Below are 72,089 nucleotides of genomic sequence, written 5' to 3'. Positions count from 1 at the left end.
CCGCCGAGGCAGCCACATGCACTGGATACAAACTATTCCTATCTGGCTGAAATGCGGAATGTGGATTAGCATCCACTAGTAGAAAGGTTGGATGCTCCCTCCACTTATAGAACTTGTATACCCATTTCTTAGGTAAAGTGGTGAGCGACAATGGAGAGTGTGATTCGAAGCCCTGGTCACCAAAAACAAACAGAAATAACTCCAATGTGGGATCTTGTGCTGACGCAGCAAAGTGTAACGGTGTACTTCCAGAGTTGTCCGCTTGTCTGGCAAGGCTATTATTCCAGTGAAGCAGCCGTTTTGCTATCCCTGCAGTTATTGGCTTACTGACGTTATGATATTATCCAGATATTAGACAAAGGTAGAAGTAAAAGCCAATACGTTCTTTGGAAACATCTATCCATAGAAAGTTCTAAACTTGGAAATCATAACAAAAGTTAAATAAATTACCCCTCATGGCATAGAAAAACATTCTCTAAAGAGTAGGGTAAGTTATTATGTGTTAACGTATAAGTACGATTTTATTGGCAGAAAATTCACAAATGTTATTGCCTTTTTCAACTCATGTAGAAAAAGCAATAAAATAGTAAGTTCGTCTACAGTTTTATAAAAAATTGACAAATTTATATTGATTTGTATGATACAACTCAACAACAACATATTTGACATCAAAATCAAGATATCTCATTCAAGAAATCATAATTTATGGGTGGATATATTTATTCTAATGTCGATCAAATGCTATTATACTAGCTATCAGCTTTCCTTTGGGAATACAACTTTCTTTAGAAAACTAAAATTCTATAAAAATATGATATCCATTTATATTTGGACCTTCTTCGTGCGCACATGGTTAGATATACTTGCATCTCATATACCACTCCAGTTCTTCAATTATTACCATTTTATCGCCATGGATACACTCTAATTCTTAGTAGAAGATACACTAATGGGAAAGAAACAAACATAAATTAGGAGCCCGATATTTAATCTTATGTATATGTTTTCCTTAACACACACACACATGGGTATATACACAATGATTAGGGGACCCCGATGCATGTTTTATGCAAGTTCACATTAATTGAGACATCTTATACATTAATAATATAGCCAAAACAATGTGATAAAAAGAGCTTGGTATACATGGTAGGTAATTTACCATATGTGATAAAGGGGTATCCAGATAACTTAGTAAGTAAATTTTAATATATGATAAAGGGATATCTAAAGAATTTTCCTAACAATTTATCGACTTCAAATAAACTCAAACTACCTAAAGGGATATCTAGGTAACTTAGTAAGTAAATTTTACATAGTCATGGATTTATTCAAATTGGATATCCAGTGCATAAGATATATAAATCATTTACTATCTATCTACATATTTAATGTATAATTGTTATATAAAAAAGAGATTTTTAGTAATGACGTTGTAACAATGCTCAAATGGGGTTAAGTTCACCAATCTTATAAATGGTTATTGGGTATAAATGGATTATCTGATTTGAGATATTAATTAATAAATTAGCAATAAAATGTAAGGAACAATATAACAAATCTTGATGTTCACATCAATATCCATAGCTAATTATTATAGCCATCAACGCCTGCACCCACATGAGACTGGCTTATTTATTCTCTAAATATCATGTAAAATATTAAATCATTTACATATTTTTAATGGTAATTTCATATTTATCATATCTTCTTTGATATTAAATTAAACATATTAACATGAAAGAGATTTAATATATTCACAAAATAGTACTTTTTATACAAATCATGCTGAAATCTGCGACACACATGAAGCACATTCAATATTGTCTCATTTAACCTTTTATTTATTATGTGGAACAGGCAAGCAAAATCTTAACAGATGGTATGGTGGCTCTCTAATATGTCATTTCCAATTAATAATTGTCTTTGTACCAAATATATAATAAATATAGATTATATAATGAATATAGATTACATTAATTGATTCACCCATGATAACCTCCGGTAAGTTTCATGTAACTTTTGAACACAAATATTGTTTTGAAGGAAGATCATTTTCTATTATTTTTCATAAGAAAATATTTATGAAACGAAACATATATAGAAATTCACCAAACATATGAAAATTGCATGATGATATTCATTAGATTCTAATTGATTTGAAAGTGCAATGATACTAGTAGAGTCATCAGGTGATACTCCTAAGGTACCTATATGACACTATTAAGTTAATCATACATTTCTCAGGTGTAATGGATATTGACGATGTTATTAATTATAGTACTACTACAATACCACAATGATACTTCTATGACACTTGTATTACTGCTATGATAGTATAGTGGAACTTAGATGTATTATATGACACATATGTGGAATTGTCATTTAAAATATTATGGTTACAGAAGAAAAAGGAAATTTTACAAATATATACAACTCTGGTGCAACTTAGTTTACATAGGACCCATATATTTCGAGGTTCAAGTTGGCAATCAGTTTGACCAATGAAATATGGGTTATGTGCTCCAAAAGTTACATCAATGAATCCATATTCAAAACGTATATCTAACTGTATTTTTCTGTATCACACAAATTATCTATTATTTTTGTCAACTTAGTGTTCAAAGTTATATCATGAATGAAAAGGGTGCAATGTGAATAGAGACACAGGTAATAAATATTGGTCTTGGGTTTTATTACAATAAAGACAATCGTCAAAATAGATCATAAATTCAATATTTAGTTCAATAGAGGTGCAAACTCTAAATTTTGCTAATCAAAATCAACTCTATTACCGTGGAAGGGATGGTGCCATGGAGTGACAATACAAGAGAAAATAACTTGGATAAGAACATGTGATGTCTATACTCGTTGCAAAAAAATATCCGTTTTCGTATATGTATCTAGTTTAATATTTCTTTAGTACTTCCTCCATTCCAAAATATAGTGCGTATAAATTGTTTTGAAAAGTCAAGCTTGACAAACTTATAGAAGAAAATATGTACATCTGCAATGCCAAATAAATATCATTAGACACATGGTGAAACATATTTATATATTGTATTTATCAGGTATTGTTAATGTTAATATTTTATCTATAAAGTTGGTCAAACATTATGAAGTTTGACTATGAAAAAAACAATCAGAAATACTATATTTTGGAATAGGGGAAGTATTGCATTAGTCCCAAAAATAAAGTACGAATCCTAGAAAAAAGTGGGTGGGTGTCATCCCAGCCCTACATATATATAGAGGAGCCATCACAAAATCCATTTCAGAAGTATAATATATGATTTCTATCATCCATATTTTAACTCATCTAGCTAGGTATCATGTTGTTCATGTTGGAGTAGAAAATTATATGTAAATTAGTAGTGCATACATACATACACACCTGTGCTGTGCCGAAACCCGTCGAGAGCAGCAGCGTGCAAGGCATTTTGCCCCTCAGGGCCAGAGTAAGACAATTTCTTATGACCCCATTCGTACAACCAACTAGCAAGCCAATGTTGGCCCAGCGAGATGGCTAAGAACAGAGGCGAAGTACCATCAAATGCTTCTACACATGCTAGTTGATTATCCACCGCCAGCAAAACTTCGACCATCTTTTTCTGCGTGAAGACAGGCAAGTCACAACCTTGGAAAATCTGGAGGAGCTTCCATATAGCCGAGTGGCATCTAACATTGATTTCAACATTGAGGTTCATGCAAAGTTTTGGGGCATAATCTGTGAAACCATTTCAACAAGATGGAGAGAAGAATGCAACAATTTTGTCAACTTTTCTCGGCTTTTTCAGGAAAGAGAGTGAGAGAGTGCATAATGGACTATTCAATGAATTTGACTTGTATTTTATTTCACTGTGACATTTTGGATGATCTGTGTATTTGAAGCAAAACTCCATTTTTTATATGTATTTTAATTCCAAGCAACAAGACCTTCAAAACAAGATCAATACTGGATATATTGAACTAGTTAGTATTTAATTGTCTTGTCATATTTCAAATCAATTTCATAAACATTAAATTTTTTAAACGAAATGTTATCAAAACAATTTGATGTGAAGTATTTGTATTTAATTATTTATTTCACTTACACTATTTGGTACTCCATCCGTCCCAAAATAAGTGTCGCTAATTTAGTACAAATTTCATACAAAGTTGTACTAAGTCAAATACACTTAATTTGGGATGGGTGGAATATAATTTATCGTAACAAATAAGGTTTATAAAAAGTACTTCATACAAAATCCACATGATGTTCAGCTGTTGCTCTCATATAACAAACGACCTCATAAAACCACGTAGACTTCACACCAATTTCATATATTTCAGCAACATTTTAATGTTTCGAGAAAGTTATCAAATATAATTCATTAATATGTTAGTTGAATTCTTTGCTAGTTGCTGGAAGTTTGAGTCAAATTGATTTAATTGTTATTGATATTTGCAAAAAAATGTATGTTGAAACATATTTGAGTGGATTGAAAGAGTGGAACTGGAAATGTTTTGTTTAGATGTTTCAATCAGAATCCACTAAACTAAAGTATTTGGCAATTTTTTTAAATTGAGTTTAACAATTGAAAGAATGTTTAAATGATTTACAAAATCGAGTGAAATATAATGCAGTAATTTAATTGTAGAAAATATTTCGCATACATTTTAATTATTTCACTCACTTTTAGAAAACATTTAATTGTATGCTAGTTATTCACTCAATTTCAAAATTCATTTAACACATAACTATTTTTAAAGTATTTATAATGGTTGGTTGTTAAGTCAAATTTTCATGAACTAAACTATTTATCAACTATTTTTTAAAATTGGGTGAAATTATAAACAATCATGTCTTAAATAATTTTCTAGTAATTATAGAAATATAAGTGAAATAATTAAATTTCAATTATGTCACTCAATCATGGAAAGCACTGAGTGCGTATTGCAATCAATACCAGGAAAAAATAACACATATTTCATTCGATTAGAATATGACTGATATAGTAAAATTTAAAAAAGTTTGAAAGGTATTCAAAATGTTTCGCATCGTTATAGTGTTGGTATGAGGGATTCAAATATATAGAAGTTTTTAAGTTTGAATCTCAGTTTAGCAAATATAGGTGATATAAATGAAGAGGAAAAAAATACTACAAGGCATGGTGTAGGTAGCGGGATACTTGCGTCGGACCATGCGAAGCTGGCGTTGACTAATCAGCCTGAGTTAGCCCGGCGTAACAGCGGATCTGTCAGAAATGCCTTTATGGGCAAGGCACAAGAAGATGGTTGTTTCGGGGGTTTCGTTTTCTTAAAAATCCATATTTTTTTACTAATAAAGGGGCTATTGCGTCTGCCCATCCGTCGTCATTCCTTCTACAAAAGGAACTGTGTTTGATGTTAATTTACCCGCAGTCCAACTTAAGTTAGAGAAAACGAAATGTTTTCCGCATTTACAAAACAACCCTGCCTTTTATGGTAATTAACTCACGGTCCACTTTTAAGTCACAAAAATCTTTTGTTTTTTGCAATTTTACAGAAGACCCCTTAGTCTCTATGGTAATTAACCCACAATGGACAATGACAGAAATGAAAGAGAACCCCCCCCCCCCCCCCGATATTTTGCTAAATCACCCAAAGTCCATCTAAAACAAATATTTAAAAAATATACATATCTTTTAAACCCTAACTACGATATTAACATGTTACATATGAAATTTTCTTAGAAAAATGTGTAGAAACTAGATATAATGTTATTTTTACCCGTTAAACATTTTTAAGTGCTATTTGGGGTGCAATCTTAATCAATAACACACGATTCTCTTTCTTTTGTACTGAGGTTGGCCTGCATTGCAATGAACACCTTAGCAAAACCATATAGGAGATGAAAGAAACCAATAATAACATGCATTCGCGCCTCATCAAAATCTGGCAAGAAAAAAACAAATTTCTCACAGTAGAGAGAGAGAGAGAGAGGGGGAGAGAGGGAGAGAGAGAAAGAGAGAGACCTTTGGATTGAGCACATTCAAACACATTTTGGTTGTATGAGCACTGGAACCACTATCGGCAAGGGTGAAAAGGAGGATAAGGGGGAACACATATGGTATGCCATGTTAAAATAAGGACCCTGACAAGTGACACACGTGTGTGAAGAAACAAATTTGCCATGACGATTTTTGATGGCAAGCTTAGTTACAAGAGGATGGCAACTTTAGTAGTGAAGTATGGCAACTATTTGTTTGGATGGCAAGTTTCAGTTTTTTGGGGGTTTATTTATTTTTTCGGATGGTAACTTTAGTGGAAAGAACGTTAGGACGGTGTTACTTCCTGCTACACATGTGACACTTATCATTTGGGTAAAATAAAGGACGTGGACCTACTGAGTTCTTTAGTCATAATTATTGGGTTGGGGAGGTGTGCTATTTTCTTTCTCTTGTTGAAATGCACGGGCGCTTTTGATAATAACTAGCACTGTGTCCCACGCATTTGCGCGGCTAGATTTAGCACCTTTTTTGTAGTTATTGGTATTTATCTATAGAATGTTTAGTCAACTATCACTCAATATATGACTAACATATATGCGATGTGGAAACATTATTGCACTTTGGCAATCATATGTCTATACTAATTCCATTGTGTTGTTATTATAAAATTGTCAACAAAAGACCAATAGCATTGGAGCCTTTGGCTCACGGTCTAACTCATGGACTTTTGAAGAATATAGGGATTTTTATGTCTATATTTCCCGTAATAAATTCTAGAGGAATCTAAAGTATGGATCAATCCAAAAAGTGAAATATCGTACTTGAGATTGATGCCTTCATCCATCTACGTTCTCATTGACTATATATTGATGGTGTTTTCGGTCGTTCCAGGAAAGCTTATCTTACTTCAATTGCATTTGCGAAAATATAATTGCTCTCTCCCCCTTCCCAACATCTTTATGTATAGTATTTTTCCTATGTCACTTACCGATGCATGGAAGGTGCTTGTGATAACCCCCGGTTGTGCCTTCGTTAATGATTTATCTAGTTTATGAACTACGCCAGAACAGTGCCAATCCATGGATCAAATAATTTCGTGGAGTAGGTTTCACTTGAATTTCTATGGTTCCCTTCCATATTAAGTATTAGCACATATGTGATCTTAGCTTATTTAGCTAGAGGAGTGGATGCAAAATGTAACTATCTGATTGTATATAAAATATATATTGAATTGTAGCTATGTATGTACTATTTCTGAAGTACATGGAAATCAAATTGCTAAATTTTATTTATTTTATTTCATTTCATTTGAAAATATTATTAATACTTTTTTACTACCTAATGAAAGTGCTATCATGTCAATCATGAAGCTCCAGTACTCCAGTAATTAGAAAGATGCATACTTTTGACATAAATAATGACGTCTCTAACCTATCTTGTCAGTTTTTTCTTGTCAAAAGTCCATGCATGACTTTACTACCCCTCTTCTACTCATATATTTCCTTTCATACGGAGGAGATTTTTTTTCGATACATAGGACCCAAGTTACATGACATTGGTCTTACTTGACTAAATATTGCTTGCTACTTAACAAAATTAAAATCATTAATCTTATGTCAATTTTTTCATGGTTTCGTTTTATAGTGAATTTCCTATACACATTCAAATCAGAATTTTCGGAAAGGATTTACTCCAAATATAGATTATTAGTTGATACAACATGAAGTGCACTTTTATTTTTCATGCTCAATCCGATATAATAAAGATTTTTTAACATTATTGTATCTATTGTAGAATTCTTTAATAGTTTTTTAGGTGATAGAATTTGTTAATAGTTGTAATTTTCAATTTGGCCAATATGTTTACACATGTCTTTCCATTTATATATTAGGTGGATTGATAGGCTTGCTGGGTTTGGAGACACGTAAAGACCTGCTAAGGCTTCCCTTGAAAAAAAGACCTGCTAAGGCTGGCCTGATCCGTTTAGTATAGAAGAAAAGGAGACTTCATGTGCCAGGTTTGGTGGAGACCACCCCCTCAGCGCCTTCGGTGCCGCAGAAGCCAACTGGCGCCCACAGAAACGCCAAGTGGCCGGCCCATACACAGCGTAGTAAACAGTTTGATGAAAAAATCCAGCTACAACACGTGTAACAGGGCTCAAACTCACGCAACAACGTTGCAGTGATTGTTCAGCAAACCACTACACCTTCAGAATGCTACTGCTTGATAACAATGCGAACACTTTAAGAACCATCGCAGTCGTACTATTTGTTACACAGTACCCCTTAGATTTCTGAATTTATTTTGGAAAATTTCATTTTTATGAAAAAAAAAATTGATCATATTTAGAAAAAAGTTCAAAATTTTGAAAAAAGAAGTTCATCAATTTTGAAAAAAGTTCATCGATTTCAAAAAAAAGTTTATCGATTTTGAAAAAAGTTCATCAGTTTTGAAATATAGTTCATCACTTTTTTAAAAAAGTTCATCGATTGTGAAAAAAGTTCATCGATCTTGAAAAAAGTTAACTGATTTTAAAAAGAGTTCACTGATTTTAGAAAAGGTTCATAAAGTGAGAAAAAATTTCATTCATTTTGAAAAAAGTTCATCTAATTTGAGGAAAAGTTCATCGATTTGAACAAAGTTCGCGATTTTGAAAAAATAGTACACGTGTTTTGAAAAAAGTTCACAAATTTGAATAATAGATCGCGGATTTAAGAAAAGTTCACGATTTTTTAAAAAGGTTAACGAATTTTAAAAAAGAAAATAAAAAAATAAAGAGAAAGAGAAAAAGGGAAGAAAACCGCCAAAAACAAAAACCGAAAAATAAAAATAGTGAAAGCACTGTGATGTTTAACTAACAACAAAGCCGTAGCTACCTATATTTGTCACAAGTGGTAAAGTGGCAATTTTGGTTAGTGACGTATGTTGGTTTCCTGGAGATCTCCAGTTCGACGCATTTTTTTTTAACATTGCTACAAGGGTACTGATAGGTGCCGGCGCGCCGGCCCAAATTTGGGCAAGTCGCACCGCGGCCCTTCGACCCCGCGCATGTAAACCGTTCGATCTATTCGTTGCCCACCGTTTCTCTCGGCCTTCACATCCCCCGCTAAGAAAAACATGGCGGCCGCCCCTGTCTTCTCCCACGTCCAGCATCACGTGTTGCCGCCCTCGTCGGTTTGCCTCGCCTCCGATGCGCGCCGTCGAAGCTCGCCGCCGCAATCACAAAAAAGCCCCGTAGCAGCTTTTCATCCCCGTCCCTGCATCCATGGTAGTGCCACCATGGCGTCAGCCGCAAACTGTTCCTCGCCGGTTCTGCCAACCCCCAGTTGCAGCAATGGCGACATGGCGTCGCTCGCAGCAAATAATGGCGACATGGTAATGCCAAAGCCGGTGGTAGCAAAAAATTAGGCCGTTTCCAGCAAAACAAAAAGATGGTGGTAGAAAAATACGTTGGTTCCGCACAAGCCCCACACGGTTGTAGCAAAAATAGGTACTAGTTCCAGCAAAACAGAAAGCCGATTGTAGCAAAAAAAGTGGCTGGTTCCAGCAAAAATCCAAAGATGGGTGATAGAATGAAAAGACCAGTTTGTAGCAAACAAAGTGGCTGGTTCCAGCAAAATCAAAGACCATGGTAGCAAAAGTGAATGCTAGTTCCAGCAAGAAAAAATCATGGCGGCTACGGCACCACCATCGTCTCAATTCATAGCAAAATTGAAAGAAGGTTCCAGCGAAAATAGAAGTGGCTCCAGCAAAAGAAACGATGCAAAATAAATAAATAATGGCGGTCACCGCCGTCGCCGCCCATCACCATCCTCTTCGGTTGAAACAAATCTCCCGGCCGGTCTGCAGCACCTCACCTTGTCAGCGCCGCAGGCCATGACCTCCCTCTTGCCTCGCGCGGTAGCGGGTACCTCCCGAAGTAGCAGGTTGGGCCGAAATCGACGGCGATCGCTGGCGAGTGGCTTATTTTTTGGAGGTCACTAGCAAGAAGACGAGCATGGATTGAATGAAATGAATGGCTAGGGATGCGTCCAGACGAAAGGATAAGGAAAGGCTTTAAGCAGTGAGTGCGTTGGCCTGCTGCCACCTTGGATATGGCCGGCGGAGTTTCAGCCAGTCGACCGGTTTCAAGCGTTTCCCTTCTAGAATAGAAAGGAAGAATGAAAGTGGGCCGGCCCAAGGCGGAGACGGGAGTGTGCGCCAGTTGGCCAGTTTGCCGGTATCCGGCTTCAGCGCCGAATAAGATCTGGCGGTTTGGTGGAGCTAAAAAAATGTGCGCGGTTTTTATGCTACCCGACTCCAACTCAAACTCAGAGGAATTACTCCTGACTTGTGCTAGGTTCCATGACACGAGTTGGACCAAAGACGTTTTAGACTATTTGGACGCGACACATGACATGTCAAATTATTTGTACGTGATAATATTTGTATGTAATGCTACATTTTTTAATCTCAAACCTTAATTTCTAATATGGACGATCAAGATAATTTAATCTTTTTGGACAAACATGATGGCTTGTTTATTTTCTGTTTTAATTATAATTATATAATAGACAAATTTTGTGTTCTTTTATATGATATTTGAAATACATGCACGACTAATGTGGAATGTTACATGTAAGTACAAAGTCGTCTGCAATGATCATGATAAATATTTATGAGAATTTTCAAAAACAAATTGAGTTGAAATTATTTATTAACATGTCCAGTATAGATAGTTAAAAATAGTTTGCTCAAAAAAATATAGTTAAAAATAGAGAGTATAGGATGGGAATCAACATGACCGGAGAAAGTTTTTTATTTTCTTTAGGGGCCTGACCGGAGAAAGTTAGAAGATGCTTTATATGATGGATCTCTTTGCTACATACGCACGTATTCTATATTTATAATCTCAGTATAGGTAGATTGTCATCCTGTTTCAAACCAACCTAAGCCTCAGGATGAATCCTTTTGCTATATAGTATTTCATAATAACGTGCTGAATCCAGATATATTGACTTGCTGACATCACAGATTGATCTATTTTTTTATCTGCACAGATTTATCTGTTGGACTCTTCTTTAGTTGGCTGCCATAGAAAATCTTTACAAATACCAAGCGTAAGCCTATGGGTAACTTTTTTTTCCTTTTTGCTAATTGCTTTTCTCGGACATGTATTCAATAGAAAGACATGTGGGCTGATTGTACGTGACAATACATATTTCGATGTAACGTAAACATCTTCGAATCTCGACCGTCAATATCCCGAATTAATGGTTGAAAAAATTTAATATATGTGGAGGAATATAATGCCTTGTTTGCCTCTTGTGTTTTGTAATTATTAGCAAAAGAGCCCATGCGTTGCAACGGGAGAAAAAACATAACGCACACTCTTAACCCAACAACCATCACTCAAAACCACAATAGGTCCATCTCCTTTATTTTAGCGAGGCATCCTATTTGTGTTGCCGCTTATCCTCCTTCTCACCCTCGCCGGCGATGGCCTCAGTGTTCACACAAAACAAAACATGTTTGAATATGCTTAACCCTAAGGCGTCTCCCTCTCTCTCTCTCTCTCTCTCTCTCTCTCTCTCTCTCTCTCTCTCTCCCTCTCCCTCCCTCTCTCCTCCCTCTCCCTCTCTCTCTCTCACTTTCTCTCACTCTCGCGATGAGAAATCTGTTGTTTTCCCCTGGGATGTTTTTCAGAGGTATGCATGTGTTGTTAGCGATGTGTTTTTCCTATATGGTTATAGTGGGATGTTTATTTGCAATCCGGATCGCCGCCGGTACGAAAAAAAATGGATCGTGCGCTGTAAATTCTAAGTTTGCTTCCAAAAAAATATTTAACAGGTGAAATTAACATCATATTCTGATTCCACACATTTTTCTAATCAAATTTCATATATAATATGTTAAAATCGGAGTTACGGTCTAAAAGATACGGATAATTTAGAAAATTATTTGTTTGACTTAAATATATTCCAAAATAATATTTAAAAATACTTAACAGGTAAAATTAATCTCATATTCATATTTTACATATTTTTCTAATCAAATTTCATATATAACATGTTCAAATCGGAGTTACGGTTTAAAAGATATGGATGATTTAGAAAACATTTGTTTGACTTAAATATGATGCGCGGATGAATTACCTAAAAGGTCAGGGGGTTTTCAAAAAATGTACAATAACGGTTCGGGTGTACCTTAAATCCGGGCAGCGGGTTGATTTCAAGAAAACACAGGGGCTTTTGTGTAAAATACAAAAAAACGATTTGTTCTTACTTAAAACAGGGCCGCGGGTTGAATTCTTTAGAACAGAGAGACTTTTCTGCAAAATGCCATGACGGATGACCAGAAACCCAACCTTCTTTATTATTAGGTAGAGATAAAAGGTAAAGATAAGATTATATTATAATTAGATAGAATATTTGCTAAAAGTAGTAGTAATAATATCATACCACGTCCTTTTCACAGCCAGAGCGGATGGCCTCGTGCAACGCCGTCTCCCCACGGTTGTTCCGCACCCTCGCCATGGTCTTGGCCATCTCACCATCGTCCTGGCCGTCCCCTTGTGCGAGGCCAATGAGGTGTTTAACCATGCCAGTGTGCCCGGCCCTGGCAGCGCAGTGCAGCGGCGTATCGCCGTCCCCGTTGGACGCGAGCAACCGGCTACTGTCGCCGTTGCAGGCCAAGTCCACGCACCTGCGGTAGCAGACGCCGTCCCCGCCAGCGGCCGCCCGATGGAGCTGGGTGTCCCCCTCGCTCGCGGCGGCAAGGTCGATGACGACGTCGCGATGCCATCCAGCCATCATGGCGGCGGTCACCGCCGCGTCCTCTGGAGTCTCATAGTCGCCAGACCGTGCGGCCATGAGCTGCAGAAGAGTCCTGAATTTCCTGACCAGATCTTGCGCCGACTCCATGGAAGATCGGTCACACCGGTCGCTCTGTAGCTCCATATATTCTACTAGCTAGCTAGTCTATTGATTGATTGGTCCTCTCCTCTCTGTATATGCAGATGGGAGGTCATGCATGCGTATATATACTAGTATGGATGTAGTAGGTACAGTATTCGTTGCCCACGGCGCACTGTACGCATCTATCTCTTTAGTGCCCACTGATCTTTGGTTGCCGGCTGTAAAGTGTTCTTTGCCGATGTCAGGCGCGCCGCTGGCAATAATAATGACGCTCACTGCAAGAATTATTCTCCCCATGATCACATGCAACCTGCATGCAGGTCTTTCTTTAGCAGGATCGGACCTGTCCTAAGTTCCTAACGTATAGGAGATAAAGCAAACATCATCATGCATGTTGTTGTTTTTTTCTTTTGTTGGAAGCAAAGTTTGGTTCCTGATGTATCATGGACGAATGCTAAAGTTGAATGTTCAAGCTCAAGCTTCACGTGGAACCGAATTCTCTAAGGCCCTTTCTCTCCAATCCCGCCAAGGGCTCATCGTCACCTATTAGTACTACTAGCAAACATGCCCATGTTTTGCAACGGAAGAAAAAAAAATCACCCCTCATACACACACTCAACGGCATCAACAAATCCATTGTAATCTTTCACGATGGCACACAACAAACAACATGATAGGTCCAAAGATGTTTGGTTTTGGCATGGCACTGACAAGGGATATAAGCCAAAGATGTTCTACTCCCATACTTTTGCAGCAGAGTCCTTCAACCCTTTGACCACTTGGATCTGGAAGTCCTCCTGTACAATGAAAATCAAGGTTTTTGCTTGGATGCTCATTATGGACAGATTAAACACAAAGGACATGGTGGAAAGGAGGCATTGGCATCTGGAGGATGGAGTCAATTGTGTTCTATGTCCTTTGCAGTCTAGGGAAACAAGAGATCATCTGTTCTTCAATTGTAACTTCAGTGTCAGAGTCTGGAACTATTTGCATGTTGATTGGTCATCTGGTGACTCCATGACTGATTTGGTTATCAATGCTAGAAGGAGCTTTGGGAAACCCTTCTTCACTGAAGTGGTATTTATTGCATGTTGGAGTATATGGGATCATCAGAAATGCTAAAGTGTTCAGGCATGACAGAGCTAGCTTTAATAAATGGCGAAGTGCATTCATTCATGATATTACTTTGATGCAATACAGAGTGAAAGCAGCCTACAAGGATGACCTCCTCAGATGGGTCTCATTTCTGCCTCCTTGAGGCCCTGTTTTGTAATCTTCTCTTTCTTTGGTCTCTCTCTCTTTAGATTAGTTTGATTACCCCTTGTAATCCCCCCTTTGTATTTGTACTCTATTTTTTAATAAAGTTTTGATATGCTGTGGGGGTTTTCCCCTACAGTTCCCAGTCAAAAAAACAAACAACATGATAAGTGTTGTTGCGCCAAAAATAAAGGTGGGGTGATTTTTTTGTGTACTAGTGGTGTTTCCAGAAATCTTTATGGGCACAATTTCAAACAATATGGAAATCAACATTAAGCCACTTGTTTACATAAATGAGGTAGGAAACATAGGCTTTTCCAAAATACCACATATAAAGAAGCTATTAATTAATGTTGCACCCTAAATGTAATCTTAGAAATGATTAACATGCAAGATAATAGCATATTTGAAATCTACATATTTTTCTGATGGATTTTCATATATAACATGTCAGAGTTAGAGTTGAGGTTTGAAATATATGAATATTTTAAAGAGCATTTGAATCTGCCCAAAAAAAGAGAAAAGTTAAAAAGAGAGTTACCGGGCCCAATGCAGCCCATCAGCTATGGATTCCTAGAGAAAAGGGAGTAAAGGAAAAAGGGGTGGTAGCTGAACCAGCTCTCTTTCCTCCTCCACAACAAAAGCTCTTCTCCTCCCATCGGCGCTGTCGCCGGTCCGCGCCATCTCTGATGGCCTCTTGGCCATGTAGGTACGAAGGATCTCGGCCCCCGCCGGCGGTACGGACCCGTTCTCGTTCTTGTTAGATTCAACGTCTTGGTTGGGGCTATGTGGCGGCGGCGATGTCCCTTAGTAGGAATAATGTCTCCCGCGTTCTATCCCTATCCTGATGGTGTGTCTAGCATCGTCGGAGGGCGTGTGGAGGTTTGCCTCCGTCGGTTCTTGCAGGATTCGATCCGTGCTGGTCTTCGGTTGTTCTGTTTGGATCCGGTCTTTGTTCGTTTTCTTTTGAGTGTTTACAGGTTTGATCCTTCTGATCTACGACTTTCTTCATCACCAATGGATGCTACTCTGGTGCGCTGGTCCTATGGGGCCTTAGCACAACAACTTCTCAACTGTCTACTACAATAAGGTTTGCCCGACTCCCGTGAGGGAGGGGCGATGATGGCGGCGCGCCTTCGGCTCACTCCGGTGCTTGTACTCTTCGCTAGGTGGTCCACGGACATGGTTTTAATCTACCTCTGTTCTTTGTATAGTCATAATTAAAGATTAATAGATTGAAAGTTTCTCGAAAAAAAAAAGACAAATAGTAAGCTGAGGAGACAGGCCACTTGCCTTGAGATGAGTTGAACATGATTGTGCATGCATGCAATGCCGTTTGTTGTAAGCTCGATCGGATCCTATTATGAATAAATGACATCCATGACATTACGTGCAAAAAACAAAATCGGAACTCCCATATATTAAAAAAAAACAAAATGCTTCGTGAAGTTAATGGTTGTACTCGATGTTGCGAGGATTATACACATAATGCATGCTTGCATGCATCCGTACTTTTCGTTTGAGATAAGATCGAAGATGTCGTAAAGGTACCGCTAATTAGCCGCTACATGTTCATGCAGGCCGGCGGTGCAGCGGCTAGAGGTAGCTGCAGCGCGTCCACCCGGCGGAGGAGGGTGTCCCTGAGCCGCCAGAGCGCCGTCTCGAACTCGGGCAGCTCCGCCGCCCCGAGCGCCTCGACGTCGGCCTGCCACCACAGCGCCGTTGACCTTGCCGCCATGGCCCGCTCCACGTTCGCCTCCACGGCCTTCATGCGCTTCTTCTCCGCCTCCACACGTGTCCTGGTGTCGTCCAGCTCCCGCCGCAACGCCGCCAGAGCGCCAGCATCGTCATCGCCATGGACGGCAAGAGCGGTAGCGTCGTCATCCTCGTCGTGGCCGCCATCTTGGTGGTAGCGTCGGAGGACGGCGTCGACGGAGGGGCTGCCGAACGCGTAGGCGTTACCGCGCGCGGAGCGGGAGAATACGACGACGGCGACGTGGACGCCGCAGAGCGCGGAGAGGTCGCCGGCCATGCCGAAGAGCGTGGGGCGGCGCTTGGAGAAGGCCACCTGCCGCTTGGCCGGGTCCTCGATGAGCTTCATCTCGTCTCTCTTCTTCCTCCCCGTCCCTCCCTTCTTCGTCTTCATCTTCATCGCCATGGATGGTCGGCAGGAAGATGCAGATGCTTAGCTTGGATCGATGGGTTTGGTAGTAGGTACGATTGGTACTATCTATATATGGAGATGCAATTAATACGTATGGATCAATTCTATCCTTATGGGATTAGCTTCCATATATGATTATCCCAAACGAAGGTTCCAAGAACCTTCCTTCAAATCACATTAAGGTGTAAACTCTTTTTCTTTTGCAGAGAATTATGAGAGCTTTATTCAATAAAAGAGGTCGCCGAGCAGTAAGCTAGGAGGCTGCTGATCAGAAAACCAGGAGGTCCATCAAACCAGCTTTCAGTCACATCCAGCATATAGGCATGTTGAGCACACAAATGTGCAGGACCGTTAGCTAACCTCGCTACATGTCGAATTAAAAAGAAATCTAAATTATTACGAAGCTCTCCAATTTGCAATAAAATGGGTGCCACAACTGAACGAGAATCGTGACGAGTATTCCAGAGGTTCACCATCTCCAGGCAGTCCGTTTCAAAGACTATCTTCTTGAAGCCACGAAGATGTGCAACAATAACTCCCTCTCTAACCGCCATAGCCTCTGCTATCAGAGGATCCGTGACTCCACGAAGAGGCTTGCTCCAAGCCCCCAAGACAGAAGATGGAGATCTGATTACACCACCAGCTCCCCCTCTACCTTCATCACATTGTGTTGTTGCATCTGTGTTGATAGTAATAAACCCAGGGTCCGGGGGACGCCACCCGTAACTTGGCAACACCTTGGCCTGGTGGAGAGGATTATCTAAAACGAAGGTTCCAAGAACCTTCCCCTTCAAATCCTATTGATGTGTAAATTTTGGACTCCTAGTTGTACATGATCCAACCTTCTGTCGAGTGTTTTTTCTCAGGCACTTTGCATACGTAGCTTTTGCCTAGTGCATCCCAAAACACACTCAGCAAAAATCTGACACTAGGTAAACTCGAGGTTTGTCTAGTGTAACAATCGCAAAAGAAAAACACTCAACAGAGATTTGTTTCCGTATCCCTTTTCTTTTCTTTTCTTTCTTTTCATATTCTTTGGGCACTCAACAAACATAGCTTTTGTCGAGTGATTCTGAAAACACAGTCGGCAAAATCTTACACTAAGTAAACTCGAGGTTTGTCTAGTAAAGATTCATATGCTTGGGACTTAAAAAAAAAGAGCTTTGGGAGACTTGTTTTTACCTGATGATGTATTTTGTGCTTCTCCTATATATGTTGAAGATGATGCTTATGATATTCCCGTGGAACCTGAAGTTATTAAAAACTTTGAAACTTTAAACTTGCAGAGATTGGATAGTGAAAGTGTTTTTAATCATGCTCACAAAGTTGAAGATCTTGCTAGACTTTTTATGAAAGGGCACTAGTCTCCATCCCTTTATGCTTACGATATTTCCTTCCTCACTATGCTAAAATATCGTTCAATAATTTGCCATCTAGGAGCATAAGAAGTTTCAAATATATGATCAATGCTTTTATGGGAGAATATATACCACATCATAAACAGCATGCTCGAAGGGCTTATCGTTTTACATTTTGTGTTGTCTCATTCATCCTTCCTCAAGCACCAATTATTGAGAGCATGATTATCATTTTTAGTATAATGTTGATTTTGATAGGTAGCATTAAGTAATGCATGAATATGGTGCTCCCAACTCTGATTTATAATACTATTACCTTCAATCCATAATAAGTGTTGTAATTTTAAACTAACCCCAGTCTCTGCAAGTTTAAAGGAAGGTGTGCGCCCGTAAAGGTAAGAGCCCGTGCGTGAATGTGAATATACGTGGTTGTACTATATTTATAAATAAAAATGTTAGTGCCGTTAGTGAAATTAATCGTAGCTTACTACATGTTCAACCAATCGCTATGGGCTCCTTCCTGTTTACTTTCGAGGGTGGCTTTTCTAGCATTTTGGTGTCGTTGTTGAGGCATGTTGGCTTCGACAACTACGCCACGAGCTCCGGTGCCCTCCGGACACGGCGACGATCGTCTATTGGGACAACTTGAGCGTGATGTACCTCTCCACTACCCCCGTGCAACATCAACGGACGAAGCACATCGACATCAATCCACTTCGGCTGTGAGTGTGTCTCCTTTGGTGACGTTCGTGCCCTACATGATCCCTCTACGCCACAGTTCGCTGACATCTTCACGAAGGGGCTACCATCGTCCATCTTCCTCGACTTCCGGTCAAGCCTCAACGTCCTTGATGATCTCATTGTGACTGCGGGGTCTGTTGGACGATGCCCTTTGCGTATTCAACAGAGGGACCGAGTCTCACACCATGTACATGACTTGTAACCGCACGCCATGCTCCACTAGCTTGTGCACGCATAGCCATATTCTGTTATGTCGTACTTTGTATAAAGCCCCTTCTTGGGCTTAATGAGTAGATAAGCTCAGAGTCCCACTCTTCTACTTATATTAGCTTCTTAAGCTATTTCCACAAGAAAACGGATGTCAACAAGACCATGATAACTAACCAAGACCATGATAACCAGCCAACAAGACCATGATAACCAGCGAACCAATTAAGGAGAAATGGATGAAAACGGATGTCTCCAGCTAACTACTCTTTCGAGACTTGATATATGTTCTTGGCAGATCTTTCTTGAATAACTAGTAAAGATGTTTGTATGCATCGATTGATGCAGAGGTCGGGGGTTTTAACCTCCTTTTCAATAAAAAGAAAACTACTCTTTCGAGGATGTCAACAAGAGCATGATAACCAACCAACGCATGCTGATTTTTACACCAAGGTAAACTGCTCGTAGCCCACATGCTGCTTTTTACAGGGTTATGTTGTAAGAAACACGACCAACATGAATCACCGTGTCATCTAGACATGTCGAAGCTTTCGCCAAACCGGTGTTGGAACAACTGGTCGATTCCTGCAGAAATCAAATCAGTATCAGATTCACTAAGTAGGTTTCTGTGGAATTTTATGTACAATAAAACATGGTATTTGTCGAGCATACTTGGATTCGACATAACGTTCTCCCGATAGGTCATCTGTCCCAAACCGCCTGATGATCTCGAGCCATTGCTGTCATTGGAGCCATACATCGTATCACGGGTCTGCCCATGCTCCATGTCTAAGTGATGACACGTCATCTCTTCAGGATTGTGAGCTCTCACAGCCGTTCTCTACTCATGTGGCGCATCTGGTTTAGGCTTCTTGTCAGTTGGGGACTCCTCATCTGCCTCTTCACCTTCAGTTCGGCATTATTCTGTAGAGGAGCAGCCTGCTTGCGCTTCTAATTAACGTGTTCGTCTGTTTTGGAACCAATTGTAGACATTGGTCTCTGAGGTCTGGCCATGCTGCGAGAGCTCCGCTGTAATATTTTTTATCTTCTGCTTGCTTGGTCTTCCATTTCCTTGGTCAAAAATGCTCTCGAGGATTTGCAGCTGCATCTGGGTTGGTGTCCATCGTTGCCTCGTGGTGATCTTTTGACCTCCATGAACCATTAGCGGACCACAATACAAATTTCCTGAAGAAATGAAATTTCAGCTGACAACAAAAGGAAGTACCTATTTTTTTTTTGTGAGAAGCAATTGTTCTATCAAAAACATATACAGTAGAAATATTAAGAATGGGCAGAAACGCAAACTATGTTTCAGGAGCCTATCTGTAATAGCTCATAGGCCTATGTTTAGGGAGTGTACAACACAATCTAGTCCTAGGTGATTATTAGGATGAATTAACGTAATTATTTATCAGTAACTTCACATCAATCATGCTTACGTTTTCACGTGGAAATCTAGTTAATTGATAAAAATATTTTAACTGAAGTTCGAATACCAATCTGACAGGTATGCTAACTGTATGCGGGTGATAAAATTATTAGGATTGGAGAACAAGAAATATTGTTCGGCTCAGTTGAACGATAACCAGAGAGTAACCTGCTATGAGATTCCTGCATATCTGTCAAGCTTACATTCTACAGAAAAGCATAAGACTGCGAACAAGAACAACCACAGGGGAGCAAATGGGAACATGGCACAAAAAGACAGTTGATCCCACATGGCAAACACGTGTCGTCAGATATGCATAACCGGCTCTATTTGATTTATTTTGCGGCACTTCAACTCCTCTCCGAATCGTAACATAATGCTCTCACTATTGAAACTTAACGCATACTCCCTCCGTTCCTAAATATAAATCTCTTTAGAGATTCTGAAACAAACAACCAACGGATTTATATAGATATATTTTAGAATTTAGATTCATTCATTTTGCTCCTTATGTAGGCCCCGTTTGAAATCTTTCCACTCCGCGGAGTTGGTGGAGCTCGGTTTTGACAACTCCATTAAAGTGAGCTGAAGTCTGGTCCACTCCGGGAGCGGAGTTAAAAGGAGCGGAGAGAAACCAAACACTCCCGTAGTCTGCATCGGAATTACTAAAAATATTTATATTTAGAAACGGAGGAAATAGTAGTCTGCCCACACCCGCAGTGACTGGTAGTACAATTGTTTGTACAGTGTAACACAAACAACAAGCATGTGTAGTTGCTACCTGCCACAAGTGTACATACGTGCAATGGAGTCCTGGTTTTTTTTAGCATCAGTACAGACACAAGCGCTCATGTAAACGCGCATACACTCATCCCTATGAACGCACACACGCACACCCTACCCCTATGAGCACAGGATTTGAACCCTGATGGGTTGGGGATACCACTGTCCACCTAACCAACTCAACCACAGGTTGATTCGCTGGAGTCCTGGTTGTTGACGTATAATGTGCTGCCAAGTCTCTTTCATCAGATCGGTCTTTCAGTTGCATTGGCTAGAGCATGCACTTCTACATGATATCGGAGCCAAGAGGTCTTGAGTTCAAGACCCGGCTGGCGCAATTAAATTGCAGCCCCCTTTCGGTCCACGTTTAGGCCTGGGAGCCACACGTGAGAGGGAGTGTTGACGTATAATGTGCTGCCTAGTCTCTTTCATCAGATCGGTTTTTTGGTTGCATTGGCTAGAGCATGCACTTCTACACTGGTGCTGGGTGAAGACGCAGTGCATCTCGACGAGCTGCTCGCAGATGGTGGCATAGATGGAGATCTGTTTCTGGAGCGCCTCCATTTGGTCGTTCGTCATGACCTTGACATACCCCAGCACCTCCCCTGCATCGCTGCTCTCCTCCGGCAGCTCACAGGGGTTGGCCATGGCTCCCCGCTGTTGCAAAAGGCACACAAATTTCACAAAAAAGAGCAAGAAAGAACTGAATTAGGAAGAAAGCTGGGTTCCTAGGACTAACAACAGGATGAAATCCGCCCGGCAAACACTACAGTGATATGCTGAAAGCCAGAATATGATATAGTCTCTACTCCTAATGGACGAGTTGGTTGAATAATCCCACCATTTTCGTCTGGTTTTTTTTCGTCTTACCTCCCACCACCTCTTCCCACTATTTTTTTATTCCCATCTACCGAAATCCGAACAGATCAGAACTTTCCATATGGACACAAATTATTTAGTAATGTCTTTATGAGAGAGAATCAATCACGGTTAATCTCTAAATAATTTGGTTAGAGATCCCTAATCCCATTTTCCCTATTCCCCAGCCGCCGCACGTCTCCCTCCACACCCCACCCGCCCCTCCTCTTCCATCTTCGATCCAATCTCGCTGCGCGCGCGCCGCCACGAGCTTTCGTCCTACGTTGTTGGCCCTCCCCCCGCGCCCCCCTGGTGGTCAAAGGTGGTTCGCCCAACGCCCGGGGAAGATGACGAGGAGGACGAGGAGGGAAAAGGCGGCCAGCATCGATCGTCGAGATTGTGCGACACGTCGACGTCATTCCTGAAGCAGGTGTTGTGTGATGGGATGGAGTCCTGGATGGGGTCGGCGGCGTAGCCAATCTCTAGGAGATGCCCGCGTGCTTTGCATCGGCGGGGACACATACAGCGGCACACTCGCCTGTTGCCACTGCCATCATGCTCGACCTCACCGGATGATTGGTCTCGCTGGCTTGAACGTAGATGCTGCCCTCCTGGACGCCACAGACTCAGTGCCATCTGCCCATCTCCGTCCAAGGTTTTGCTTTTGTCTCCTTTACCAATGTAGGTGTTCTAACGGCCGGGTTGCGGCCGGGAGTTCTTCGTTTTCCTTAGCATGATTGTGTCAGTTCTTTCCTTATCTTGCCTAATGTCTAACCTATTTGCTGTTGCCTTCATTGTCGTTGATGGCCCGTGGTGTTGTGGCAGATTTGGTCAACTTACGGCGTGCACCTTCAGTTTGGTTTCTCCACTGAAGAAAGCATCACCATATTTCAATACACTTGGATGCTCAACCTGTGTTTCTACATGCTACCTGAACGAGAGTAGCCACTACTTTCCCTTCAATTTATTGATTCAGAGTGGGACAAGAGTGAAAAGGAAAGCTCATTTTTTTGGGGAGTTCCTAAGTCTTAAACCTAGCATTTAATTACAAATTTCATTTTTGAGCATGTTATTTCAGCTTCCCTATAGTCTTCATATTTGTGCCCCAGCCTTTTTATCTTCGGTCCTACGAACAGAAGGAAAAATTTAGCACATAAATTATGAGTAGGTATTTTTGGTCTTTCCCAATGTAACTAGAAATTTTCTTCTCATAATATGATAGGGTCATTGTCGGGGATTTTTTTGGGCGTGAATGTAGGCAATTTAAAATTTGGAAGGATGCTTTTGGAAGAAAAAAGACACCAGAGTAGCTATTGAGAATTTTTCAAATGCATGATTATCTCCTTTATTTGCTTTCGATTACATCAATTACTCCTCAGTTTGTTGGTTTAATATAATAGAAGCGTGTTGATTTTCTTCTATAAAAGATATGCATACTTCTCAAACCTGGTGAAGATGGTTTCATGGGTACAAAAGGATTGTCGTTTAAATTGCTGCTAGGGATTCTCGGTTCATGATGCAGATAGGCATATTTTTATTACTGGTGTGTGGATTATGAATTCAAACTTAAATACTAATGAAGTAACAAAAAATTAGCCTTTCCTTTTGTATATCATAGGTGATATACTGCTGCTTTTTTCGTGGGTTGTACATGCTCATGGGGTTTTTCTTCTCTTTTCCCCTTTGTTGAAGATAGGTCATAGCATCCGTTCTTCCCCTTTTTTTTATATGCTATCAGTGTTATATCTACACGTGGCGTCGGAGAATACTAAGTATACTGAATCGAGCGACCCTTCCCTAATATATGTAGTGTTCTATAAAAAAGAAGGCAAGATCATGTGTGGCATGGGTATATCTTATATCTCCTAAGTATCCCTTCTAGATATTGGCGTTACAAGGTGTGTACATCTGTATTGCCAATGCATCTGCACTTTTATTAATTAGGCAATATTTTGATATTTTGATTGCAATGGCGTGGTGTTAGCAAGCGTGTTTTTCTATGGACATTAGACCACTGCATCTACACTTCGTATCTAAGTGTGTTGTTCAGAGCTAATATTTTTATTAACTGTTCCGTTCTTTCAACTTCTCGCATAAACAGACCAGCACCAGTATTATGAGCCTCGTACCATTAGGGTAATCAGCCAATATTTCTTTTATAGATGCACTAACATACTGCTAATTTCAGCCTTATTCTTCATTACTGCAGGGGCATATCTGTATTGTAAGGAAAAGTTAGTGCACCTGGTAATTCTTTTTTGACATGGCTATTCTATCAAGGTTCAATTCCATGGTACAAAACTAATAGTTTATTGGTATGCATAATGATCTTGCCAAAGGTTTTACCTGTGTATATCACTTGATAGTTGAAAGTGTTTGCTGCAATCATTATGAGCTTCATGTTGCCTTTTTGTGGAAAATAGTGTAGAACTCCACTTGCTACTCTCATCAACTTTCAGCGAGTCAGTGATAGACAAGATTATCTTTCATGTATTTGAACAATGGATTCAGGGTCTATTCATAGATGCGATAATTTATTTTTGTATCACTCCTTTCTGCCGTCAATGTTTTTACATCCAAATGAACTACACTATTCTTATACAGTAAATTAGCAACATTTTGACTTTTTTATGATCTCTTAAAGAAATAAATATCCAGACTTGTAATCGGACCGTTCTTGCACAGCTATTCTTATACGGTATTATAATGATTAAAAAAAAGGAACCCTTTCCTTAGATTGTTGTAAATGTACCATTATTGCATATTAAGAAGCCGGAAGCAAGATGCCACATCCGATCTCTTTGCTAATCTGTTGTATATTCTTATATTTGATAGATAACCACAGCATTTTTTCCAAGAAATTGTTTTCTATTTCATTTTTGTTAGTTCAGAACTAAGAACAATGATGCCTAAAAGGAGCACTTATAATAGAAGCTGAAAATTGATTTATGGTTCAAATGTTTTGATTACTACTGATGGTATATTTTGTTTCTTTTATTTTTCCACCAGAAAAGAATATATTTCTTGTATTAGTTGTAGGCTGATCGTATGCTTATGTGACAATATGGATTCTCGCGGCTTTCTTCATTCATGCCATAGTCTGAATTCTGAACCATACAACCTCTTCTTGAGTTGTAGAAATGCGAGTTATTGGCCTTCCTTACGAATGGGGTGCCTCCTTTTGCCCTTCGCCTATAGGTGGCTTGGCCGGCAAGCTATGGAAGTGACTAGCTTCTACCAAAAGAAAAACTATGTAGAGAAGGTTCCAACGGGGCGGAAGATAGATATGGGCTTTGGTTTTGTTCGTCGAGGAGAAGAGGAACGATGGAGAAGCCTAGACAAGGAAATTTCCTTAAGACAAGATATGTACCTTAAGAGCAGGACCCGCTCCACCTCCATGAAAGAAGTCCACAACATTATACAAGTCAAAAGTGAACGGTAGTACGAGGGGCGGCGTATAGATAGGTGCGGGGAGTAGCTCGTGGAGGGTGGCTCTCATATCTAGCTCGATGAGCTTAGGTTTTTCTAAGTTTTGAAACATACCTTAACACCACATGTGGTTTAGTGACAAGTGTGATGTGCAGGCCGAGCTCATCGTCTTTGGATTAACCACACTTAGACTGTGTACTTTACTTGTTTTTTTCATATGAGCTAAATAACGACAACATAACGATTGTACTTGCACATTAGGATTTTTGCCAGATTACATTATAATTTGTACTATGTTTGTTCCATCCTCATAATGGTGTGTGTTGCATTTAGGTAGATAATAAGTAGACACGATGACATATTTTTGTGTGCCGGTTAAGTTTTCTTAAGACCCAAATCCAAATCAAACATCTCCGCACACCCTACTATTACTGATTTAGGCCACATGATGATCCAAGTGACAAGGGGCCTCAGAGGAAGGAATGAAGGAAGGAAAGGAGCCGAGGATGGATATGTGTATCTAACGGGCTCCTCGTGTCCATAGACATCAAAGACCTTGCTGGAGAGAGTTGCTTGCAGGGGCACGCACCATGAGGTTTAAGTGGTCGTTGCTTTATCAATGATAAGTTGTGTGTGAGGTGCCTAGGAGAGATGGCGGCTGCGATGCCATAGAGGGAAGATGAGATGCGGCTACACCCGGTGGTTGGCCTGCTGTGTTGGGAGAGTAGGAGAAGGTTGTACCATGAGTGAATGAGTGAGTTGGCCGAATGAGAGGAGTTGATGCTTTTTTTCCTTCAAGAAAAGGAGAAAGGAGCAGCTCTTATCCAGTGACATAAATGTCACATAGCCTAACAAGTCATTTTTAGAGAAAATACCAACCAAATGATCAATAGGTAGCCTACAATTTATAGCTCACTAAAATCACATTATACCATGCAAACGAATTTAAAGACAACATTCCTCAGATTGTATGAAAATGTCTTAAACACAAGTAGATCTTTTGTGAAAAATAATTAGATGGCTCATTGATCTGTATGTACACATCATTCTATTAGATTTTTATCAACTCACATCATAAGTGATTGGATTTCTGTTACTTTTTCATTGTTGCGAGCATTATTTCTATATGTCCAAAATTTGACATGCATTATCTTTATATTACAACCGGCAAAATAATATACATGGCCCGTGGCAACGCACGGGCATTATACTAGTAATAAGTAATGACACAATCATCCTACCATATGCGTTTCATTACACCAACGCAGTCAGCTTTCTTCCATATGCCTTTCATTTACACCAACGCAACCAAGTAGCTGACAAAATCAAACAGACTAGCATAAAGCCTACCCAATAACAAACAATTTAATATCAATCAATCATGAAATTCTTATATGATATCATGGCATGATGTGTGAACATCCTGTCAGCGACTACTTGGTGCTAAACCAGATTAACAACTGCCGGAAGATGAATAGATTGAAAAAAAACTGCCGGCATCTATCCATCCCACGGCCTAAAAAATCTACCTCCAACACAAAAGAAAAGAACTAATATAATATACAAATAATAACGCGCGCACACACTTTGTAAGAAATAGTGAGAAAAAAACAAATGTCACATACGAGTAATTCTAACGAATCACAACAGACCGAAGAGGCTGAATGGACTAATCGCCACAGAAGGTAGGAGAGGATCTAGCTAGCTGGATGGTGAAATTTTGAAGGCCACATCCCTACCCTACCCTACCCTAGTGTGATTGAATGATTTAAGAGACAACAAAAATAAATGCTGCTGCCTGGGCTGGATGAAAAGAAACAACGCAACTGTGTTAGAATTAGTTGTTGTATAGGGATAGAATTATCTTTGAATTGTAACCTATTCTATCTCTTCTTCTGTTTCAACATCTCCCGATTCTCTCTCTTTATCCGATCGATCAAGTATCGATCTAATCTTGTAAGCCACGGCATGTCTCCAATATAATGCAATGCGGCCCGAGCAAAGGGTTCTACGCTTCCCACAATATCTGACATGATAACAGAGCCTCTTCCTCAACAAGAACGCATCTAGCTACCTTCGTCCATCGAGAGCATGTCTACCACCTCCGCCGCCATGTCGCTTAGCACCATGGCTGCACTTTCCACCACCTCCTCCTCCACCTTTGCCTCATCATCCACCACCACCACCACATCCCTCGGACCACCACCACAGGAGAAGCTGACGAGGGGGAACTTTCTTCTCTGGAAGGCGGTCGTGCTGCCGCAGATCAAAGGTGCACAGATGGAGCAACACCTCGACGAGAAGAGCCCGGCACCGCCGCCCACCCTCACCATCACCATGGACGGCAAAGAAAAGCAAGTGGCCAACTTTGCAAGGACCCTCTGGTATGCACAACAGCAGCAACTTCAAGGATATTTGATGGGCTCTCTTTCCCGCGATGTTCTCCATGTTCCACAAGCCGATAAAAACCTTGCATCTATGTCTCGTTTAGCCACCGATAACAATGTCTTCTTTGAGAGTCACCCTCGTTACTTTTTTATAAAGGATCGGGCAACGAGCCAACTTCTTCATCACGGTTGATGCATTGGAGGGCTCTACCCCATCTCATCCGGAGTTTTCAACCGCAAGCGTCGCCATGTTTATTCTGCCATCAAGCCCTCTTTGGCACGGTGGCATCAAAGATTAGGACACCCATCACCAATCATATTCAAACAAGTAGTTAATAAAGGCAATTTTTCATTATCACATAGTCAATCCAGTGAGTGTGTTTGTGAAGCTTGTCAGTGTGCCAAGAGTCATCAACTCCCTTATCCTAGGTCAAACTGTGTGTCTCATGCTCCTTTAGAGCTTATTTTCAGTGATGTATGGGGTCGTGCTAGAGATTCTTTTGGAAGGAAAAAATATTATGTCGGTTTCATTGATGATTATAGCAAGTTTACTTGGATTTACTTGTTAAAACACAAATCTGAAGTTTTTTCTGTGTTTCAAGAATTCCAAAAGCTTGTTGAAAGACACTTTGACAGGAAAATTTTGGCAGTCCAAAGTGACTGGGGAGGGGAGTATGAGAAGCTCAACTCTTTCTTTCGTAGCATAGGCATTGAAGATCATGTCTCTTGCCCTCATGCTCACCAGCAAAATGGCTCTGCCGAGAGAAAACATCACCACATTGTTTAAGTTGGTCTTTCCTTACTTGCACATGCCTCCATGCCTCTCAAATATTGGGATGAAGCATTCATTCCAGCCACCTATCTTATCAATTGCCTTCCTAGTAAGGTCATTGGAAACTCTACTCCATTAGAGCGATTATATCATCAAACACCTGACTACAATTCCCTCAAAAAAATTGGGTGTGCTTGCTACCCAAATTTACGTCCATATAATCGCCACAAGATCGAGTTTCGATCCACCGAATGTGTTTTTCTTTGCTATAGTAATCTCCACAAATGGTACAAATGCTTAGAGATTGCAACTGGTCGTATCTATATCTCTAGAGACGTTGTCTTTGATGAATCTCTTTTTCCGTTTGCCAAACTTCACCCAAATGCGGGAGCTCTCTTACGTGCTGAAATAGCACTTCTTCCAAATCACGGGGGTGAATTATCTAAAGCTGATCCTGTGAAGAATTCCATAGAAAATTCGGATTCTAGTGATATTTGTGCAAATTCAGGTCATAATTTTATGTGTGCAGAAACAGACAAAAGAGGCGCCGGATCCCATGCAGATTCGGGTGGCAGCGGCGTTCGATCCGAGGCAGATCCCCACGCCAGCCCTGCTGTCTCCATCGACGCGTGATCCGAGGACGATCACGGTCACCCGCATGGAGCCAATCGCGCTCGGGTGGCCGACCGGTCCGACCACGTGGAGCCCACTGGTCCAGACACGCTGGTGGCCGACAGCCCTCATGCAGCGGGGCCCGCCGCTGAGCCCATCTCTCTAGGCGCAGACGGGGGCGAATCACCGCGCGCCACCAGCCCATGGGCCGACCCAGGAGCCGACAGCGGGACGCCTGGCGCGTCTGGGTCGCGATCCTCCTCGAATCGAGAGCGGATCGGGAACCTGCGGCTGCCTCGGCTGCAGTTGATCCTGCTGGATCTTCTGTGGCGCAACCAACAGCAACTGTTACGTCGGGATCTTCTGTGCAAACCTCACCAGCAGCTCCTCGTCGCCATACTCGATCCCAGTAAGGTATTATCAAGGCAAAAGAATATATTGATGGCACTGTAAGGTATGACAGGGTCAAATGAGCTTTTCTTAGTAGTTTTGGTGAACCAACTCATTTGCATGATGCCCTTAATCATAAAGAATGGAAGGAGGCTATGGATAGTGAATACAATGCACTCATGAAAAACAAAACTTGGCACTTAGTACCACCAAGGAAGGGAAATAATGTTATAGATTGTAAATGGGTGTACAAGATCAAGAGAAAATCTGATGGAAGTATAGACATATACAAGGCTAGATTAGTTGCTAACGGGTTTAAACAAAGATTTGGTATTGATTATGAAGATACCTTTAGCCCTGTTGTTAAGGCAGCTACTATTCGGCTTGTGTTGTCTATTGCCATTTCCAGAGGTTGGAGTCTACGACAGCTAGACGTTCAGAACGCGTTTCTTCATGGTGTTCTTGAGGAAGAAGTGTTCATGCGGCAACCACCGGGATATGAGAACCAAAGCACGCCACATTATGTCTGTAAGTTGGATAAAAATTTATATGGTTTGAAACAAGCCTCCAGAGCTTGGTACTCAAGATTGAGCATGAAGTTACAACAACTTGGGTTTACACCATCTAAAGCAGATACCTCTTTGTTCTTTTACAATAAAGGCAATATCACCATATTTGTGCTTGTTTATGTTGATGATATAATTGTTGCTAGTTCAAGCTCAGATGCCACCACTTGTTTGCTTAAGGATCTGAAACTGGAGTTTGCTCTTAAGGATCTAGGTGATCTTCACTACTTTCTTGGTATAGAGGTTAAACAGGTAAAGGATGGCATACTTCTCACACAGGACAAATATACTACGGATATACTCAGGAGAGTGGGATTGGAACATTGTAAACCTGTGAGTACACCAATTTCAACCTCAGCAAAACTTACAGTTGAAAGTGGAGAAGTGCTTGGACCAGAGGATGCAACAAATTACAGGAGTGTTGTAGGTGCTTTACAATATTTGACTCTTACACGTCCTGATATTTCTTATTCTGTGAACAAAGTATGTCAATATTTACATGCACCTAGAACTACTCATTGGACTGCAGTCAAGAGAATTTTGAGGTATCTTAGTTTTCAGAGGGACTTGGGCTTCATATTACTAGGTCTTCATCCATGCTTGTTACTGCATATCCTGATGCAGACTGGGCAGGTTGTGCTGATACCAGAAGGTCCACAGGTGGTTTTCCTGTGTTTCTGGGAACAAACCTTGTATCATGGGGTGCAAGAAAACAGGCTACAGTTTCAAGGTCAAGCACTGAGGCTGAGTATAAAGCTTTGGCAAATGCAACAACTGAAATAATGTGGATACAAACTCTACTTTATGAGCTTGGGATTAAGGCTCCACAAGCTGCTAGATTATGGTGCTATAACATTGGTGCCACCTATCTCTCAGCTAACCCTGTTTTCCATGCACGTACCAAACACATTGAAGTTGATTTTCACTTTGTCAGAGAAAGGGTAGCTCGAAAGCTACTTGACATTCGGTTCATACCTACAGGAGACCAACTCTGATGGCTTCACAAAACCACTCACCATGAGAAGGTTAGATGAGTTCAAGTACAATCTCGACCTTGGCAAAGCTTCATGAGGTTCAGATTGAGGGGTAGTGTTAGAATTAGTTGTTGTATAGGGATAGAATTCTCTTTGAATTGTAACCTATTCTATCTCTTCTTCTGTTTCAACCTCTCCCGATTCTCTCTCTGCATCCGATCAATCTAGTATCGATCTAATCTTGTAAGCCATGACATGTCTCCAATATAATGCAATGCGGCCCGAGCAAAGGGTCCTACGCTTCCCACAATATCTGACAAGCTGCTCATGCATCCATACCTCAAAGGAAGTAAAGGAGGAGGCAAGGAGCTCCAATGGTTGACCAGTGTGGAGAAAGCAGCAGGAGGAGGAAGAAGGGGGAACGGCCATGGCCGATGGCTGCGAGAGAGAGAGAGAGAGAGAGAGAGAGAGAGAGAGAGAGAGAGAGAGAGAGAGAGAGAGAGAGAGAGAGGGAGGGAGGGAGAGAGGGAGGGAGGGAGGGAGGGAGGGAGGAGGAGGAGGGATTGACGGCGGCAGTGCTAGATAGATCCGCCGCGTTGGCAGCTCCTTTTCCGCGCTGTACGCGCTACGAACCAGGGAGCGCGCACCCCCACGCTCCCCTCTTGGGCCGGCCCTTCTGCGGGTCAGGAAGCACCTTGTGTTTTTCTTTTTGCTTTTCTCTGTTTTAACTTGCTTGCTTTTTAAAAATAAACCGGGATTTCATAAAAAGTTGCAAATTTTGAATTGCTTGTGAATTAAAAAAATCATGATTAAAAAACAATTTCGCGAAATAATAAATGCTCATGGATTAAACAATGTTCACCAAGTCCGAAGAAAGTTCACGATTTCAAAAGAATGAACATTTTTTTTATTTTGATGAGAATTTTCTAACAATGACAAACATTATTTTGTATTTGATGAAACAAAATTTAAATTTGATGAGCACTTCTTGAAGTTGATGAACAAAAATTGTACTCAAGAAAAACAATAGAAAAAATGGATAAAAAAATTTGAATTCAATGAACAAAGTTTGAATTTGATGAACATTTTCTGAAAATCGATGAGCAAATTTGAAATTTAGAGAACATTTTTGCGATTCAATGAACAAAATTTTGAATTTTGATGAACATTTTTTGAAATCCGGTGAACAAAAATTGAGTTGATGAACACTTTTTCAATTGTTGAACATATACTTCCATTGATGATTTCTTTTTAATTCGATGAACAAAAAAGTTTTCATGAATTTAAGAAGAAAATTCCCAAAAAGGTAAAAAGTGAAAAAGTACGTAAGTTAAAAAAGTGTTCATGTATTTGAAAAATGTTCATGATTTAAAAAAACTGTTCATGAATTCAAAAAATGTTCACCATTTTCCAAAAATATGTTTGCAAAATAAAAATAAATTTAAATTACAACCAAAAAGAAAAAATGAAGAATTTAAAAATATTACCGCAAATTGAGAAAATAAGAATAAAAATGAAAAAAGAAAAAGAAAAGAAAAAGCGAAACTAGAACAGGAACAAAATAGAAAAAAGAAAAGGAAAGAAAAACCAAAAGAAAAAAAGGGTTCAGGAAAGGATCTAGAACCTTCCCAAAACCGGTTGGGGGTGACTCCTGAAAATGGGCTGGCCCATAGAAACTCTAGCGGTGGAAAGAGGGGGGTACGCATTAAGCGATTGCTGAAGGTCGTAGTAGTTGGGCCGGCAGATTTTCGGGCAGCGATCGAGCGAAAAATTAAATGTGGGAAGAAGCAGGGATCGACGGGGGGTGACGCTGCTAACCACTGCGTGGCGGCGGCCTTGGGGCGGCGTGGCGGAGCGGGTGCTGGAGACGGGGGCGTCCATTGGTGCTGGAGACGGCGTCCAGCGATGCTGCAACCGTCCCGAGCATGGCGCTGCCCACCATGGGCATCGCTGAAAAAGACTGGAATGAATTCAAAAAAATGTGAGTACCGATGTGAAGTCAGACTTGAACCCTTACGTGCTGATGATGCCCAACCGTCCAACCACAGATTGGTTTGGTTCGCAGCAAGGTGCACCTTGGCAAGTAATGAGTGGTTCTAAAGGAAATCAACGACAGAAAAACGAGACTGCAGAAACAAGTTTATCCATGAGCATCGTTTAAGCAATGGTTTGGCGCACAGATTAGCGAGTTCGGCCACTTCACTTAGTATTGACCATCGTGTGTGGCTCAACGATCCTCCGGGTCACCTTTGTATCCCCTTAAACCTTATTGGTTGAAATAAAAGCACAATGTTCTTCTAAAGAAAAGGTAAGTTTTGCTAATTTTTTTATCTAGTATTACCTCGTATAAAAATATAAGCTATTTTTTAGGCTAAGCCAAAAAATTCTTATATTTTTTATATTTGATACGGAGGCAATATAAATATTAAAACAAAAATAATAAATCCCGAACGTTTGGGATTTACCCAAGGCAAATCGAACCCTTTTTTATGGTAACTTAGTTGATGTGAGGATGACAAGTTTTGTTGACAAACATGATAATTTTCTGACAAAAAAAGTAGGAAATTGTCATATTTACCAACTAAAATATATAAATTGCTAAGAAAAAACATTCAATTTGCCATGGGCAAATCCAGAACGTTCTGGACTTATCGTCATCCAGAAAGAGTGATTGTGCTTTTTCCTTTTCCGATTTTTTCACGGTTTTTCTCTTTCCGGTTCGGCACCGGTTCCGTTCCCGTCTTGTGTCGCACTTCGCCGCGTCTCTCCGACCTGACCGATGACGATTTCCTTACCTCCTTTCCCTTGAGAAAAACAAAAAGAAAGAAAGAAGATTTCCTTACCTCCGGCCAGATCCGTCGCTTTCGACCGACGGCGGCTCACCGCGCCTGCTTTCCCCCTCGCGCGGCCTCCCCGCCGCGAAGGTCTCGTCCACCGCCGCTGGCGCCGGCATCGTGGTCCGTCCTCACTACCACCCGCGCCGTCGACCTTGTGTCTCTCCGGCGCGATGTTCGCCATAGCGCTGGCACTACGATGCGCCGCCGTGTTTGCCCGTCACTACTCCACCGCCTACTTTACGCCGGCTACATGCAAGTCCTTCCGCCTCCTTTTTCCTTCATCTCTGCTGCTCTAGGACCTCGCCGTTCCAAAGCTTACCGGTGCCATTTATCTTTCAGTTTCTGGTTGCACATTATCTGACTCGAAACGAAGGCCTGAGTGAGAACCACATGGAGTAGCATTTCAACCAAAACGAAGCTATATTTCAGGTTAAGTTGGCCGCCGGTTCAGAGCAATGAAGGTTAATACTTGTTCTTGATCAGTAAAAAAAAAATTAGTTTCAGTTGCTTCTCAACTGCAACTGTTTTTCCATGGCAGTGTTAATGATGTTTGTTTACGGTTGTTACATTTTTTGTTCATAGTACTGTCAAGTTTTGTTCATGTCAATATTTGGTAATAAGTAGTTTCTGGTAATGCAAATTGTGGATAATGATATCAGATTTTGGTAGCTGACGAGTTTAATTTGATGTTAATGGATCTATTTTGCTGTGTTCGCCTTCAATACTAATTTTGTTCGTGCTAGTACTTTCCTCAGTCATATCCCTGCTTTGGTCTTCAATGAGTGTTTTGGAGGGCTTGGCGTACGTCCCTTTTTTACCTGTTCACTGAACCATTTTCCCTATGGCAAACATGGATGATCGATTTGGTTCAATCGAGCCGGGTGCAGCGCAGAGATGCGAGAAATTCCAAGTTTGTCATAGGGGTATTTTGGTCTTTTTGCTTCGACGATTTTAGCTGAAATACTTAAGAAATGATTTAGGTAAGGAATAGGGAAGATGGCAAGTCAATGAAATATACTAATGTGGGGCAAATTGGTCAAATGCTAAGAAATACAGGGCAAACGATCAAATTCCCTCCTCCTGAATGCTAATGTACTTGTTCTTTTATCTTCTATATTTCACATAAATGGTTTATCTACAACGAACAAACTGATACGAAAACTCCAAGCAACAACAAGACCTTTTTTCGAGAATCAACACACTATACTGTTCCGGGATGTATAAAGAAGAACACCAAATCAGCAGGCCACGGCTTCCTGTACTAATCATTCAGTTTTGCAACAACTCTTATTCTCTGTTTGTATGACAGCAAAAATCAGTAGAGTAAAAAATCAGTGCTCGTTTGTATGGCTCCTTGAGCGAAAGTTGTCCCCTGGCGTCGCTCCCACAAGGGACCGAGGGGCTAACCCTCGTTGGATGTGCGACTAGGTTTTGCCTCGTGCGGATCTAGCCGGAAACGATGTGGTAGGGCGGCACAGGGGGTGCATGTGGGTAGACCTAACAGGAGGGATGGGTGGCGCTGACTCGGTCGGGCTTCCCGTTGCTGGCACAGGGGTGCACTGGTCGTGGACGTGGTCTGCTCCTTCCTGTCCCCTTTCCCAGCCTCGGTGCAAGTAGGCATTGTCGGCTCCGTCGGCAGTTGGGGTTTGCCGGACAATTCAAGGCCCACGCTTTTGGTAGGGATCTAGAGAACCTGGTGGTCAGGCAGCAGTACGGATGGTGGGTGTCATGGGCATGGGCGGAGGTCACGACTATTGTGCTGGTCGGTGGTCATGGCCATGTGGGCGGCGTACTATGCCGGTGGTGCGGCAAGTGAGTTGCTGGCCGCACCCAGGTCAGAGTAGGAGTATGTGTGCCAGGATGAAAACATTTTCTGCCTTTGGCCACAGTGACGATGGCGGCATCCTCGGGTGTTGTCCCTTCTTGAAGGCTTCGTCTTGGTTGCTCTTTTCTCTTCATGTTGCTCTAGCTGAAAATCTTGTTTGGGTCGGCCAGTGGCGGTGCTCTGGCATCGTGCCCTTCATGAAGGCACCGTCTTGGAGTTCATGCATGGTACGTCGGCGCTCAGCTTCGTCTCTTCGCGGTGTTTGTTCCTGGTTGAGAGCTCTGTCGTCTCCATAGTCGTGCTTATTGTCCATTTGTTTTTTCACTTGGAGCTATATGGGGTGGTGTTGCTGAACCCCTATGTATCTTGCCTTGGGTGTGTGTGTGGTCTCATGTCGTTTGGATCGTTTGTACGGTGGTCATTGCTTTTTGGGTCTATGGCTCCTTGAGATTTGGCCTTTGGGCCTTGTTTATGACACCCTTTAACATTCATGAATAAAGAGCACCTTTTTTTTTTGAGGTAACAAAGAGCACTTCTACTAAAAATATGGGTGGGAGTTAGCAGAAAATTCATCTGAATGTTGGACGCGGACCATGAAAAAATACAGCAGCTGCTGAGTGCAAATGTGCTAGTTTTCTTTTTATATTATTACATAATAAATGGTCCATCTACATCAAACAAATCGATGTAAAAATCCGAAGCAAGCAAGTTCGAAACAACACAATATACGTACTGTGCGTTACTATGTAAAAATTAGTACAACACCAAATCAGCATCATTCAGTTTTGCCACAACTCTTATTCGCTAGCTGTTTGTAGGCTAGCCAAGAAAAAAAAACAATTAAGAGTAAAACAAAAGCCTTACTTGCAGTTGCAGCAAAGTTTATGCAAGGCGAGTTTGCTCATTTAGACGGCGGAATCAACATGTGTTCTTCCATTTTATCCTTTGACCTTTTTGCGCATTGAAATTTTCCATCCACAATGCAGATCAGCTTGTGGGCTACAATTTCATTAATCAACTCCTTTGGCACATTCCCAGTTGCATTAAGTTTGAGCTCAACAAGGTTTGGGCGGACCTTGCGAAGGACATCCCAAGTGACATTAGCCCATTCCACGGTGCCCTTTATATCAACAGCCTGCAGGCACCGAAGGTTCGGCTCAGTAAACAAACATGACGGGATCTTATCACCTACCAGCTTCATGTGCCCAAGGAAATGCATTTTCCTGATAGCACCCTTCAGTGCAGACCCGTGTTTTTCTGCATTGAAACCGTGCAGCTCCAGTGACTGCAGTTTGCTCATCTTGTCCAGTAAAGAGCTTCCTTTGACCCAATTTTCAACACCGGCCACTACACCATGCAGAGTCTGTAGATCAGGCAGCTCGATGACCTCGATCTCCTTCTTGGGTGGCGTTGGAAGATTGAGCTTTTCTGCAAGCACATGCCGCAGTGTTTTGATCTTCCAGAACTCTGCGTCGATCTCCACGACAGCGGTCTTGCTTATGTCGAGTGTCTGCAGATTGAGCAGCCTTCTAATGCTGCGAGGGAGCTTCTTCAGACCAGGGCATTCAACACGTAGGTACCGCAGGTGAATCATGTCACCAATCTCATCGGGCAACGCCTGGAGCCTCAAACCCTGTACAGACATTAAGCGAAGGAACTTGGACCCGCGCAGAAACTTGAGATCATGGCTCTTCAGGCTGCTGCCTCCTTCTACCCCCTCTGTCGCTGGACTGGAGATTACACAGGCGAGCCTGGGCCCGCAAGGGAACTCACGTCGTTCCTTCTTACTGTCATCGGACTCGTCACTGCTTTGGCTATTACCTGCTGCAACGCGGCATATGAAGGACCGCAGCTTGGGAAACTTATTGCTGGATGTGGCGTAGTTCCCGCTGTCATCCTGAACAGAGAGGCGGCGGACCGATGCTGGTGCAAGGATTTCATTTCTGTCATGAATCTCAATGAAGCTCGCCTCTCGAGCTTCTGATTGCAGGAACCTTACGAGGCGGCTGTGAACAATGACCGTCTTGATGCCACCATGGGCGTTCTTGTCTATCAGCCGAACCAGGCATCTCGAGACCAGCTCCTTGAGGTAGCTGTGTCCCAACTCCTCCAGAGTCATGCCCTTACGTGGCTTGATGAAGCCCTCGGCCGTCCACATCCGCACGATATGACCAGAAGAAAGGTAGACATTCATGGGGTAAGCGGCCAAGTAGAGGAAGCAGGACTTGAGGTCTTGAGGGAGGTCATCAAAGCTCGCGGACAAGATCCTCTCGAGCACCATTCTGTTTGACAGCTTTGTTTCCCTTGCAGCGGTCATCTGCTGCTGCAAGGCCTTCCACTCATCCGGTTTCTCTTTCAACAACAGAAGCCCTGTTATTGGGTTGTCTTGACCATCTTCTGCTTCTTCCATTCCAGGACTGAGCTCCTGGAGCACTGCATCCCACTCAACGGGCTCCTCCTTGTGCCGCAAGAGTCCAGCAAGAACAACTATAGCCAAAGGATAGCCTTTTGTTAAATCAAACACTTTTTTTTCATAAGTCGTCTTCTTGGTGTTGTCCTTGTTGTGCTTTTCCATTTTGCCAAAGACCCTCCAGCGGAATAGTTCTCTACTTGCGTCTTCATCCAAATGGCTCAACCTGTGTGTGCTCTCGATCTTATATCTTGCCTCGTTCAAGGTATTAGCATGCCGCGCAACTTCCTCGCATTCAGGTTCCAATATGAGCACCACCCTGCTGCCCGTCTTGTCGTCTGCTGGCAAGCTTGCCCGCACACAATTCAGGATAGTCTTGGAAGAAATGCCTTTAAGAACTAGCAGGTACCTCGTACCAGTGAGGAGACCACGAAGCTTATCAGCGATATCATTGCCATTCACCCAAGGAGCTTCATCTTGATTGTGGATGTGTTTATATGCTCTCTTGTAGACTTCTTCCAGGAGATATTCTATACTGGAACCCGGTGGTATGCTGTACCGGACAACAAGAAATTCTTTCCGCCCTCTCATAAGTTCACAGATTTCCGTTGTGAGTGTCCCTTTTCCAACACCACTCTCCCCTAATATGGAGATGAACATTATCTGGAGATGCCCTTCATGAAACAGAAGTCTATGTACAGTCTTTACATCTTTCTCACGCTCCACAACATTCGTTAGGCCATCCCTGTAAACAGTACGGTTCATAGATAGTCATGATAAAATACGTCATAGGTATTTCAATATTTTTGAAGAAACAGCTCAAAGGGTATATGTGTGATTTCAAGAGTGTGCGCCTTTCTGTTTTTAATGCCTGGCGAAATGTATTCCTCACATAATTATTTACCCTTGTTGCTAACCTTGGAGAATTATAGTTTATTATAGCTTCATGTGATCCTGCTAATAATGAATGATAGTTGGTTTGTTGCGTGAATAGTGGAACTTTTGTTGCTCACTCAAAAGACAATGAAATTAGCTAGGTTTGTTTCATGCTTGTTATCTTACTGAATACTTAAGTTGCTTCAAACTTAATATCTTACCCGGTTAGACATCTAATTTACCTTTGTATCATAACAAGGGTCTTTTATGTGACTAAACAACATGATACAGGTCCCACCTGTTTGAATCCTTTCTCTCACCGGCTCACTGCAAAACAAAACGTCCTTTCTCTCACCGCAAAAAAAAACATCCGTCTTCTAGAGTGCATGTTCAATTGGTAAGACTTTTTTTTTATAACATCACAAAAGAATTTTATACGTGTAGTTGGCCAAATATTTCACAAATGGTCGAATAGCTTGGATAAGAGCATCTAAAACAACAACTGCAAAAATTTGTGCCCCTATATGTCCACGGACAGCATGGGCTCGCCCCTCATATATCCCTGTCCGCAGCCCCATTTCCCACCACTCAAATCCATGAATCACGTAGGAACAAACATCATACATATAACATAGGTGATTCATCACATTCATCGGACAACCAAAAGAACCTACTAGTTCATCTTAACCGAAAGGGACGCTAGCAGTTCTACTACTAGATATAAACAGGAATTTAAATAGGATAGGACGAATAACTGGCGAGCACCTTTCCCTTCCCCTTTTCATCTGTGCGGCGACGGCTGTGGTACATGGCGTAGACGGCGTAAGGGTCGTCGTCCGGGAAGCCGTCGTAGTCAGAGGAGCTGGAGTTGGTGATGGAGGATGATGACGAGGTGTAGGGAAGGCTGTTGAGGCACCTGGCCACGAGGAATGCAAGCTTCTCATCCGATGGCACAAAGCTCGAATCCTCAGTGAGTGTTGCCTAGTTGATTGGGTCTGGCTTGCTGCCGGAGCCGGACATGGAGAGCGGTTGTGGATGAGGCCATTGAGATGGATCTGATGATTCACGAGTATTGAATTTATGCCTCAACCAGTTGCTCCAAAAGTTTGAACTATGAGGGAGGACCGCATATTATACTCCAACACTCCCCCTCACGTCTATGCTCTTTTGAAGTTTATGATGTAGGAAGCGGAAGCGGGGGCATGACAGAATTATTTATTGCATTTACTGGGTTTTAAACCCTCAACCTCTTGGTTGTAAGTTATATGTACCTAACTAGTTCACCGATGAGTCCAAACTTATGGAGAGAGGCGGGCAATATATTTCAACACTCCCCTCACGTCTAGACTTATATATTACTTAGACGTGGGATCAATGTAGGTCACATAAACTTTTTTTAATACTATGTTGGTAGGATCTTGAACTCAAGACCTCTTGGATCTGATACTGTATTGAACTCATGCTCCAACCAGTTACTCCAAAACTCTGAAATATGGGAGAGGGCCGGACATTATACTCCAGCAGCGAGGGCGCCCTAGCGACGAGAAACTCGATGTGTGACCTTGGCGCGTTTCCCACTCCTTCCCCTCATCATGATCTTCGCGAGGGGGGACTCACCAATGGGACGGATTCGGTGCTCCGTGAGGACGTCTCGGTTGCGAAAAGCTCGACGCGTGGCCTTGGCGCATTTCCTGCTCCTACCCCTTCTAGGGATCTCCATGTGCAGGGATTGGTTGTTCGGTCGCCCACAGGGGACTAACATGTTGGAAACCAAAGGTGCTCTGCACCGCTGTTTTTGGACCTGACCCCAGCTGGCAACGCAAATGTTGACAAGACACCGTGACTGGGCCGGCCCATCGAGTTGTACTATGGGACGAAAAAAGATACTCCCTCTGTTCATTTTTATAAGGCGTTGTAGACATTTCAGACAACGTCCAAAACAACTCAGTTTTAGTTGTCTAAAATGACTTATCAAAGTGAACGAGGGAGTAGCAAAAATCGAGGGTAGCGTGATGCGAGGATTTGAATAGGAGACCCGCCGCTTGCGATTGTGAGCTCATAGCCACTCAACCAGACAATTTTTGAGGTTTGCATTGCAGAGCTGACCTAAAGAGCTAACGGAGCGTAGAACCGGGATGCTCTACTCTAGCGAATTTGGATCAGATACTATGGCGAACTGTAATTAGTTACTGTAGTGATAGTTTCTTTAAAGTGTATATTTTGAAAATGTGCAAGCGTTTCTGAAGTTTTGAACAAATTTTCGGCAACAGGAATATTTTTCTGAATACGTGGACAAATTATGATCCTCCAAACATTTTTTGAATGTTTGAACAAATATTTGAAAAAATGGAACATTTCATGAAATTCTGAAGAAAAAAAATCAGAACGAACATTTTGGGAATTAATGGAAAAATATGAAAAATGGAACTTTTCACCAAATGCCGAACAAAAAATTGGAACCACAAACTTATTTACAAATTGTGACCAAATTTTTTAACCATGAACTCTTTTTGAATTGTGTTTTTTTAAAGAACAGGAACCTTTTTGAATTTGTGAAAAAAAACTGAAAGTGTGATTTTTTGTAAATGAGAACATTTTTTGAAACACGAACATTTTTTGAACAATATTTGAAATTCCTGCAAAAATTGTGGAATTCGAACACTATTTGAAAACTGTGATTTTTTTTGTTTGAAAAAGAGGACATTATTGGGAATTTTGAGGAAAATTAACAGGAAAAGGAAAAAGGAAATAAAAAATTAGGAAACAAAAAGAAAAAAGAAAATAAAGAAAAAAGTAAAATGAACTTGGAAAAAGAAAACGAAAATAAAAAAGGAAACATAATAAGGGAAAACGTCAAGAAAAATAAAACAAAAAAGGAAAGAAACGTGAAAACAGAAAACAAAACAAAAATATAACAAGAAAAAAAAACTGTTTCAGGAACCTTCTAGAATATTTCCATAGCCGGAAAAAACCTGGTCGGAAACCTCGACAAGGTTCCAAAACCATGATCGCGGAAGCGATTAAATGGGCAATTCCTCGCTGTGGGAAACAGAGACAGTTCGAAGCTCCTCTCAGTTAGGCAATTCCTCGGGATGGTGCGGTCAGGTATGGGCCTTGTGGACCGTTGGGTGACATGCAGGGACATGGCTACTTCTTTTTCTCTGTCCTGTACAGCCCAGGACAGCTCGGTTGCTACCGTAGGGGGCGTAGACTCGGTGCATCCTATTTGGCGCTCTAGGCACCCGGTATAGTGCATTTTGCAAACACACGCATGAAGCATTCCAAACTGGACTGGCCCATCCTTTTCTTTTTCTTGTTTTACATAAAAATGATGCACGGACGGGGGTTTGAAACTATGAACCTGCGACTCCTTCACCGTGACCGCTCAGTTCTAACCACCAGGCCATCACTCCTCTAGTGCACAGATATTTACTTTTTTTGTTCTTTAGTTCGGCTCATTCTTTTTTTTCCTTTTTCTTTTTCTAATAATTTTTGTTTTATTTTAATGCATATTGTTTTTCTAAAATCGATGAACTTTTTTCAAAACGATGAACTTTTTCCAAATTGAATGAACTTTTTCCAAATTGAATGAACTTTTTCCAAAATTGATGAACTTTTTTTTGAAGATCGGAGAACTTTTTCCATTTTGAGAGAACCTCTTTTTAACCCCTGAGCTTTTTTTTTGTGAATGGTTTTTTAATTCCTGATTTAAGAAAAAACATACACATATTTTTTTGAACAGTCGACGGTAAATTGGTCAGACCGGTCAATTGGTGAACATTTTTTGTTAAATTAGTGAACTTGTTTTAATTCAAATAGCGCGACCACAATAGTTCTTAAAGAATGCATGCTGCATTCAATCACTAGCACCCAAATGGTACAGTGGTAGCCATTCTCTTGCGGGATTGTCGTAGCTTGAGTACAATTCCTTGCGACAAACACCTTTTTTGGTGGGTTTTCGCGCTATAGTATTTCGGAGCACTATGTGTTCATGGGCCGGCCCACTAGGTTCTCATATGAGTGCCAAGTTCTCTTCGGGGGCGCTTAAGGCGCCCGACTAGGACCTCCTCGTAGACTACTCTGTGCATCTCTAGCAAGCATACGAGAGTCGAATGGTTTCCACACCAGGTGCATGAAGGCGTGCATGATGGTGCTTCCGTGCTCTGCATTGCGACACATGGGAAAGAAATGCACCCCCCCTCCTGGGTGGTTAGGCGCAATGACATGATCAAGGGTCGCTTCTCTACGGTTAGAAGGAGGCAGAAGGCACACATGCATGGTGCAATTGGGGATTGCTCAAGAGGGAGGGGTGACTGGAGATGATGCGTTGCAAGCTTACAACCGGACGTCCTTCAGATGGTTGCGCGCGGGAGGGGTGAGACTGCCATGCCGTTAGAACTGCATATATCCGAGACGTTTGTGATGTGGCGGTAGGCTTCCCCATGGCTGATCCAAACCTGTCTTTTATCGTGTGTAATGTGTGGGGTATTAATAACCTAGCCAAAAAAGAGCAGCACTAAAACAGGTCGTTTCCCTATTGGGTGCAGGAGACCAAAATTCAGAACATCAACGTGTGGGTGCTTAGAGAGTGCCTCGAGCACGAGTTTGATGAGTTCTACATCCTGCTTGCGCTGGGTATGTGTTGGGGTGTGCTCCTTGCATGGCAATCTACGAAGGTGACGCTATCGCAACCCCACATATGCACAATATCATGACCGCTAGAGTTAAGCTAGCTAGTAGCGTCGGGTGGTGGTTCTCCGGCATCTATGGACAACACGAAGAAAAAGACAAGTTCCAAGTCATGCAGGTGGCGAGGGGCGCGGGGGATTTACATCCCGGCCCTTGGTTGATCGCGGAGGATTTCAACCTGATAGCGGACCCGGATGACCAAAATAACGATCATGTCAACAGGTGAATGATAAGGCATATCCGTAAACTCCTTTCGAATCTAGAGCTTCAGGAGCTCTACCTAAATGGGCGGAGATATACTTGGTCTAATGAGCAGCAGTGGCCCACCATGGGGAAGCTAGACCAGTGCGTCGGCTTCCTCGATGTTGTGTAGGAAGCGTGGAGTTCAGTGCCACGTGAGGTCATTCCTTTCAAGTGCCTCGCAACCCGGCTGTTGGCAACCGTGCACAAGCTTACAAGTTGGAGTGATTCCTTCATGGGCAATGTTAAGCTATAGGCCATTATTGCTAATGAGGTTATACTTTGGCTGGACGTGGCGAGTCGCGACAATTGTCCGTGGAGGAGCAAGGGTTGTGTCGGCTTCTTAAGAAGCTTCTGCTAGGATTAGCGTCCCTAGGGAGGACTATTGCAAGGCAGATTTCGAGGGTACTGTTGCTCAAGGAAGGAGACGTATGCTCAAGTTTCTTTCACTCACATGGTAGTCACCGGAGAAAGAAAGTCTTCATCTCGTCGTTCAAGGTTAATGGATCACTTACTTCCGAGCATGAGGAGAAGGCCGAGGTGGTGGGTGCTTTCGGTTTTGATCTGATCGGTTCATCACTAGAGAGGGGGCTCACGCTGAACCTTGACGACCTCCACGTCCCCACCTTTGACCTTCATCATCTTGAGGGGGGTTTCTGTGAGCAGGAGGTGTGGAGTGCAATTAAATCACAGCAGTTCGACAAGGCGTCGGACCTGATGGTATCACATCTAGGTTCTATGTTGTGTTTTGGCATATTAATTATCTGAGAGGATGTGATAGATGCCTTCCTGACCATAAGGAGAATGCACTTTAGAGGGTTAACTTTGGTCTATCAGGCCCTAATAACTTTGCTTCCAAAGCATTGGGAAGCGATGGAGATCCATGACTATAAACCAATCAGTCTCATACAAAATTCCCTGAAACTAGTGGGTAAGGTGCTGGTGACTAGAGTGGCACTCGAGATGGGAAGATTGGTGGGTGCTCACCAGATTGTGTTCATACATGAACGTTGATTCCATGGTAGTTTCATGCTACTGCAAGGGATGGCATGGCAGCTTCACATCTCAAATAAGGCGGCGGTCATGTTGAAGCTTGATATCATGAAGGCTTTCAACACACAATGGTTTGGATGTTCCTTCTTGAGGTACTTGCTAGGCTTGGGTTCAGTCATCGTGGGCGAGCTTGTATCACCGACATTCTCTGCACTTTGTCCACTAGAGTCCTACTCAACAGGGTGTCGGGCGAGGTGATCTACGAAAGGAGAGGGATTAGGCAGGGCGATCCACTCTCCCCCTGCTATTTGTGTTAGGAATGGATGGCACTACCTCCCTAGTGCAGCTGTGGATCGTGGGGTGCTGCTGTTGCTAGCAGCGTCAAGTCTGCACCACCATACGTCCATGTATGTGGACAGCATGGTGATCTTCGTGGCTCCGCAATGACATGGGCTTAGGGCGTGTTCCAAGATTGTGCACGACTTTGGGTTGGCTTCGGGCCTTCGCACTAGTCTTGCGAAGTGCTCGGCGCACCTCATCCGGTGTAGTCTGGAGCAGGAGGAGTTGGCTCGGCAGGAGCTTAGCTGCTAGATCCTAACATTTTTGTGCTAGTACCACGGTGTCCCGCTTGCTCTCCGGAAGCCGACAGTGGCACAGCTGGAACCTTTGGTTGATAAGGTTCCAGACATGCTACCTAGGTGGGGCACCTCGCTGCTTTATAGGAGTGACCGGATTGTGCTTGTGAGGACAAGCTCGCGGCCATGCCAGTCACGCAATGCTTGTGTTGGATTTGCGAATCAAGATTCTGGACGATGTCGACAAGATATGTCGAAACTTCGTGTGGAAATGAAGAAAATACATGTAAGGTGGGCACTATTTGGTGGCATGGGAAAAAGTATGTGGGCCAAAGGAGTTGGGGGGTTTAGGCTTGCCAAAACTTGAGGCTCCTCAACCTGGCTCTAAGGGCTTGATGGCCGTGGATTGAGCGAGTGATGGATGAAAATTCGTGGAAGGAGTTCAACTTGCAAGTCACAGAGGAATCTATGGCCCTGTTCTATGAGGCCATCAAGACGGGGATCGGCAATGGGAAGAAGGCCCTTTTTTGGAAGGATATACATGGCTCCAGGATGATCGCATTCGAGAGTTCGCCCCACGTATGCATGCATGTGTGGATAAGCATGCAGTCAGAGGCCGCTAGGTTAGGAATGGACTCCATGGAGGATGGTGGGAGGACGTCAATCCTGACATGTTGGCTGCGACACTCCACAAGTTCCTTTTTGGGGACAAGTTTTGGAGGACATAGAGGTTCAGGAGGACTATGAGGATTTATGGTGTGGGCTTGGGAGGACAATGGATACTTCTCGGCGTACATGACACTCTTTGGTGGATGTCTGCAGTGGCCAAGCACACACGCCATATGGAGATCGAGATCACCCATGACCTGTAAGGTTTTCGGGTGACTAGGGCACAGGATAGATGTTGGACGACTGATAGGCTTAAGTGGAGAGTATTACCCCATACGTGGCGTGCCGGACGCAGCTCCTCTGACGTGCCGTCAGCCCACTGACACGTGGGCCCGGCCCCACGCGTCAGTGAGCCAACGGCAGGGTGCAGTACGGCAGAGGAGCCGGCTCCTGGCGTGCCCTCTCTGTGATCAGGAGCCGGAGAGTCTGCAACACCTTCTCCTTCCATGTGTGCTCGTGGGTGAGGTATGGACCATGATCCCAAGACAAAATGGTGCTCTGCTGGGTTGGTAAACTAGCAAGGAAGACACCGGACGATTGTCTTAAGGACGTTAGGATGGAGATCTTGCTCATCCTTTGAAGCTCCTGGACACATCAGAACGATGTAGTCTTCAATGGTGCGGCCCTTTGGCGTTGGCGGTGCTGCACAAGCTTAGTAGCGAGGGGGTGATGTGGAGAGCGGAGAGGCTCATCAGGTTGCCTAGTTTAGTGGATGGGTGGGCTAGCTGCGAGTAGTTTTTTTTCTTTTCTCTTAGCCTCCTTTGAGGGTATTGTATCCGCATGCGTAGATGGAATTTTATCTCCGCTTTAGCTGCGAGTAGCTGTAATTTCGGGAAGGTCCTTTTTGAATTTTGTAACAGAGAATGAAACATGGTAGCTCACACGCTAGCTCAGCAGGGTCGGGATGATCCACCGTCTGTGTGGTCGGACTCCCCACCTGGTTTTATCTCCGCTTTACTCGCGGATGATGTAAGCATTATCAAGGCGTAGCTGCGAGTAGATGGAATTTCGGGAAGGTCCTTTTTGAATTTTGTAACAGGGAATCAAACATGGTAGCTCACACGCTAGCTCAGCAGGGTCGGGATGATCCACCGTATGTATGGTCGGACTCTCCACCTGGTTTTATCTCCGCTTTACTCGCGGATGATGTAAGCATTATTTAAAGTTAATAAAGCTAGCCGTAAGGCCTTCCTCTAAAAAAGGCGTAGATGGAATGGGCAACTTGCTCCTCATTTTATGCCATTGGTGCATCCATCTTGGACGTATTTCCTTGAAAAAAACGAATGTTGGGGCATTTTTCATCCTGTTAGGCAGCCCTATACTTGCTTTACTTTTTTCATTTGTCCTGGCGTATGTGGCACTTCCTAGGCCATGTAGGCGCCATGGGAGATGCCACATGACCAAGTCGTCTTCAAATGGACTAGTGTAATATTAATTATTACTAAATGACCACATGAGCTAAATATAATGCATTTACACCTATGATTAACCAAGAAAAGTAATATATGCTCGTAATAAATGGCTTCACGCAAAAAGGGAGTGTTGGAATTAAAGTGAATGACAATATAGGTCATTATTTCCAGACACACAAAGGTCTGAGGCAAGGTGATCCAATGTTTCCTATTTTGTTCAATATTGTGGTTGACATGTTGGCAATTCTCATAGGTAGGGCAAAGGGGACCGGCCTGGTGCGTGGCTTGGTGCCCCACCTAGTCGATGGGGGGTATATCCATTTTACAGTACGCTGATGATACAATTATCTTCATGGAGCATGACTTGGCAAAGGCGAGAAATATGAAGCTGCTGCTATGCTTTTTCGAACAATTGTCAGGATTAAAGATTAACTTTCATAAAAGCGAGCTGTTCTGCTTTGGTAGAGCCAAGGAGGAACAAGAGGCTTATAGTCAATTGTTTGGATGTGAATTAGGGGCCTTACCTTTTACTTACCTTGGTATACCCATTCACCATCGCAAGCTCTCAAACAAAGAGTGGAAATGCATCGAGGATCGGTTTGAGAAGAAACTTAGTTGCTGGAAGGGCAAACTTATGTCTTATGGAGGCCGATTGATCCTTATCAATTCGGTGCTCACGAGTATGCCGATGTTCCTACTATCTTTCTTTGACAGTTCCAGTTGGGGTTAGGAAAAGGCTGGACTTCTACCGATCAAGATTTTTATGGCAGAGTGATGAACTAAAGAGAAAGTACCGACTAGCCAAGTGGGATGTAATCTGTAGACCAAAGGACCAAGGGGGTCTGGGTATAGAGAATCTTGAGGTCAAGAACAGATGCCTTCTCAGTAAGTGGCTGTATAAGTTATCTGTTGAGACTGATGCAACTTGGGCGCAGATTCTCCGTAACAAGTATCTGCAGTCCAAAACTTTGTCTCAGGTGACAGTGAGGCCAACTGATTCGCCATTTTGGAAGGGTCTTATGAGAGTTAAGACAACCTTCTTTAATAGAACAAAGTTTATAGTCGGTGATGGCAACAATACCCGTTTCTGGGAGGATACTTGGCTTGGTGATACGCCAGTGGCCCTCCAGTACCCGTCCCTGTACCGTATTGTTCAACGACGTGAAGCGTTAGTTGCAACGATTATGCAGTGCATTCCCCTTAATATCCAGTTTCGGAGGGTGCTTGTTGGTGATCGATGGGAAGCTTGGCTCCATTTGGTGAGTAGACTGATGGAGGTTCAGTTAGCTCATCAGCCCGATCAGTTGTGTTGGAAAATTACTAGGTCTGGAGAATTTAGGGTCAAGTCGATGTACATCGACGTCATTAACTCCAGTGTCATTCCTAATTTCAAATATGTTCTGAAAGTAAAAGTTCCTTTGAAGATCAAAGTGTTTATGTGGTTTGTACATAAACAAGTCATTTTAACAAAGGACAACTTGGTTAAGCGCAATTGGACATGATTTACTAGGTGTAGTTTCTGTGATCGGGACGAGACCATTAAGCACCTCTTCTTTGAGTGCCCGCTGGCAAGAGTTTTGTGGCGCACCGTGCAAATTGCCTTTAACATCACTCCTCCGAATTCGGTGGGTACGTTATTTGGAACGTGGCTTGACGGGATTGAGCCCGACACAGCTAGACATATTCGTGTAGGAGTATGTGCGTTGTTATGGGCATTTTGGAACTGCAGAAATGATTTGACTTTTAACAGAACAACAACTATTCATCTTTTGCAGGTTTTATTCCGAGCTACGGCGCTGCTCCGTATGTGGTCATTACTCACTCCGATGAAGGCCAGGGAGCTTTTGGTTACTGGATCTGTCCGGTGGGAGATGGTAGCGCGGGATATCTTCAACCGGTTTGGATGGCGGCCATGTAATAGGATAGGCGATTAGTTTACCTATCTTTGTTTTGCCAGCCGGTAGTGGCTCTATGGCCTTTTTTTGCGGCGCTGAGACTCTTTGTGAGTTCGCCTTTATTTTGTTTTGTTTCCAGACTTTAAGATCTTGTTGAACTTTTTTACTTATTTATTAATGTGGCCGTATGCATCGTTCTGATGCAGAGGCCGGGGAGTCCCCCTTTTCGAAAAAAATAACATAAATGGTTATAACTTATATCTTTTTGACTGATAACTGTTTCTACTTGCTAAAATCGTTAGCCCGTGCACGTGCAAGGTGCGATGGCCGATGGCTGGTGTGGTGAATATAAAAAAAATCAGCATTTCATTAACATGCACACAATGTATTTCCAAATCAAGACTTTTTGCATTACTTTTTGTTTGTCAAAAATCTTTGCATTTTTATATTAAAGACTTCCGACGGTACACAACATCCCAGGAAACAAGGAAACTACAACCAAGTCCTCGGAGAGACAAACAAACACAATCTTCAGTATGAGCCGAAGGCATGCATTGTTGTTGTTCCATCGCCGGAGCCGGCCGCCTAACATCATATCCTGCTGCTGAAAAGTTGCGACGCCCAAGTCCAGCTGGAACAATGTCTCGATGACAAAGTTGTCATCATATAAACTCTACGTAGATCAGACATCTCATAGTCAAACCACCTCCTTAACAAAACATGTGTTGGCTCGACAATGACAGTGGAGAGAATGCTGCAGCATCGGAGTGGGAGCATGAACAACCATATCGCGTCAGGGAGACACCCAAGGGTAGAAAATTAGGCCACAAGCTCGTCACTGCCGCGAAATTGGCAGGGAGGACATCACCCGATCCCCAAGGGCCTACCTACCACCATCGACGCCGCTGGTTGCACATAGCACCACCACTGTAAAGTGTGGAAAAAATGACCATTACCTCGATGCCAACATGAAGACACATGAAGCGTCTGCTTAGATCTGAACGACCCGCTCGCCAGCCCACTCGCTCGACTCCCACCCGCCCCATCGCCCGATCGCCGCTGCCTCGCCCGCTTCGCCCGACCCGCTCGCCAGCATCGCCTCGATCGCCCGGCCGCATCTCTCGCCGCCCGCCAGCCGCCTACCGAGTCGTCGCCAACCGCCGCGCGATCTCGCGCCGTCGTCCTCGTCCGACTCACCCAAGCCGCCTGCTGCAACCGTCCGTGCCGCCCGCGCCGTCCTGTTCCCGCCATGTCACCCGTCATCTCCTCCACGTCCACCAACTCCAACCCGTTCGCCGACGCCAACCCTCCCGACGTCAACGATATCCACAACTTCAACATCTTCGAGCGGGTGCCGGTTCGTCTCTCTCAGGCGGACTCCCCTACTACACCTGGAAGACGTATTTCTTCCTCGTGTTCCGGGAGTATCATCTCATGGACCATACGACACTGTCGACTCCAGCCTCGTTCCGAGTTTCATGACTGGTCCACAATCGGCACCACGATTATTCGCTGGTTTTCCTCACCGTCACGCCGGACCTCTTCCAGACGGTCGTGACGGACGGTGATGATGCTTGCGCCGTGTGGACCAAGCTGAACGGGTTCTTCACCGACAACCAGCTCCAGCGTCGTGTTTTCTGCAGCAAGAGTTCTTTGGGTGTCATCAGGACAACACCTCCGTCGATGACTATTGTCGCCGCCTCCGTGGGCCTCCGGCTACAACCCGTGGACCGGTGTTGTTCATGCCTACACCATGCCGGTTCCACAGGCTCCTGCACCGACACTTCCCGTGCCGCGCCCGTCGGCGCATCAGGCGTACTACGCGGCTCCGCAGCCGTGCGAACTACGGAGGATACCCACTGCCGCAGCTGAGCGGCGCCTACGGTCTCCCCGTGGCCCCGCCGCCGCCCTCGCCGGCCTTGCCGCCGGCGCCCTGGGATCCGGCGCTCCTCGCCGCACTGCACACCGCGCCTACGCCGAACAACTACACTGGAGGCGGTGATTGGTACATGGACACCGGAGCTACGGCTCACATGTTTGCTCATCCTGGTAATCTTGCCTCCTTCACTCCCGTCACCAGCGACCGCCGCATCATTGTCGGCGACGGTTCCACACTCCCTATCACACATGTCAGGAACACTTCTTTTCCTTCTAATTTCATGCCTATTACTTTGTCTAACATACTTGTGGCACCTCATCTTATTGAGAACCTTGTTTCCGTTCGTTGTTTAACTCGTGAAAATCCTGTTACTGTTGAATTTGACGAGCTTGGTTTTGTGTCAAGGACACTCTAACCAGGATGGTACTTCACCGATGTGACAGCCTCGACGAGCTCTATCTCTGATGCATCCGCCGCCACCTTCACCACCGCACCTGTTGCTCTCTCCGCCGGCGTCGATCTCTGGCACGCTCGTTTGGGTCGTCCCAACCCCGTCACAGTTCGCCATATTCTTAGGAGTTTCAGTTTTAGTTGTAATAAGATAGAGGATCACACTTGTCATGCATGTCGTGTCGGCAAACATATTCGCCTCCCGTTTAATAACTCCACCACCATAGCTTCTTTTTCTTTTCAGTTGATTCATAGCGATGTGTGGACCTCTCCAGTTCCTAGTAATTCGGGCTATTTATATTATCTGATTATCCTTAATGATTATTCTCACTATGTGTGGGCGTTTCTTTTACTATAAAAGTCGGATGCACTCTCCACTTTGACGGCTTTTTACTCCTATGTCAGCACGCAGTTTGGGCGTCCCATCCTTACACTTCAGACTGACAATGGAAAAGAGGTCGATAGCCTTGCTTTCTGCACTTTTCTGTCGCACCACAGCATAGTTTTTCGTCTCACATGCCCGTATACTTCACAGCAGTACACGTCCTTCACACTCTGAACGACTGCGTTCGCACGCTTCTGTTCCATGCTAATGTGCCGCTTCGTTTCTGGCCGGACGCACTCGCTACTGCTTCACTTCTCCTTAACCTTCGCCCCTGCCGCCCACGGTGGAACTATGCACATCACCATCTTCTCTTCGGTACGCCCCCATCTTTTAATGACTTGCGTATTTTCGGGTGCCTTTCCTATCCTAGCACTGCCAACTCCGCACCTCACAAACTCGCACCTCGTTCTGTCACTTGCATCTTCATCGGTTACCCCTCTAACTCCAAGGGATATCGGTGCTATGATCCCGTCTCCCACTGTGTGTTCACTTCCCGGCACGTTTACTTTGATGAGCATGTATTTCTGTTTCAGCAGGTACCCCCGGCTGTTCCTCCCGCCACCAGTGACGCGGACTCCTCGACGCCTCTCCCAGGGCACTCGCATGCCTCTCTTGGCCCGCCCCTGACTTTGAGGCGCGCCCCGGCATGCGCCACCTCCTACAGCCGCGGCGCTGGCGCCCCCGGCACCCACGATGTTGGCGCCCGCGGCCCCCGTAGCCCCCTCGGTGCCCGCGGCCCTCGCGGTCCCCACGGCGCCCCCGGCGCCCATGCCCCCCTCGGCGCCTGTGGCCGGTCCGGTAACCCGCGCCCGTACGGGCGTTTTTCGCCCGAGCTCGCGCTACACCTCGGATGACTACGTCCATGCAGCATCCACCTCTGAGCCGTCGCCGTTGCCGTCCTCCGTTCGAGCCATTCTTCATGACCCGCTCTGGATGGCTGCGACGCAAGAGGAGTTTGACGCCCTGTTGCGCAACCGGACGTGGCAGCTTGTTCCCGGTCCCCGGCACGCCAACATGATTACCGGGAAGTGGGTCTTTAAACACAAGCTCCATCCTGATGGTACCCTTGATCGCTATAAAGCGTGCTGGATTGTTCGTGGCTTCCGACAACATGCTGGCATCAACTTCACCGACACCTTCGCTCCGGTCTCAAGCCCGGCACGATACACACGTTTCTCCACCTTGCGATCTCCCGTGCTTGGCCGGTGCACCAGATGGACGTCTCCAACGCCTTCCTCCATGGTCACCTCGAGGAGCAGGTCTTCTGCCAGCAGCCCACCGGGTTTGTTGACCTGGCGCTTCCCGACAACGTGTGTCTGCTTTAGCGGTCCTTGTACGGACTCAAGCAGGCTCCGCGAGCTTGGTACCAGCACATCGCGGCGTTTCTCCACCAGCTTGGATTCCGCTCTACCTGCTCGGACGCCTCGCTCTTCGTCTATCATCAGGGCTCTGACATGGCTTACTTGCTGCTCTATGTCGACGACATCATCCTGACGACATGTACGGTTGGTCTCCTCAGTCAGCTCACGGCTCGTCTTTGCGTTGAGTTCACCATCAAGGACTTGGGTCCTTTGCACTACTTTCTCGGTGTCGAGGTGGTGCGCCGTCCGGATGGCTTCTTTCTTCATCAACGGAAGTACGCTCACGAGCTCCTGGAGTGCGACGGCATGCTTAACTGCAAGCCCGCCGCTACGCCTGTTGATACGAAGGCCAAGCTTTCTGCCACGGATGGTTCTCCTGCTTCGGATGCTGCTTTCCATCAGTCTACCGTTGGTGCTCTCCAGTACCTCACTCTGACTCGACCGGAGATCCATTATGCCATGCAACAGGTGTGCCTTCATATGCATGCTCCTCGAGACGTTCACTGGGCTGCCGTCAAGCGGATTCTCCGCTATATCTGTGGCACTATGGATCTTGGCGTCACGCTTCACGCCTCCGCCGACACCGCCCTCACCGCCTACTCCAATGCAGACTAGGCGGGCTGCCCTGACACTCGTCGCTCCACTTCGGGCTACTGTGTCTACCTTGGACCCTCACTTATCTTGTGGTCGTCCAAGCGGCAGCCTACGGTCCCTCGTTCCAGTGCTGAGGCTGAGTATTGTGCGGTGGCCAACGCCGTCGCCGAGTGTTCATGGCTTCGCCAGCTGCTTCAGGAGCTCTCTTGCCCTGTTGACCGTGCCATGGTGGCCTACTACGACAACGTCTCGGCGGTCTACCTCTCCGCTAACCCGGTGCATCATCGACGGACCAAGCATATTGAGTTGGATATTCATTTTGTTCGGGAACAGGTGGTCCTTGGCCATATTCGTGTTTGACGATATCATGACCAAGGGCTTGCCTACGACGTCATTTGAGGAGTTCCGGTCTAGTCTTTGCATCAGCCGCGGTGTCCCTTCGACTGCGCGGGGGGCGCGCGGGGGGGGGGTGTTTGGTATATGTGTTATGTGCATATTGTGTATTGGGCCCGCCTTCTAGTTCCTTATATAGTTGAGGTCCGTGGCCCACCTTTGTACATCATATATACGTGCCTATGCACGAAGAGCAATACATCATGCAATTCACATATTCTACCTCCATGAAGAACCAAAACCTAACTGAGACACCTAGACTACTAAATGCATGAGGACGAGGTCCCGTAGTTCCCTTCCCTCCCCTCCTACCGGAGCAGCCGGCGGAGCCGCGGAGGTGAGGGAACCCCGGTGACGCCGAAGTCCAGGGCGCCTGCTCCCTCCTCTCGCTGGTTCATTTTTGGTGGCTAGGGTTTGCCAAAATAAAAGACTTGATTTTTAGCATTTCTTGTGCTCATATAGGAGGATGCAGGGTTTTTTGTGGTAACCCTTGAGAGAATTTGGTACTGTCCATTTTTTAATTATCTTACATTTACCGACTGAACCAGGTCAAATAGATCTCGTAGGCATATATTACAGAAACACGTCGCTTGCCCTTGTGGAAGAATGTGCAAGCTCTCATTTGGACGTCACAAGATCTAATCCCCGTTTTGCAAACTACATTTTTGAGCGTTATTCAACACTATATACGTGTTGCGAAGTATGACTCGAACCCGCTCCCTTCCATTGAAGAGGTGGCGTGCTAGCCAGCAGAACAGGAAATACTCCATGAATGCACTGGGTTTAATCCAATATATTTCCCCTAATTTTTTAATTCGAAATTTCTTTGAAAATTTCAGGGGACACTCAAATTATGAGATTTTCCAGAAACCCGGAAAAAGATGGTATCAAGAAAAAAAACTTGGAGGAGTACCTTACAAGTTTTTACAATATAAACCCACAAAAAAAGTTTTGACAATATAAATGAAATATCATTAAATAAGTGAAAGGTATCACTATTCTCTAAATCATTTTTGTTGGCTAGTGGCTTCAATAATTCACAAAGGAAACTTATTGGGAAAAGTTTGTGCTACATACCACGGTGCAAGGGCTGTGGTGGAAGACGTCCATAGTCCTGATGGAGAATGATCGATCTTGTATTCTTTTTGGTTCTCGGAGATTTGGTCTAGTCTACTCTTGATTCTGTTGATTCGAGCAGACAGACCATGTCGAACGGTGATCTGGGTCCTGAAGCTACTCAAGTATCCGAGGATCTTCCAACCTCGGCGATTCTGGTTCGCTACGTCCACCTTTATTGACCAGATATTTCAGTATGTAAAGTTCACATCGCATGGGTTACATAAGAACTGTATGAATTTGAAGAGTAGATATTCTATACCCTATCTGATTCTTGGTTAGTCATACTACTAAGCGTGGCGGATGCATGCTATTTTTTAATTAGGGAGGATGCAATGATTTTGCAAAGGGTGGAAGGAATGCCACATTGATCAAGGTTAATTATATATTTATATATATGCTATTGCAATTTCGACCAAATAGAAACATACAATTATGAATACGGAGTTTGTAGAAATGTCGTACCGATAAAGGTTAATTAGATATTTATGCTACAAGTTATCCAATTTATGTATTTTTCGGACCAAATTACCCTTCTTCCATCAGCATCCTTCCTCCCGCTTCCCTCCATTGTTGTTACTACGTTTCTTCTCTCAATGTCAATGCTTTTAGAATCCTATAATATAAATATTTGATCTCCTCTATTTCTATTTTTTTTCAGCATGCACACATGCCACCTCATCACATATGCCACTATATGCCAGCACCTTTTCCTATTTTTCAGTTGCATGCTTCACTCCACTATCTGTTTTTCCTATCCTTGCTGTCGATCCACTTCAATAAATAATACATATTTTCTACATCATCAGCATTTCATTTCATCATAGTTTATTGTCACAATGTGTACTTATTTTTTATGTCCATGCAACTTATCCGCATAAAAAAGTCATATATATTAAATTTGTCATGTCATCAGCATGGCATCTCATCATAATTAACCCTCACACTTTGCACCGACTTTTCTTATCCATTCAACTAATATACATCATAACTCATGCATGTTTGCTACATCATCGACATGCACGAGTGCGGAAAGTGCTTATAGGTAATATACAAACCGGCGCACCATAGGATGCACGCTACTGGTATTTAAAATCACACACCCACCAATATTTCCTCATAGGTGGCATGCCCTAATAACATGTCAATATTGTGTGAGGCCCAACAACCTGACCCGACACAAGTTAGTGACAATGTCACTCATGGAGGACACACCACTAATGTTAGTCGTATGGTGTGGGGCTATGACTACCATACGACCACTAACTTATGTGAGGGCCCTTTCGGGCTTCACTTAGAGCAAGTATAATAAAGTGATGTAAACGAGCTGTAAAGATTTAAATATTATATTATTGCTGAGTTGAAAGAGCGAAAAGAGGAGAGAGAAGAGAAGCGGGCTGTAGACTTATAGTCGGATGTGGCACGACCTGCAATAACTTTTGTGAGAGTGGAAGGTGGGCCATATGTTGACAAAGTATTACTTTCTTAAAGCCAACTATTATACTCCCTGCATCCTTTAAAGAGTGTACTTTTAAATTATCTCAAAGTTTGACCGAGTTTGTGCAAAAATATATCAATATTTGTGAAACCAAATAGGTATATGATGAAAATATATTTTAACATGAATCTATTGCTACTAATTTGATAGCATAAATGTTGATATATTGTTGTATAAATACGGTCAAACATAAAAATATTTGACTTTCTAACAAAGTTGGAAGTACACTCTTCAAAGGATGGAGGGAGTACGTATTAGCTATTACATTGGCTATAAATGACATGGCAACATATTATAGCCAACAGCTGGCTATATTATTAACCATGCCCTTATTAATGGTGTGCCCTGTCTGTGGCACACTAGTGGTTAGTTAGTTATTACTGGTGCGTGGGACAGTTGGCATACAGCTAATAGCTATATTGCCCTCTCCTCCATTAATGATGCATGGTTAATTAGCTCTTCTCTCACCTACAGCTACCATTCCTCCCAAATCCTCTCTATAGACCACTCTACTGCCTCCACGCGCCCACCACCTACATACTCCCGGCCTCTCTCACTCGCTCCATCGATAGACGTCTTGGTCATCTTAGTCTCTCTAGGTGAGAGAACTAACTTCGTTATGGGATGGACGTGATCAGTGTGATTGCTATACAAATAAGCTATGTGATGGATGTGATATGTTTGATGGATATATATAGGTATTGTGGTGCCAGCCATCGAGCCAAGGCAACCTTGTATTGCTCGGGAATTGTTTCGCGGTGTGCATGTCTGTTTCTTTTTGCATGAATGTACAAAGTTATCAATATTTAGGTAAAATATTGATTAATTTCATTTCATCAAATTTATAGCACTCAACATGTCCTATTTTTAGCAACGGTGATGCCAAAATATTTAATAACCCCTTTGGTTATAATTAGTTTTCTTATATCTTGTAGAAAGCTCGACTAATCGAATAATTGCATGGAGTGAACTATGAATATGTTCATCAAGATGGTGGTGGAAAATATGAATTAAAAAGGTAACACGCAAATATTATGTCCGCGCACTTGCTTCAATATGGTTTCATGCCTAGTTATTCACGATCGACAAGGCATGTTGACTGAGAGTGTCTCGGCTAAGGAGCCTCTCAAGATGTTGACTCCCGGCCTGGTGGGGTGGGCAGATGACCCCTTGTCAGCTTAGTCCTAGACCACTATGGGCAACCCATGACACGTTATATGGAAGATCCAGCCTTCCCCATTAAAGACAAGGACTCCGGATTCAAGGAGAACTCATCTCCACTCACGTAGCCGACTAGGACTTGTAATCTTAGACCTCCGACATTCTTTATAAGCCACGGCCACGCTAGTTGATAGAACACAACTTAGCCATTATAATCTCTCGGTACTTGGTACTTTGCACACAGACCAACACAATAAACACAAACGGAAACACTAACGCCCACACGTGTGGGCGTTTGCATCTCGCCTACACGCGTAGATCCGCGTCCATTTGTGGGTGCACGAATCTTTGCATGTTTGTGGTGCCACGTTGGACTGGGCTGGTGTGTGGGCATTCACTCGGTCGCCCACATGTCCGTTTCACCACACGGAGGGGCCGGTGTGTGGGTGTTTAGCAGTTCGGCCACATGCTAGTTTTCACTCACGCACAAGGGCTGGTGTGTGGGCATTTACCATCTCGCCCACACGCCCGTCTCCTCTCCCACACTCAAGCTGCCAGTTGGCATGCGTTTTGCAGTGTACATGGCAACTGCCCTACTGTGCTTGTAAGCAGATGGCAACTCTCTCTTTTTTTACCCGAACATGTCAGTTGCCATATGTTTTGCAGGGTACACGGCAACTCCCCTAGTGTGCTTGTAAGCAGATGGCAACTCCCTCTTGTACCCGAACATGTTGTTTTGCCATGTCTCTTTGTAGCGCTACACGGCAACTGCCTAGTGTTAGTAGGTGACAACTCCTAAGGTTTTCAAATCATGGCAACTGTAGTAAATCAGACCATACATGGCAACTGCTTAGTGTTAGTAGGTGGCAACCTCTAAAGTTTTCAAATCATGGCAACTATGGTAAACCAGACCATACATGGCAACAACTGCAGTTGTCCAAAATGGCATCTGGCATTTGACCTGAGATGGCAACTGCAGTTGAGCAACCATGGCAATTGTAGTTGTCCGACATGGCAACTGTAGTTCAGCGACATGGCAACTGTAGGTAAACGGCCATTGAAGAGGGTCCGGACCATGGCATGGCAACTGCGGGGACGCGTGGTGATTGTCACGCTGGGCGTGCGGGACTGTGAGGTAGGTGGCTGAGAGAGGTCGTGCGGGCGTTATGCATTTTGCCCACACCTAGGCGTGTGAGAGGGACCGCAAGGGAAAAAAGAGGCGTGTGGGCGCTAGTAGTTTTGCCCACACGCAGGCGTGTGGGCTGGTCCTCTTAGACACCACACAAAACATGTGGGCAGACCCCTTAACACCCACACGTGTGACAGTTATCATCGTCCAACACAAAGCAGGACGCAGGGTATTATCTCCTCTGCGAGAGCCCGCATCTAGGTAAAATCCCCGTTCTTGTTATTGCGCCAAGTAGCCTAGCTTAATATACCCTACCGAATGATATGTCAGATTTAGCTCCGACAGTGGTGGCCCATGCAGGTCCAGCTAGGTGAACGCGGTAGTTCAATTTGAGTTTCGATCAGATCCGGTGTGATCTATGCTCCACGCCACATCTTTGTCTTTATCGCGATTTTGTTCGTCGCCGACTCGACTGACCACCTTGGCCAGTTAAAAAACTACGCCCTAGGCCAGATCGTCAGAGATCGAATGGGTGTCTTCATCAATATCAACCTTGATCCGGACCGTGATCATGAAAAAATTCGTCCAGGGAGCTCGGGAGCTCAACGTCAAAATTACATGAACCCTCCAGAATTACATGAATGAAATTGTTTACGTCATTCCCGCTTTGTTGAGAACCGTTCCATTGATCCCTTTAGTGGGATTGTGATGAATTTTGAATACATCTACCCTGTAAAATTTTATCATGGTCAGTGGTGCCATCTCTGATGTACTAGGGCACTATCGAATTTGGAAGAAATCTGCGTGAATTTGGAAGAAGGAGTCTTATGGCCAACTCCGGCCTCTTTTGGAAGATCCAACCATTGTTATTGTGATGAATTATGTTTTCTAAAACCCTTCAAAAGTTCAGCTCAATCCGACGGTTTACGCCCAAAGAGTGCATCAATTCGCGAATCTTTTTTCTCCGTGAAAACAAATCCGTCCTGAGGCCATCTTTTTTCATGAACGACTTATCAGATGACCTCGGATCGAGAATATTTTTTAGGGTGCTGTATTATATTCTAAATTACGTGCCTGCATAATTTGTGCATTTTCTGAGGTGCTCTTGATCATCGTGCGGGCATCACACCGGGCCGACCTCATTGCTCCATGGATTCCGACCTACACCATGTCACTGCATCATATGCTCTTCGAACTGCCATGCACTAGCATCGCCGCGTCTCGCTTCATCGAGCCAACATCAAACACGTAGCATCATCACCTCGGCTAGCCGGCAAAGAATTTGACATCGTCGTGCTAAATTATTTATCATGTCGGCTGACCCCGGGGCTTCAGCCTCGCCACTTCCATCTCCAACAACCATCCACATGACCATCAACTCGGTTTTGTGAGCCCGGATTGCGCCATATTTTCATCACGGCGGCCTGTCCCAGGTGCAGCGCGTCGCTACGACTACCAGATTAATCACGTCGGTTGGGCCGAGGGCTTCTTTGCCGACCTGTTTTGTCACATCGGCTAGCCTTAGGGTTCGCCAAGCCAGGTCAACTATGGCGTCCAAGGTTGTCACAGTAATGATTCTATTGTACGATTATATGACTTTACGATCCAAGGTAACCACTTTGGTCCTACGATTTATGTTAGTAGAATCTACCTTTTTTATGATTCTGATAGTTAAGATTTTGTGATTTGGATCCTATCATCGGAGCCGATCCAATTCAGAATCATGATTCTGACAACTTGACGATGTGTCGCCACTTCGTCGGACCGACCCTCCTCGCCCCGCCACATTGGGGCCGGCTTGGGGGCTAGGACCTAGTTCCCCCGCAAGCCCAGACCGCGTCATCAACGCCTAGAGCATAAACCATCTAAGTCGCTTTCATGCTTAAACTTTTTAAATTTTTACTTTTGTTTTGTTAGATCAGACATTGTATATATGCTGAATAAGGACCTTTTCCGTTTATTCATTTTGATCATTCTAAATAATTTACCTGATTTTTGCCGCACAGTTTGATTTTGGTCCCCTAGGTCTGACTTGGGGCGATATTAAAGCCTTCACTTTAATCTGTGTTGTTTCATGGTCTAAGTGTTTTCTTCCTGAGCTGTTTTTGCTGCCTTTTCCTGTGCTCCTTTTTTCGACTTGTGTCCTTGCTTAATAGCCAGGTTGCCTTGCTTCTATTTTTGCCACTGGCCCTGGATGCCTCTCTTCTACCACTTGATTGTTGGCGCTCTGCAGTATCCGACGTTCACTCGGCCGGAGTTGCAGTAGGTGGTGTAGCAGGTGTGCCTTCATATGCATTCACCTCGTGATGCTCAGTGGACCGCGGTGAAATGGATTCTCATTACATTCGCGGTACTATGGATCTTGACCTCTCACTCCATGCTTCAACGGCTATGGACATCGTGGCATACTTTGATGCAGACTATGAAGGCTGCCCCAACACCCGGCGTTCCACCTCCGATTACCGTGTCTACCTTGGACCATCACTTATCTCTTGGTCATCCAAGCGGTAGCCCATGGTTTCTCGGTCTAGTGTTGAGGCTGAGTATTGTGCAGTGGCTATCGTCATTGCTGAATGCTCTTGGCTTCGGCAGCTTCTCTCCGGGCTCTCTTGTCCTTTTGACAAGGCCACCGTGGTGTATTGCGACAATGTCTTCGCCGTCTACCTCTCCGTCAACCCCGTTCATCATCGCGGTTCCAAACATATTGAGCTGGATATCCACATTGTTCGTGAGCAGCCGAGTCTTGGTCACGTTGGAGTGTTCTTCATGTGCCTACCTCTCAGCAGTTTGTGGATATTATGACGAAGGGGTTGCCGATTTCGGTTTTCAAGGAGTTTCGGTCCAGTCTGTACGTCAACGCCGACGCTTCGACTGCGGGGGTGTTGAGCACCCCATATACATGTACTCTAATCTCCATCCATCTTGTTAGGGTTTAGTTTAGGGCGTGATGATCTCTCCATACCCTATATATACCATATATTGGCACCCTTGAATATACGTGTGTTGCATCCTATATGTTATTTGTCTACATTAACATCTAGCATACAGATCAATGAAACACTCATCATGTCAGTAGAGCGAGTAACACCGAAACACTTCATCCTCCTCTCATTTGCTCGCTCGGTAGGTGTTTGAGCAAGAGCCAGCAACCACGGGAGGAAGGAGGAGGTGGCGGCGGTGTTGTAATAAACTTGTGCTCGGTCGGGATGTGTTTAGTCGGCTGAGCATAGCGGTTCTCAGTGGGTCTGTGTTCATTCGGCTCTGCATAACGGCTGGAGGTGTCCATTCGGATTAGATAATAGTTTTGCTAAGTTTCAGTCGAGTTAGACTTCGTTATGTCTCAGTCGATGCTATATTCCTTTGATCTTGCATGGAGATCCGTACAATTTTTTTTTTCAGTTTTCTTCTTCTTATATAGTATATCATTTGACTGAGACTTGGTTAAGTCTCGGTCGATTGAGACCTAGACACACCCATTAGATAAACCCGACTACTGAGAGTGTCTAGTCAGGGTTTTGGTTATGGACGTGCTGAGTGGGAGCTCGGTCGGAGTTTAAGGGGTCTCTCTCGACGCATTTGCTTCTGACTCTCGCGTCGTCCTTCTCAGACGACAAGAGGGTGACCCAACCCTGGCCTCTCAAGCCTCCCTCCCCCGCCACCGCCCGAGGACTCCGTGTCATGGCCCATCTAGCCAGATCTGGCTGTTGGGCGTGGGTTGGTGGGAGCACTAGAACTGGGGGAACCCTGATCTACTTTGAGTCGACCTCGATGGTGTTGGCGCCCTGTGTCGGTTCCATCCTGAGGGCGCATCGAGCTTCCGATCTCTCCACCCTCTTCCTCCCTCGCCCTCCCAGGCGAAAGCCTTGGCCTTTTGAGCTGGAGAATGACCATGTTCCAGCAACGTGGTCCTCCTTGGAGGCTTTGTCCTAGGGATGTGTGGAGGTTGCACGGCCGTGGCAAGGGGTGGATAGATGTGGCCGCGGTGTGGGGGTGTATCTGGGGGCGTCCATGGGTGGGGAAGGAGGTGCCACTATTAGGAAAATGCCTGCTAGTGGCGCACCTGTTTTGCCTACTAATGGCGCACTACAGGTGCGCCACTAGCATCACGCCATTAGAATTTTTTCTTCGTTTTTTTCTTAATCTCGGGTCAATATGCTTAATCTTAAGTCAAATCGCACTCCATGGTCAAACTTCCCGAAAGGTCACCCATCCTCACACTACTTCAGCCCAAGCACGCTTAACTTTAGAGTTTTATCCAACCCCAGCACCAGCTCATTTAACAGGTACTTGTTGATATATCTAGCATATCAATCCTATTAAACCTTGTTGATGTCTAGGACTTTGTTCATGTTCATGAGTGTGATGAAATTTTGAAAAAATATTTCAAACTTCCGTTCATATTACGTATCATATTTTGAACATTTTTTCCAAAAAAAATTTGAAACTATTTTTTTCTGTTACTAGTGGCGCACCTAGCAAATGGTGCGCCACTAGTAAGTTTAATTTTTTTTCCATTTTCCCCCTCGAGATCTTAAAAGTGCCGTATTTTTTTCTGTTAGGTTTTTGGGGATTCTAAAAATGTTCAACGGGGTTTCCCCGGTTGAATTCGGATGTAGCTTTTCGAGTAGATCATTTTTCATATAAAAAACTTTTTAATTCGAGTTCGTATGCAAAAGTTATGCCCATTTTACAAATTCCAGAGAGATTTTGCAAATAAAGTCAAAATTCATATTTGTAAATTTTCCCAACAACTAGACCACATATCACATGGGAAACTTTTTTTTAACATTTCCATCATTTTCTTTTATTTTCTCTAAAACTGAAAAGGCGGTCCACGGGGGGGGGGGGGGGGCGGTGCATTCGGTGGAATTTTTGGGCAAAGTAGTAATGGCGCACCGTGGGTGTGGTGCGCCATTACTAACTTTGAAAAAAAAATTAGTAGTGGCGCACCGAGGGTGCTCTGTCCCCTGGTGCGCCATTACTAGTTTTGAAAAAAAAAATTTGTTAGTAGTGGCGCACCGAGGGTGTGGTGCGCCATTACTAGTTTTGAAAAAAAAACTTTGTTAGTACTGGCGCACCGTGGATGTGGTGCGCTATTAGTATTTGGACACTAATGGCGTATCAACACATGATGCGCCATTAGTATATAGTAGTGGCGCACCACACATTATTGTCCATATTATCTATAGCCCTTTTCCTAGTAGTGTGCCTTTCTGCCCGTTTCTTTGTCGATCATTTTTGCAAGCTTGAGATGGAGATGGTGTCGGGGCGGTGACAAAAAAGACTTCTGAAACTAAACTATTCTATTGATTTATGCCCATACTTCTTCTTCTGTTTTTGTACGTAGTAGGATGTCTAGGAGGAACAGATCACCGAGGTTAAGGATGAGAAGGTGAAAAGTGCCGCCTGTCACACCCTGGGAATTGGTTTCGCCCGAAGCATCGGACTAATGATCACCCATGACCCTGGAGGTGGGAGTCGTGGTGGTCATGGGCGGAGCTCGTGGCTCGGGTGTGTGTTGGGTGCCATGGTCGTGCAGGCGGTGTGGTGGCTAGGGTACGACATGCGAAGTTGTGGGTGCAGCGGTCCTGGCTTGTTGTGCCACATCTCGGAAGCTTTGAGGACATGCTCGGATGAAAACTGAAAACCTGCTTTGGCTCTGCCAAGCCGACGGTTGTGTCGTCTATGCGCGTCGTCTCCTTTCTGAAGGTGTCGTCGCGGCTTCTGTGCATTCTCCAGTTGCTTCGGGGGAAACCTTGATCTCTGGATTGGGCGGTGGCGATACTCTGGTGTCGTGCCCTTCATGAAGGTGCAACTTTGAAGTACTTGTCTCGTCGTGCACGGCTTCCACTCTTCGCGGTGACTTGTTCACGGTTGAGGTCTCCGGAGACTCCAAATGGTGCCCTCTTTCCCTACATGAAGTTCGCTTGGAGTGGATGAGGTTGCTTAATTAGTTGTTCTTATACATCGCTGTATCTTGCTTTAAGTGTGCGTTGTGAAGTTGAGTTATACATGTTTGGTTTGCCCCGTGCTTTAAACATAAAGTTGGGCGCGAGCCTTTTCCGGTTAGTGCGCACCAGAAGCACCACCTTTTCGTGGGTTCCGGCGGAGCCGAGGGTGATATGAATGTAGTATATAAGCGTCTACGGTGAGGTGTCCTGGTCGCCGGCCAGCAACATTAATGCAGTATATAAGGTGCTGTCTTGCGTCATGGAAAAATCTTCTATCTCGTTTGGATATGATTAACTTGACAAAAGGGCGGAATGTGTTTCATTGGAATCTCACTACATGAGGATTCTTCACAATTGAATCTATGTACCGTGCACTCTCGCATTCAAAGATTCCCGTGAATAATAATAAACTAATCTGAAATTCAAAGATGCCATTAAAAATTAAGATTTTCATGTGGAATCTTCGAAGAGGAGTTGTGCTAACAAAAGAAAACCTCGCTTGCCGCAACTGGCAAGGAAATAAGAAGTGTAGCTTTTGTACTAATGATGAGACAATTAAACACCTTTTCTTTCAATGTCTGTTTGCGCGTTCTATATGGTCAGTCATTCAAAAGTGTTCAATTTGTATCCGCCCATAAGTGTTGCCAATATATATGGTCACTGGCTTGACGGTATACCAAATACTTTTAGTACGCTAATACGAGTGGGAGCGTCAGCCTTATTATGGTCGCTTTGGCTATGTAGAAATGATTGTGTCTTTAATGGCAAAACCTCTTCTCCTATGCAGGTTATATACCGTTGTACGCACTAGTTTCGTATATGGTCTACGCTACAGCAAATGGAGTATCAATCGCTGTTCAAGGCGGTGTGTATCCGGTTGGAGCGGGTGGCTAGGGAGGTACCCAATATGGGTGGCAACATAATCTCCGGATCGGCCCACCTCCTTCGTCGACATTGGCATAGTTTCGGACTACATGGCTTTACTGTTGCCAACTTGTCTTTTTTTTACATATACTTTGTTAGACTATTTGTTTAAGGCTGTGTGCATCTTAGCTATGCAAAGACCGAGTGTCACTCATTATGCTTTGTATCCATTTGATGCTACATTCTGAGTTAATAAAAGCGCCCTTTATGAAAAAATAAGGTGCTGTCTTGACGGGTGGAGAATGAAGAGACTGGTGGAGAATAGAAATGTGGACAGAGAGCGCTTGGTCGGGTTTTTTCTTCTTCTTCTTCTAAGAAACTTGCTAAGCTTTATTCATTCATAACAATGTTCATAGGTACACTAGTTAGATCATGAGCGCTCGATCGGTCGGCTGGACGATTGGGCGGGGAGAGCTCCTCTTCGGCGCCCTCAGCGCCGCTATAGTGGGCCGGCCCAGCATTGCTCGTGTTGCTAAAAAAAAAACAAAGCGTCAACAAAAATATGCAAAATTTGGGAATCGAACCCACATGAAACCGTCAGTAATTTGCGCACAGTACCACTGCACCTCAAAGACTTTGGTACATTTATTCCAAAAACGTACTATATGACAATTGTTTCCGTCGCAGTACATCTTTTAAAAGGAAACATGAATTTGGAAAAGAATCCACTTTTTTTTCTAAAAGTTCATCCATTTTGTTAAAAAATTCACGGATTTTGAAAGAAAAATGTTCACAAAAATCGAAAAAAATCATAGTGTTGGAAAAAAAGTTCATCGTATTTGAAAAAAATCTCATCGAGTATGAATATTTTATCTATTTAAAAAGAATTCATTGATTTTGAATAAAGTTCATCAAACTTGAAAAAAAGTTCATCCTATTTGAAAAAGTTCATCGAATTTTAAAATTTTCATTTAATTTGAAAAACAGTTCATCGCTTTTGCAGAAACTTCGTCGTCTTTGAAAAGGGTTCTCGCATTTAAGGAAAAAGAGAAAAAAGGAAAAAAGGAAAGCAAACTGGAAAACAGCGTGTTTTTTGCATTTTGTAAAGAATAACATAAACAGCGTGTCATCAGATCCAATTGGTTGGTGCGGTCCCTACTAAAACGAAACGATCATGGTTCGGTTCCGCACTATTTTTTGAGTTTTAGAAGCAGGGCAACAGAATAGTAGAAGGAAGTGGGATGGGCCGGCCCGAAGTGTAAGGGGTGTGTGGACCCTGTATAGGATTTTTCTTTTTCTTTTTCCTTTTTTATTTCATTTTATATTCGGCACATCTTTCTTCAGTTCGGTGTATTTTTTCAAGGTTCATGAACTTTATTACAAATTCAATGAACTTTTTTGCAAATCCGATGAGCTTTTTTCCAATCCGATGAACCTTTTTTCAAACTCGGTGTACTTTTTTTCAAATTCGATGAAATTATTTTCAAAATCAATGATGTTTTGTCACATTTGATGAACTTTTTTCTAATTTGGTGAACGTTTTCCAAATTCCATGAACTTTTTTCAAAATGGACAAACTGTTTTTAAATTTTGTGAACTTTCTTTCAAATTTGATGATTGTCTTTCAAATAGATGAATTTATTATAAATATTGTAAACATTTTTAGTTTGGTGATCTTTTTTAAAAACCAGCAAACATTTTTTGATCCACGTTTTTCTAGTTTTTTAAATTTATTTAAATATTTTTGCGTTTTTTCTTAAGTCAATGGTTCACCAGTCAGCTGGTCAACCGCGACCAGTCAATATGAACGAGCGAAGGAAACAGGATTGAGCGAAGGAAAAGCGATCAAGTGAAGCAGGGGAATCCAGCGCTTGGGTCAGCCCATGAGAGGGGGCGCACGAGCGCCACGAAGATGAAGCGGTGCCTAAATCGCCCTATAGGTGCTCTCGTATTTTGCGCGAGCAACTAGTTAGCGAGCGCTCCTTCGGAAGCCTCGCAACGATCACCGCCACGTGTTGCGCTCTGGACGCTCCCTTCAGATTTTGTTTTTTTTTCACACGCGTTTTCGGCTTTTTAAACAATTTTCCTTTTTTTGACTTTTCGGCTTTTCACCGGTCTTCCTTAACTTTTGGAGTAAAGATTTTTTTGCGTGAAAAAACGCCTTTTTTTCCTTCCACGAAAGGCGCGGTTTTTGCTTCCGCCAGAGGCTCGGCCATGCCTCTTAGAAACGAAAATAAAAACACATTTTTTTATATTGTTTTCTTTCGCGAGAGGCACGAAATAGAAAAAAAATATGTTTTTTTTCTCTTCTTCCACAAGAGGCACAAATTTGCTTTCGCGAGAGACACGGCCGTGCCTCTCGGGAACAGAAAAAATTATGTTTTTGTTTTTTTTCTTTCACGAGAGGCATGGTTTTTTGCTTTCGTGAGAGGCAGGTTATGCTTTCACGGGAGGCACGGTCGTGCCTCTTTCGAAAAGGAAAAAAAAACAAGTCGTAGAATGTGTGTTGGAGATGCCGTTAGCCCCAATCAGGGGAGAAGCAAAACAAGTCGTAGCCAGCATCCAAGGGAAGACAAGGAATTGTTGCGTAGAGTTTGTGGTACCGGTGTATGCACTCCAATTAGCAAAATGATGTCCAGAGTCTGCGGTGTTAGGACTTAAAGCACCTCTTTGTATTAGTGAGCTTAGTTTTCGACTGTAACGCTATATCTAGTCTATATGAGATTTTCTACTGTACATCATACTAATTATTACGTGTCGTATTAAGTTAATCCAACGATGAACATGAGTCCATCAGATTTTCTATTAGGGATAGAGTTGTCCTTTCCCAGGTTTAACAATAAAGATTTATCTAATTAATTAAAATATGTTTCGTCTAATTAACCACAGCCTCCCGCAAAAAAAAAAAAAAAAATCACAGCCGATGCCTCTGCAGGCCACCGTCCCCAATATCAGCCTGCCCAGCGCTAGCAATAATGACCGGATGCAGACTGCAGTCGCCACCCCCGGATCTCAGCCATCTCGGCCTTCAAGAGCTCCGCCATCCGGACGCTGCTTGCAATCCTTCTGACCCACCGCCATCTCGATGCCGCCACAGCTGCCGCCGCCATCTCGATGTAGCAAATTAGCTATCGTTTTTGGAAAAGAAGGCACGTGATATGATGTCAAGACGAGAGTTCAATGGATTGCTAGCCATGATATGACGTCGCATTCCAGTATCAGTGAGTCATGCATGCCTGGGACGGGCTGAACAAGGTCCTCGTCATGGCCAGTTTTCAGCTGATGGCATGATCTTGTTGGTCTTTCACTAGTGCTGGTAAAGCTTTTTCACTAGGGTGGAGCGCGCATGTACATCCAACAAACTCGTCGAGGTTGGCAGCGGGGAGGGCCGTGACGGCGACGGGGCATGCGGCCGGAGCGACGACTTGCCTTCAAGTTTCAGTTGGTTGCCAGCTCCGATCCCGCAGGCAAGAAAGGAACTAGAAATGCACGGCATCTTGCCGCCGATGACGGCCGGCTAGGCAAGGACAGAGGTCAGAGGCCCCACCGCGCCAGCACAGTGCAGGCTGGATGGGGCGACCGGCGATGGCGACGGGAAATGTATAAGTGTAAATTACCTGCCTGGGGATGGATAAATGTAAACTACCCAAAATACCCCTGATTACTTATTATACTACCAGAAATCTGGCATAGTATTAGCTCATCTCGACCTTACAACGAGCAGAAATAAACGATCCATATTAAGTTGATGCACGGTAAAATCATGTCAACAAATCTGTATGTTCATCGCGAAATGTTTCTTGATGCATTTCTAAAAACTTTCAGATGTCGATTTCGGGCTTAAGCATAAACTTCACAATTTCTGGAAAAAGGAAATGCTAATCTCTAGAATCCAGTAGAGAAGACAAAGTAAGCATAAAGACAAGAAATTTGGCGAAAAGACAGATAATATCCTATTGAAATGGGAACTCAGCGCCAATTTATTAGCATGCATAAGCAGGGGAGGGAGGAGCGGTGGATGCATGGACCTTGTGGAAGAAGTCGTCGAGCGCGTCCTCGGCTTCGAAGGCGACATCGCGCGTCTGACGCACCCACACTCGGGTCAGGTCGTCGGCGCCGATCCGGCGTTTCCGGTCCGCGTCGCGAATGAAGGCCTGCAGCCACTCCAGCCTGTCACGCAGCAGCATGATGTCGTCGCCCACCTGGAGCAGTAACCTCGCCTCCTTGGTCGCAAACTCTCCGAGTTTCGAGAGAACAGCTGCGATCGCTGTCTCCGCCATGGAATTGGCTAGGATAGGTCTGTCTACTGAGGAAGCAGAAGGTATCTATGCTCTTCCCTTTGTTCTCATTCTTATAAGCCTTGATCTAAAAACCTAGCTCGGTGCGTCCAGAGATCTAACAAGCATCTATATATTATAGATTAATGCAACTTGAGTTAATAAATTATCTTTCTAAACCTTGAGATAATAATTGAAATCCAGCTCTAAGTCGCTTTGTCTACCTATACCGCATTGCAAAGACTGGGAACACCATATCAGCCTCGCAAGCATCGTATTAGTAACACTGACACGGCTGTACCTGCCCGTTATTTTTAATTAGTGAATTAGCAAGTGGTGTACTAATAACATATTTTTTATTAGTAGTTCTAGGTCATCTATTTGAGAAATTAAATATGTGTATAAGTCATTCGCGTAGTTCTAGATCATCGATTTGAGGAATTAAATGTGTTATATGTCATGAAATGTATATCACTAGATTTCTATACGGATGTAGTTTCTATATATATATTTTTTATCACATATAATACATATTTAAATAGTTAAATTGTCGACCTAGAATTACGCGAATGACTTATACACCGAGACGGAAGGTAGTAGTATTTTAGGTTGCCTTATTAATTGCCATGCATGACATAAACTAGTACAACATTTAATATGATACGGTATCATGATCTGATACCACATCCTCTCTTTGCTCATTTAATTGTATGCCACCTCATCCAAAAAGTCTAGTTGACATGCATGATACCACTTATGATACTCCCATTACAACCAGCCTTACATGGAACGAACGGACCAAATAACTTAAAAGAGGAGAGCACCCCATTGTATGTAGTGGGCACTTATCCCCACCCCCTAGTATTATTACTTTTGTGGTTCTCCCCCATCCCTAGTAGTAGTTAGCTAGTCATCAACCCGTGCGTCCGCACGGGCTAGCAATTAGTTGTTTTCATATATAGTATATGCCCAAAGAATTGTAAGTCTGCAGTGTGTTTTATTTTTCTAAATGACATTGCATAATACTGGTTATTTCGCCAGCAGATTCTGCTACTGTCCTATCTAGGCATCAGTGGGAATGCTCATCCTCCTCAACTTCACCCTGATATAAGAGTACATGTTGATGCAGACCTCGTTGGACCTAGGATCCATATGGGCTGTGGCTGCATTCTTGGTCTTTGGGAGCTTCAGAGACCAACAAAATGAACTCATGGAAAGCTTGTTCATGGGTGTTCACGTCCTTCAACTTTCTGAAATTAATATGTAAGAATAACTACTGCATAGAGTAGTAGTGGGATTAATAATTATGTCCATTAGGTTGTCCTTCAAGTATAACCATTTGCATGTAATGGTCGCGACATTTCAAAAAAAAGAAATCCAATTCCTTTGTCATCTAAGAATGACGAACTACATAGACTTAGTCGGATTGGTGCAAAGCTAATAGATTGAATAAGGCTTGGCAAGTTTGCAAGTCAAAGTTGCATGGGGGTCTTGGGATCCTAAATCTTCAGAAGTTTGCGGCTGCTCTTCGTCTCCGTTGGCTGTGGTTTGACTGGCAGGACCCGATCAGGCCTTGGTCGGGCTTGGGCTTCCCTTGCGACAAGAATGATCAAAACATCTTTGCGTCGGCCTCCAAGGTTCAGGTGGGTGACGGTCTTCGTGCCTCCTTCTGGGAGTCAGCTTGGCTAGATGGCATCAGACCCAAAGATATTGCTCCCAAAATTTACGACATCTCCAAAAAGAAGAACTCTTCCGTTCATAAGGCTTTGCTCAATGGCTTCTGGATCTCCCAGGTGAATGTTGCCTCGGGCATCA

The 72,089-nt window shown here is 43.6% G+C and overlaps 3 protein-coding genes and 1 pseudogene across 3 annotated transcripts in view; all 4 read right to left on the bottom strand.

Moving 5' to 3' along the window:
• Positions 1-12,947, bottom strand: part of LOC123179819 (ankyrin repeat-containing protein At5g02620) — a 14,501-nt gene extending 1,554 nt beyond the window's left edge. Inside the window, exons 1-3 of the mRNA XM_044591709.1 lie at positions 12,413-12,947; positions 3,395-3,611; positions 1-309 (exon numbers count right to left, since the gene is read on the bottom strand). The exon at positions 1-309 is cut by the window's left edge and continues 341 nt beyond it. Coding sequence (XP_044447644.1) covers positions 1-309; positions 3,395-3,611; positions 12,413-12,910 — 1,024 coding nt within the window. The 5' untranslated portion in view covers positions 12,911-12,947. The remainder of the gene's footprint in view (positions 310-3,394; positions 3,612-12,412) is intronic.
• A 2,626-nt stretch (positions 12,948-15,573) lies between these two features.
• On the bottom strand, positions 15,574-16,340 carry LOC123162193 (agamous-like MADS-box protein AGL61). The gene has a single exon (XM_044579988.1). It carries the CDS (start codon positions 16,281-16,283, stop codon positions 15,690-15,692), a length of 594 nt encoding a protein of 197 aa, XP_044435923.1. The 5' UTR covers positions 16,284-16,340; the 3' UTR covers positions 15,574-15,689.
• Positions 16,341-19,124: 2,784 nt separating this feature from the next.
• On the bottom strand, positions 19,125-21,407 carry LOC123156690 (WUSCHEL-related homeobox 8-like; annotated as a pseudogene).
• A 14,687-nt stretch (positions 21,408-36,094) lies between these two features.
• On the bottom strand, positions 36,095-70,366 carry LOC123179818 (disease resistance protein RGA2). The gene is made up of 3 exons (XM_044591708.1): positions 70,026-70,366; positions 55,356-55,567; positions 36,095-38,612 (listed from the first exon to the last, which is right to left on the bottom strand). Exons 1-3 carry the CDS (start codon positions 70,275-70,277, stop codon positions 36,359-36,361), a joined length of 2,718 nt encoding a protein of 905 aa, XP_044447643.1. The 5' UTR covers positions 70,278-70,366; the 3' UTR covers positions 36,095-36,358.
• Positions 70,367-72,089: the final 1,723 nt, after the last annotated feature.

Source organism: Triticum aestivum, chromosome 1D (genome assembly GCF_018294505.1).
Source record: "Triticum aestivum cultivar Chinese Spring chromosome 1D, IWGSC CS RefSeq v2.1, whole genome shotgun sequence".
In the NCBI taxonomy this organism is placed as follows: Eukaryota; Viridiplantae; Streptophyta; class Magnoliopsida; order Poales; family Poaceae; genus Triticum; species Triticum aestivum.
The sequence above is the reverse complement of the archived record's forward strand: the minus strand, read 5'-3'. Positions and strand labels throughout refer to the sequence as shown.

Coding starts and splice junctions, on each gene's coding strand:
- LOC123179818 (XM_044591708.1), bottom strand. CDS start 70,277: ATGGCGGAGACAGCGATCGCAGCTGTTCTCTCGAAACTCGGAGAGTTT. Junction 55,568..70,025: donor TCGACGACTTCTTCCACAAG/GTCCATGCATCC, acceptor TGGTCAATAAAG/GTGGACGTAGCGAACCAGAA. Junction 38,613..55,355: donor ACCACAGCCCTTGCACCGTG/GTATGTAGCACA, acceptor TACTGTTTACAG/GGATGGCCTAACGAATGTTG.
- LOC123162193 (XM_044579988.1), bottom strand. CDS start 16,283: ATGGCGATGAAGATGAAGACGAAGAAGGGAGGGACGGGGAGGAAGAAG.